The 72,089-nt window shown below is 44.3% G+C and overlaps 1 protein-coding gene and 3 pseudogenes across 1 annotated transcript; all 4 read right to left on the bottom strand.

Moving 5' to 3' along the window:
- Positions 1 to 2,566: 2,566 nt before the first annotated feature.
- On the bottom strand, positions 2,567 to 9,819 carry LOC142432511 (vomeronasal type-1 receptor 4-like; annotated as a pseudogene).
- Positions 9,820 to 32,213: 22,394 nt separating this feature from the next.
- LOC142432510 (uncharacterized) lies at positions 32,214 to 34,885 on the bottom strand (annotated as a pseudogene).
- Positions 34,885 to 44,313, bottom strand: LOC142432509 (zinc finger protein 772-like; annotated as a pseudogene).
- Positions 44,314 to 60,920: 16,607 nt separating this feature from the next.
- On the bottom strand, positions 60,921 to 71,887 carry LOC142431498 (uncharacterized). The gene is given in 4 exon segments (XM_075536485.1): positions 60,921 to 64,309; positions 64,311 to 65,772; positions 66,375 to 66,501; positions 71,640 to 71,887. Coding segments are annotated over 4 exon segments (1,656 nt in total). The 5' UTR covers positions 71,673 to 71,887; the 3' UTR covers positions 60,921 to 64,275.
- Between the last annotated feature and the right edge of the window lie 202 nt (positions 71,888 to 72,089).

Raw genomic sequence — 72,089 nt, 5'->3', positions numbered from 1 at the left:
CTCTCTTTTTTTTTAATTTTAACAATTTATTAGGGGCTCATACAATTCTTATCACAGTTCATACATATACATACATCAATTGTATAGAGCACATCTGTACAGTCCCTGCCCTAATCATTTTTTTCTCCTCTTTTCTTTTTTTACATTTTATTAGGGACCCATACAACTCTTATCACCATCCATACATATACATACATCAATTGTATAAAGCACATCCATACATTCCCTGCCCCAATCATTCTCAAAGCATTTGGTCTCCACTTAAGCCCCTTGCATCAGGTCCTCTTTTTTTTTTTTCCCTCCCTCCCCTTTCCCCCCTCCCTCATGTGCCCTTGGTAATTTATACCTCGTTATTTTGTCATATCTTGCCCTATCCGGAGTCTCCCTTCCCCCCTTCTCTGCTGTCCCTCTCCCAGGGAAGAGGTCACATGTGGATCCTTGTAATCAGTTTCCCCCTTCCAACCCACTCACCCTCCACTCTCCCAGCATCGCCCCTCACACCCTTGGTCCTGAAGGTATCATCCACCCTGGATTCCCTGTACCTCCAGCCCTCATTTGTACCAGTGTACAGCCTCTGCCCTATCCAGTCCTGCAAGGTAGAATTCGGATCATGGTAGTTGGGGGGAGGAAGCATCCAGGATCTGGGGGAAAGCTGTGTTCTTCATCGGTATTCTCTCTCTTTTTGAAGAACATTTTTTAACAGTAAATTAGGCGAGGCTCTGCTAACCATGAGGTAAGCAGTTCTAAACCACTAGCCGCTTTCAGGAAGACCCACGCTGCTTTCTACTCCCTTAAAGAATAACAGTCAGAAAGTCACAGGGGCAGTTCTACCCCGTCCTATTGAGTCGCTCTGAGTCGGATGGCTATGGTTTTGGGTTTATATTTCAGATCCTCAATTTTGTATTCAACAGTTTAAACTACTAATCAACTCCCTCCATAGTTTACCCTCCCCCTGAGCCTTGATTTCTCTTCTCCCTGTGATGGACTGCTATTTTCTATTTCACCTGTGAACACCAGACCACAGTCTAGCCTTATCGTTCCTCGCTCGACATTCCCCCTCCTGTGTCAATCTACAGTCTATTCACTTCAATATGCGAGTCCTTATCTTGTCTTTGTTTTTATTTTACTCATATCAGTGGTCTCAGATAATATTTGTGCTTTTGTGATTGACTAATTTCACTCAGCATAATGTTCTCCCCTCACTGCCATCGAGTTGATGCCAATTCACAGTGCCGCTAGAGAACTGGGTACATCGCCCCTGAGTTTCCAAGACCATAACTCTTTATGGGAGTAGAAAACCCCATCTTTCTCCTTCAAAGTGGCTTGTGGTTTTGAGCTGCTGACCTTGAAGTTAGCAGCCCAATGTGTAACAACAAGGGCTCCTTTTTGGGGTAACACATTGGGGTGCTAACTGCCCTGGTAAGCTGCCTCATGATAAACATAGAAACCATTGACATTCTCGAGGATTTCAACATATGTGAATCCACAATCAAAGCTCATGGAAGCAGCAGCGAGAAGTCCTACAATGTATTGCATGGGGTGTATCTGTGGGGACTAAGGTACACCTGACCGAAACCATGGTACTTTCAATTGTCTTACATGCATGCAAAAGGGTGGCAAGAGATAAGGAGGACCAAAGAACAATTGATTTATGGTGTCAGTGAAAGAAAGCGTTTGAATTATGGTGTTGGCAAAGTGTATTGAATGGACTTGCAAAAAGAATGACGACGTCTATCTGTCCTGGAAACAGTACAGCAAGGATGTCCCAGATGGTGAGAGTTCATCCCACATGCATTAGACATGATATCAGAAGAGCCAAGGTCCTTGGGATTGACCTCATGCTGGATGGCGTAGAGGGAGAACCAAAAGGAGATGGTTTTGCCTAGTAGCTGCGTCAAAGTGCTATAGCAGCAACAATTGTGAGGGCTGCAGAGGAGCAGGCAGTGTTTCATTCTCTTATACACAGCATTGTTGAGGACAGAAACCAACTTGATGGCGCCTAACAATGGAGTCTCATACTGGAAACATTTCGGGACAGCTAACCCCAGCAGATTCTTGAAGAGAATTCTGACATAAGTTTAGTGACTACTACTTTCTTCCCTTAGAAGCCCGCACTGACAATAATTGTAGACATGCCAGAATTCTGTTCAATGACTTATGGAAAGGCCCTACCTATTGGTGCAATGGTTAAGCATCATGCTGCTAGTAGAAGGGTCGGTGATTTGAACCCACCCCTTGAGCTTGTGGAAGTAAAGAAACCTCGTGATCCGTCTCTGTCCAGCCAGCAGACTAGAGAACCCTGTGGGGCTGCTCTTCTGTACTCTACAGCATCCCTCTGATACAGAATCCACTCGATGTTGCACAGCAAAAATTACAGCAAAATTTGGTGAAGTAATTGTTTTTAAATCTTTGTCTGAATGGATAACTCCAAAATGTCTATACGACTGTTATTCATCTCTCACATGCAACTGTGTACTGGGTTATAAAGTCTTGATACACAGGATACATTAAGATCATAAAGGACATAAGAATAAATAAGTTCATAAGCAGCCATTATGAGAAGATATTAATCCAACTCCTGTTGAGGGGAGCTGATTTTACTCCTCCGCACAGCAAAGATGAGCCTGTAGATCTGAGCATCTCGGCTGAGCAGCACAAAGGAGCTGCAGGTGGGAAAACACGCTGCCACGAAGGTGGTGATTTTGAACAGCCTCCCATTTTTAACATCGGCGAGCACCATGTAAACTGCCAAGATGGAAGAGAGAGAGTAAAAGGAGACGAATAGGCTTACCAGCGCCAGGGTTGTGTGGCGGCTCTGGTCTCGAGGGAGGCTTTCGGAGAGAGGTGACTCATATATGTGCTGGACTCGCTGCTGATGCCTGTGCAGAAAGAACACCATGGACCCACTGGACCAGACCATGAGTCCCAGAAACATGAAATCCATGGAAGCAAGCAGGAGAGCGTACAGCAGTACAACAACTGATGGCTTAACTGCAGCAGAACAGTAATCAAAGAGATTTGTGATGGTGGTATTTCTGCTAGGATTTGGTCCAGTGACCAAAAGAGGAGTCACCACATGGATCAGAAAATTGAGGAACCAGCAGGAATAACAAGAAGAGACAATATGCTCTGAGGCTCTTCTTTTGAGCTCTGTCCACTTGGTTGCAAAGAGGTTGATCATGATGGCCTGGAAGCCACTCAGGAGGCAGGTGGTACAGAGGGAGGTCCTGCAGGCCAACTGGTGAAGGTAGAAGAGGAGTTTGCAGCCCACATCATCCAGGGGCTCTTTCAACCCCAGAGCTGCCATGGCCTGAGGGACTCCCTTAGAAAGAAGCACCAAGGAGTTAGCTAAACACAGGTGACTGAGAATCAGGTTGGTAGGCTTGAGGTTGTGTTGAGAAAGTAACAAGTGTAAGTGAAGACCTAAAAGTGAGGCATTTCCCAGAAGCCCAGCACCAGTCTGGAGGAGAAAGACAATCCCAAATGCCAAGTCCATGGGCTGCTGGTTAGAGGTTTAATATTTTCCTCAGACTCTGAGAAACCTGGAAAGAAAGGAAAAAGCATGTGTAATCTGTACTTGTTTTGAATCTGTAGAAGATGAGTCACAGCCATCTACGGAGTCATCTGACCGAAGATTTCAGGTGTAGTATCATTTCACACAACTTGACCAATAAACAACATCATGGTAAGCTCTTAGAGCCAGACAAGATGCTCATGGCAGCCACAGTCAAGGAGTAAGGACCACTAAAGAAAATTGAGGCAACTGGACATCCCCTTACAGAAGGGTCGCAGGGAGGAGACGAGCCAGTCAGGGTGCAGCATAGCAACAAACAATGAAGCATACAACTTTCCTCTAGTTCTTTAATGCTTCCTCCCCCGCCCCCCACTATCATGATCTCAATGCTACCTTACAAATATGGCTAGACCAGAGGATGTACACTGGTACAGATAAGAACTGGAAACAGGGAATCCAGAACAGATGATCCCTTCAGGACTAGTGCTGAGAGTGGCGATACTGGGAGGGTGGAGGGAGAGTGGGGTAGAAAGAGGGAACTCATTACAAGGATCTACATATAACCCCCTCCTGGTGGATGGACAACAGAAAAGTGGGTGAAGGGAGACATTGGACAGTGTAAGAAATGACAATAATAATAGTTTATAAATTATCAAGGGTTCTTGAAGGGGGGCATGGAGGGAGAAGAAAAATGAGGAGCTCAAGTAGAGACCAAATGTTTTGAGAATGATGATGGCAACAAATGCACAAATGTGCTTGACACAATGGATGTACGTATGGATAAGATTATATGAGCCCCCAATAAAGTGATTTTTAAATAAAGAAAGAAAATGGATACATTTCTATTATGGTGTTGGTGAAGAAATTTGGATTTGACATAGACTGTTAGAAGAACAAACATATCTGTCTTAGAAAAAGTACAATATGTCAGAATGCTCCTTGGAAGAGAACATGGAAAAACTCTAATACTATATCTGGGTAATAATGGTCAAATGAATGTTTAGAATGAGTCCCGGGATAGTTCAAATGGTGAAGCACTCAACTACTAGGCAAAAGGTTGGTGGTTCAAACCTACACAGAGGTACTTGGGACTAGAATGGAGAACTATTCAGAAAGATCATAGCTTGAAAACCCCATGGAGTTGTTCTACTCGGAGAAAATTTGGGTGGAGAGGGAATCATTCCTTTTATTTCTACCAGACTAGTCCCAAGTGTGTGGCTTACTCCCACAGGCTCTGCTCCATCCACTCTACTTTGAGAAGGCAGCACCTCCCTAGGCACATTTTGAGTGCCTTTGTCTTGCGACGGTCATCTTCAGGCACTGTCTTCCACAAGGTTCTGCTTTTGTTCACTAGGTTTTCAGTAGCTGACACCGGTTAGGTGTTATCCATGGGGGTCTTAAGGGTCTAATTGCTCTGAAGTGTACAGTCTATCCTATTCACTTTGGGGGGCTCTGCTGGTATTTGAAATACCATCCCCATAGCTTTCGGAATCACAGCAACACACAGCCACCACAGTATGACAAACTGACAGACAAGTGTTGGGGAAAAATATAAATATATATATAGCAGACCAAATTAAAATTTCCAGTTAAAAAGCTGACAAAGGAATGGGAGAAAAAGTGATGAAAGTGAGAGAGGAGGGTGGGTTGGAAAGGGGAAACCGATTACAGGGATCTACATATAACCTCCTCCCTAGGGGATGAACAACAGAAAAGTGGGTGAAGGGAGACGTCGGACAGTGTAAGATATGACAAAATAATAATTTATAAATTATTAAGGGTTCATGAGGGAGGTGGAGTGGGGAGGGAGGGGAAAGAAGAAGGAGCTGATACCAAGGGCTTAAATAGAAAGCAAATATTTTGAGAATGATGAGGGCAACAAATGTACAAGTGTGCTTGACGCAATGGATGGATGGATTATGATGAGTTGTATGAGCCCCAATAAAGTGATAAACAAAAAAAGAAAGAGGGGGGAAAGAGAGAGAGAGAAATGCAATAATTAATTCTAAGGGAGACTAATTGAAAGTTTGACAAATGCACTAGTACACTCAATCCTATTGTTTTACTCCTACATTTCTCCTTTCATCACAACTTTATTTACTTTTTCTAAAATGGAATTGAAGTAGCTTCATCTTAGAGACCATCAAGGATGATACTGAAAAGTGCAATTCCATCAATTAGTAGTGCCTTGTGCAGAGAGGCTGAGGGAGAAATATAAGGCGAGGTGCTCCTGTAAGAATCTACAGCCTGGGAAACCCTGCAAAGGGTCATTGTGAGTCAGAGTGCACTGGATGGAAGTGGTTTGGTTGGGCACTTACAGAAGGGGGTGCAAGCTATTGGCCCTCAACTGCTAATCTAAATGTTGTGGTTGAACCAATCCAGATAGCCAAGAAACTACCATAGAGCAGTTCTACTCTCTAACACCTAAGGTAGCCACGAACTGGAATCAACTGAATGATAACTGACAACCACTTGCTAACAGACCAGAAAATAAAAATAAATATCCATGCAATTGTCACCTAGACACTGAGAATTTACTACTAATTTTAGGTGTCAATAATTCTATTATATCTACATCTCACACACAGAGGAATACTAACAACTGGTCACACTGAACCTATGTTAGAGCTTAAATTCTGAGCACCAGGTTTGCAGAAGGCTGTGGATAGCAGTGAGAGCCCCAAGTCCATTTGCAGAGTTCCTGCCTAGATTAAACCTCCATCGGATTCCTGCTGACCATTAACCAGGGATGGGAACAATCTTGTTCTCAGGCAGAGTACTTTGGAAACTGGATGATCTCTATCCCCTTAGCCAGTCCACGGAGGAGGCATCTTCCTTAGAGTGTAATCTAAATGGAACTCACCTTAATGAGGCAGGAAAGTTATGAGTCATGTCCTGACTACCTTGGTGACAAGGTCCTGGACCAATCTTATGAGCTCTTCGTATGTCCCTATTATGGTTCCATTTCCACTTCTGTAGTCCCACCTGTAACTATGACGTAGTCATCTGCCACCAAATATGCTTCTTTGAGAGCTTCCTTTACCCTCCATGTCCCTTTGAAGACTCCAAATCCCAGCAAACTTTGGGTGCTATCATGACCTCACGCTAATGATCTTTCTCATCCAGATGATGTGTCCTTGTCATGTCTTTGCACTAATTAAGCCTTAATAAATGTTCTTCTTAAATTACCTTTGAGATCCGGGGGTCTCCTTTATACCCTAAAATCACACAGAAGATAAATAATTTAAACATCTGTTTCCAAACAGATCATCGGCATTCATTGCAAATGTAAATCAGAACATGATATTCTGGGTGTTAGAGAGAGAAATCAGGCCTGACCTAACCCTAGCCTAACACACGTTGCACAATATCCTTTCTTTTCCATATACCAAACACACCACTAAAATCCACTGATACCATCTGCAGTCGCCGACCTGTGGGTGGCTTTTTTTTCCTTCTGTTTTTTTGTTGAAGTGGTTCACTTGTTCTCACCAAACAGACTCAGAGCACAGGACTCAGAATTGCAGAGAAAGCAGACAGTAAATGGTGTACACAGCACAAAACACAGAGATAACAGTAAGAAAAGCCGCTGGATGAAAAAAAATTAAAGAAGACAGCTGGAGATATGGCAACAAATGTAAAAAGATCAGATTAAGTAAAGTGATAAAGACCAACACATATCAATGGATAGCAAAGAGAGCAGGCCAATGGGAATATTGCTTCTGAGAAAGAAAAGACAGATACAAGCTTACATATGAGTAATGACTAACAGGATATTAATATTTAATGGGAGACCACCAGTAACTCATAAGTTGTGGTTAATTTTTTCTTGTTTATCCACAAACACAACACTATCCATATGTAAAGGGTTTATGAGTCAGAAATCACCTCAAGTGCAGACTGAGAGCCTGACTTTACTCTGGTAAAGGCAGACATGGAAGCACCACCCCAATTTAGAAAGACAAGAGGCACGAAACGTCAGGAGATCGTGGTCTAATGGCCCCTGGAAACGGTAGGTATAGATAATTTCCTAATAATCATCGCAACAGCTGCTTTAGAAGATCAACTGTCCTGTGATCATTGTGAAAACCTGGTCCTCTCTTTCTGCGACATCGCAAAGTCCAAGTAGTCGCTGCCTGTGACCATTGGAAACACCTGCTCTGCTACCTTGTCTATGGAAAGTCATCTTTCTTGATTTCACTGGATTTTGAAGCAGCTCAGGGAGGAAACTGGGCTGTTATTCTGTAGTCGCTTGCAAGAATTAACGGAATTTCTGGAATCACCCTGGTCTCTGTCTTCGGCTGACACAGTGACAGGCTTCTCAGACCTCTTGGAACCGGCAACAATATTGGTTTCCAAAGATTCAGAGGATTAAAAGGACATGAAAGCACAAAAGAACTTGTCACAAAAGCAAGCTTGTTCTCAGACTAATACAGCAAAGTTATGGGAGGGACTCCAGGAGCGGACCAGGACCATGACTGGGACAAGGACATTCGACAGAAGTTTACAGGACTGGTGCACGGCAGGCCTTGTGACCAAGGCAGGCTGGGCATGACTCCTGATTATGTGGCCCTAGAAGGGTAATTTCTATCAAAGGAAAAACCCACACTAGCTCATAACGTGGACTAACCCTCCTTGGGCTAGCTATGTGTGGTAGGGGTGTGGTAATCCACTTGATAATGTTCCTATATACACGAGTATAAGCCGACCCAACTATCAGCCGAGGCACCTAATTTTACCACAAAAACTGCATTAAAACTGTGCTGGAAAAGTTGGCTTATACTGGAGTATATATGGTACTCTGTATGAGGGAACACTGTTCACATTCCCAGGGAGTGGCCAGAAGGTAGTCAGTGGAGGCTTAATTCATGTGGGGGTTCTCTGCAAATGTTGGACTTCCTGGGACTCAGCATTTAAGGTCTCATACAGACTTAGGGAGGAGATAGATGTGTCCATATACACAAGTGAGTTTACAGGGACTATTTTTCCATATTGCATCCATCCTCCGTCAATTCCTCCATTCATCATGAATTAATTTTAAATTGCAATTCATTTCGATGCAGCATGCAGACAGACATCAGCCCACTTTACCCACATAAGAACATATATCACAAACTAGACGGCAATGTTGTATCAATGTTTGGGGCTACATCTACACGGTTGCTGCTGCTGTCCTCTATAGTGTCATGACCTATAGTGTGACCCCAGGTACAACAGAACAAAACATGGCCTAGTCCTGTGCCATCCTCCCAATTGTCACTACATTTGAGTCTGTTATTGTAGCCACCATGTCAACCCACCTCATCAAAGGTGTCATCGTGGTTATGCCTTGGTCTTCAAACTACAAGGCTGGCAGTTCAAGAACCACCATCTGCTCTTCTGGGGAAAAAAATCCCAAACAGGTCTTTCTACTCTCGGAAAGAGTTACAGTTTCAGAAACTCACCAGAGCATGGAGCAGTTCTACCCTGACCCACAGGGTGGCCATCGGCAATCAATTTTTTGGCAGTGAGTTTGGGTTGGGCTCTCCTGGTAACATGCCCAAAGTACATGAGATGAAGTCTCCCCATTCTCACTTTTAAGGAGCACTCTGGCTGTACTTAGTCCAAGGTGGATTCGTTTGGTCTTCTGGCAGTCCATGAAACTTTCAACTCTTCACCAACACTGCAGTTCGAATACATTCAGGCATCATGTGCCTCCTTTATTCAAGCTCTCTCTTTCACATGCATAAGAAGATGACTGCAAATATTGTGGTAAATCTTAGTGGAACCATGTGATGAGATGTAAGAAATGTGTACATCTGTTTAACACCCATCCAGCAAGGTATAAGGAATATCAACTTGCTGAGAATGTCCCCTCATGGCCCTTTGAGGTGCGCCATATTCCCAACTCCCAGAATCTGCTGGTGAGTTTTAGTCTTGTCTGTTCTAGAATGTCATTTAAGTTGAATCATATTGTCAAAGTCTTTTGTTCAAAGTTACCTTTAATTCGTGTCATATTATAGGATAAATTCTGTTCAGTGTATCCATTTTTTCATTGTTTCCACTATTGTTGTGTCCCATTGTATCAATACCCTAGTATTGGATTAGCCTTTCCCATGTTGATGAACCTTGGAATCAGTTCCTGTATTTGACTATTATAAATAAAGCAGCTATTTCCATTTTCACATAAATGGTAGATGGTAGATAGATTTGTTGGGTCAAACGGTAGAAGAGGAAACTGCCAGAGGGTTTAATCTCTGATGGCATCTTTTTACTTTCCCGCTGCAGAGTACCAAAATACCAAAGTTCCATGTTCTCACCAACATGTCCATATGCAATTTAATGTTTAGCATTCTGATGAGTGTGTATCAGCAATTCACTGTGGCGTAAAATTGCATTTCCTTGTTAATTAATGAGTTTGAGCACTTCCTAAAAAGTGTTCTTGGATCATTCACACATCTTTGTGAAGCTACTCCAACACTTTTGCCTACTTTCATGTTCTTATGTAAATAATTTAGTTATTGGACGATGTTAGGTATTCTGGATACTAGTACATTGTGTTTCTTTAATTTTTCATTTAGCTTTTATTTTCTGTCTTATTTTTTGGGAGTGTATTTATGAAAATATGACAGAGGTGGTATCTGATCTCACACCTCACAAGTGGGAAAAGGAATCAAGATCAATAGCTTATGGTTGATTTCCTATTAGGCAGAGGTCAGGCACACTAACACCCTCTATTAGTGTTCCCAATTCTGATACCAACCACCACTCCCCTAGCATGCTTCTCTTGGTTTGGGTGTTTTTGTTGTTGTTCTCATTGTTTTGGATTTTGGGTATGTTTTGTTTTTTTTTCTCAATTTTTACACAGAACTCATAAACCACACTCACAGTTACAGGGTTTACAGGCTACACTTCAGATTCAGTGCAATGATAAAACTTATATACAAAAGGGATAGCCAAAAGTTGGATCATGGGGGTTCCTGAAGCATAGACACTCCAGGACCCGGAACATTATAAGGGGCAAGCTTAAATACATTCCCTGCACATAGGCTGCAACACCAGGTTTCACACAAAGGGACAGGTCACAGTTTGAAGGTTTACAAAGAAGCATTAACACATCAGCCAAGTAATTCACAACCAGAGGGGAGGATGAGGCTGGGAACATAAAGTAACTGATAAGTTTGCAGACTACTGCCTCCTGCAGCTTTAATCAGGGAACAGGAGTCAAGTGTCTGTTTACTTCGGGCAGAGGCAGGCCAGCCATTGCTTCATCAGCTCCCATGGCTGATCCATCAGCACACTCCCACAGGCCCTGAACCATGTAAGGTGGTGGCCCTGTCCTGTTTGTCTAAGAAGCAAACAACTTTCCCCCACAGTTCAGGAATGCTCAAGATCATTCTACACTTAAGACAAGCTCTTCTCAGTTACGTCTGCAGAAAAGCCTCTCTGGGGACCCTGGAGCCTCTGCCCAGCTCAGGCAAGTGTCACAAAGCCCTTTTAGCTCTGCTGAACCAAGGGTTCAAGCAGAAAGCAAATGTTTTGAGAATGATAATGGCAACAAATGTACAAGTGTGCTTGACACGATGGATGGATGGATTGCGATGAGAGTTGTACAAGCCCCAATAAAATGATTTTTTAAAGAAAAGAAACATTAAAAGGTTGATATATGAATTTTAACACTATAAAGATTACGGAAAATATTAAAATTCCTTGAAAAATACCAACTAACCAGGATTAATTCAGAGAATCTAAATATTTGCCTATCTGTTATAGACTCCGAATCATACCAAGATGACTTCACTATACCAAACACTTAATAATCCTAAATCTATGGAAATTATTTTAATATATGAGAATAGAACACATTCCAGCAAATTTTATTAGGTTAGCTTTATCTGCTATCAAAGCCAGGCAATGGTATAAAAACCTCACAAAAATATAGACATGACTAACATAGACCAAATTATTTTAGTAGGAAGTTAGCAAATTTGATATATAACTGAATGATTGCAAATTGGAAGCTAAAAGGAACAGACTATACTTGACACCACCAACACATAAATAATTTTGACAAATTTAACAAAAATATGTTCCAGACCTATAAACAAAGTTGCAGAGCACTGCTGCGATACATTAAAGAGGTATAGACAAATGGAGATACATATCAAAGTTCCTGAATCTGAAGCCATACATATTAATTATCTCTACTATAAATGACATTGGTGCAACACAATCCCAATCTCTCAACATTCTTTTTTGGCAGACATTGACAAAAGGATATTATCTGTTTCCTTATAGAATTACCACGTGAGATTGTATCCATTTATTTTTTCAATACGCATACTGGGTAAATGATCCTTAATTGAGATTCCTGAGATTAGGAAGAACAGGAAGGTGGCTGTTCTCTTTGCTCAAGAACACTCCAGCCAGAACCAAGTTTGCTGACGCAGATTCTGTAGGCGCCCCAGGGTTTTCCAGGCCGTAATATATCTACAGAAGCAGGTCACCAGGTCGTTTTCCCATGGAACCAGGAGCTCCCGGTTCGAGGAGCCAACTTTCAGATCGCCACCGAGTGTTTAACCAGTGCGCCACCGGGGCCTCTGACAGAAACATACACATATACCATAAAATAAATGGGCGATGATAATATATCATTTATTTCGGGTTCAGGGGGGTGGTAAGGTTGGGGAGGGAGCTGATATCAAGGAGTTCAAGAAAAAAGAAAAAAAATTTTTTTAAAGAAAACAGATTGTAAATGATGATGGCAACAATTGCACAACTAGGTCTGGTCTAATGGAAGGGCGGGTTGTAAGAGCTTCCCCATAAAACGTTAAATCGTAATCATCATAAAAGAAATGGGCGAGAGTTCGGTCCTCGTGAAGTCCCCCAGCCCCTGTAAGGTGGGGCGGTGGGGACACTCAGCAGGTGCGCCCGGGCTCGGGGCGGCCCAGGGTCGGCGTGGAGGAAGCCCGAGGCGGCAGGCGCAGCCCCGCCCCCGCAGCACCCCCCGCAGCTTTTCGAAGTGGCGGCCGTCCGCCCGGGCCCCGCCCTTCACACCTTGGCCCAACCTGCTGCCAACGGCGGCCTGGGAGTGACCAGGAAGTCCCCTGAGGCCTTGCATCAGAAGCCAATCGGAAGACCTCGGCGGCTACTACCTACAACCTACAGCCCATTTCCGGAGCCGGGGGTCAAAGGTGACTTCCGGAAGGGGCGGGCCGACGCTGGGGCCCCGCGGCCATGTTCGCGTCCTTTCTCCCGGCACGGGCTGGAGTATCTTAGTGGGTCAAGGCCACGTGTAGCCAGCCGGCTATTAAGTTCCCGGGCTCTGCGCCTCGCCCACCCTTTCCGCGAACGCAGCGAACAGACGACCCCAGCCTGGGCCGCAGGGTCGCCATGGCCCCGCCACCCCCCAGCGCCGCCGGGCCCCAGGTGAGGGCGGCCGTGTCCGCGTTCACCCCGCGCCTGGGGCCGCCCGCCGCCACCGCGGCCCTCGGACCCCCTTCATCCCCCGCGCGGCCCAGAGCGCACGTTCCCCGCCCCCCAGGGGGAGAAATGAGGAGACCCAGCATCCCCTGGCCGCGGAGCAGCCAGCTGCAGTCCGTGCCCCTTCCCTCGCCACAGCGTCGATCAAGGCCTCTGCGGCGCACACTACTCCATGGAGTAGCGGAAGAAATGCCTGGAGAGCTACTGGCCTCCCCAGCCGGCCGATGAAACCACTCTGAACGATCACGCCGGACCCAAGACCGGGTTTGCAGGCTCTGTTAGGGGAGAGTGGCAAGGTCTCCCTTTATGAGCCTGTGGCGAGAAAAACTGCAAGCACAGGGGTACTTGGCCGGTAGCCATGGGCCAAAACAATAGCACAACCTTAGGAGGTGAAGCGGGAAGGTGAGCCAGGTGGGGCCGGTTTGGGTGGCGTGACTGTTGGAAAAGTCACTCCTGTAAAGTCCCAGCTGACATGAGTTTGAGCTTTCATAATCGTCGTCTTCTATACAAATCCTAGCCCGATCGAGCACAAGTCTGCCCCGACACGTGGGCACATCCGTGCGATCGGCCTGAGTCGTAGTCGAGACCCCAAGGCAAGTGATGGAGGAGGCTTAGTAGCTCAACTGTTAAGCACTAGGCTGCTAACTGAAACGTTGGAAGTTTGACCCGCCCAGTGTCTCACTGGAGAGGCGATCTGCTAACAGAAAGATTACGTTCAAAGGAAAAGCAAAATTTCACAGTCGTTAAGTCGATTCTGGTTCATAGTGGCCAGTTAGGACAGAGTAGAACTGCCCTGTGGGTTTCTGAGACTTAAAATCTTTACAGGGGTAGAAAGCCTCTTCTTTCTTTCACCTCTCCTGGTTAGCAGCAAAATACATAGAAATGGCTCCTGGCAAGTTTATATGACAGAATATAAGGGACCTTTAAAAAGTTAACGGAAACATCTTTCCATTTCACTTTACAAGTATTTGGAAGCCCCTCCCTCATAGAGCCTTTCCATAAGATTTGCTAGCCTGTAATCCTTATAGGTGATTGCCTGGTGTTTTTTCCCCAGAGCTACTGTTAGGTTTGAACTCCTGACCTTAACCATTTTGTCACCCTTGGTTCTTAAACTTTAAATTGTGGGTAAAAAGTTCAATGTAGGACTGACTCAGTGAGGATCAGTGAGATTAAGCTGTTTCTGTTGTCGGTTGTTGGACTTGCTATCATTTCCCCTTTTTGTCTGATGTCTCAGAGCACTACTCTGCCCAGTCCATTTGGGATGCCCCGTATGTCTTTCGGAGAAACCTCTCCCACTGAAGGCTTTCCTGCCAGCCACAATTACATGGTGTCCAAAGACAATGGCTACCACACCATTGTACCAGCACAGACCCTTGGGCCTGGGTGGGCAGAGGAGGTGTGGCTCTGATCTGGGCCATCATTCTCTGCACCTTTACCAGTGGCTGGTGAGTAACCACTTCTAATCGCATCAGACAATCCCAAAGCAATTCTTGACTTTTCAGGTGTCATTGACCTTCAAGGATGTGGCTGTGACTTTCACAAAGGATGAGTGGGCCCAGCTGAACCTAGCTCAGAGGATCCTGTATTGGAAGGTGATGTTAGAGACTCGTGGGCTCCTAGTCTCACTGGGTAAGGTCTTACCTCTCACTTGTGTGAGAGGCCCACCTCATTGTGATTCCTGGCTGGCCACTGAGGCCGCAGGAGCTGCTTTGCCTGTTCCTGCTGGTCTTCTATCTGGAACTGAGATCCTTGAGAAAGAAGCAATAGCCTTTCTATAGCTCCCAAAATAATCAAGCCTGCCTCTGAGCTGCTTATTTCAGAATCTCCAGGAAGGGCACTTAATAAGCCCAGTCTATTTTAGTCCGGTGTCCCCACAAACCAGGTAGCAGGGGTCAAGAGTGCTGGTCTGCTCTCCAAAAATGGGTGAGTCAGGCTGCTCCCTTCCAGTGAAGGCATTCCATCTCCCAACCAACAAAACCCATTTCTGTTGATGCATTTTAACTCACAGCAGTCTCAGAGGAGAGCGTTGCCCTACAGGGTTTCCAAGAGTGTAATATATTTTTTTTTTAGTGTAATCTTTATGAAAGCAAAATGCCACATCTTCCGTTGGTGTTTTTGAACCACTGACTTTTTGTTTAGCAACTCAGTGCTTAACCACTGCACCACTAAAAACCAAACCCATTGCCATCGAGTCAGTGCCAATTCATAAGGACCCTATAGAGCCAATTAGAGGCCCCCCTTTGGGAAGACTATAAATTTTTACACGAACAGAAGTTCTCCACTGTTGAGTAGCTGATGGGTTTTAACTGCTGAAGCAGCCCAACAGCCACTTCTCCACTGGGACTATTCGCCACACCACCAGTATCTTTGCGACTTCTTCACTGCTGTGCAAGGCGTGGACAACATGCGTGGTCAGGGCAGGGAGTCCTTCATAGTTCTCCACTTAGGGTAGATGCCCCCTCCTTCCTTTGTAAGATGCTATACCCTACCTCCTTTTCAGACTTTCTTTTCTGAAACGTTAATGACAGTAAACGATAGTGGAAAATGTGTGCCTTTCCGAAATTTCACATTTGTTTAGTGGTTCAAGAGCTGCTAAGTAAATTTTTTATGTATCTTCATTGCATATTTTTATTAATTGCAGACTGTCGAAGTTGATAAAAATCTCTAACTGTGACAGTCATGGTTGGGGCATGAATCTGAATATGAGCCAGATTAATTAGAGTTCCTGGTAGTTGTGTAAATACTGTTTTATCATTTGGCTAGATCTTGAAATGTCCTTTTTGATCATGAATGTAATGCTACTCCTCTTCAACTTGTCTTTTCCAAATAGTAGGCCATATTGTTGTCTGATTTGTAATGGCTCATAGTCCATTTTGGCCCTGGTTGGGGTAATGGTTATGGGTTGGGCTGTTAACTGCAAGGTCAGCAGTTTGAAACCACCAGCTATTCCAAGGGCAAAAGACAAGACTTTCTACTCCCGTGAAGAGTTACAGCTTCAGAAAATTACAGGGACCATTCTATCCTGCCCAGTAAGGGTGCTGTGAATTGGAAGCAACTCTACAGCAGTGAATCTGTGTTTAAAAAAAACCTAGGGTGTTGATCTTTGTGTGTTGCATTTCATTTTGGACAACATCCAATTTTCCTAGATGCATACATTGTAAATTTTACATTCTGATTACTAAATTGGTGTCTACAGTTATATCTTTTTGAGTCAGACCACCTTAGCAGATGAAGGTCCCGAAATTTTAGTCTTCAGGAACTCACAGAACTTGACTGCTTTGAGGAGGTGGCACTGCTCCCCCATTGTACTGTGAGTGCCTTCCAGCCTGAAGGGCTCATCTGGCACAGTGGTCTGTCAGTGCCCCCGGGGATTCGGAAGGTTTGCACTGGCCAGTTTTTGTAGAAGTAAGTTACTAAGTTCTTCCTAGTGGCTCTTAGTTTGGAAGCTCCATTGAAAATTACTCATCCTGGCTGACCTTGCTGGTATTTGTAATACTGATGGAATAGCATCCAGCCTCATAGCAACATGTAAGCACACTACCTCCATATGACAAACTGGCAGAAAAGTGGTGAGTATCAATCCTAACAGAGTAATGGTATCACATGTTAGCTTCTGGATGACTTGCATCAAAGGGCATCATTCCCTTAATATAAATTACTCTCTGCACTTGTCTTTGTTATGTAGTGCTGCTCTACCAGAAATTCCACAAGTGGGTGGCTTTGAAAAAAAAAAACCAACAGAAAAAAAAAAAGAAAAAAACCCAACAGATTCTAAAAGTTAAATAAATAAAATTTAAAAACATGATTTCTTTCATGGGTTCAGAGGGCAGAAGTTCAAATCCAGATTGGCGCCTTTAGGGGAAGGCTTTCTCACTGTGTTGACTCTGGGGGGATATCTTTGGGTCCAGCACTCCGTGTTTCTTGGTATCAGCCTTCCCTGAGTCTTGGGTCCAAAGGAGGCACTCTGTTCCTGGCTGTTCTTTCTAAGGAGTGGTACCCAAACCATAAAACACTTCCACCTAGTTGATTCCGACTCAGCAGTTTCCCAGACTAAATTTTTATGGAAGCCGGCTCATCTTTCTCCTGCAAAGCAAATAGTGGGTTTGCCCCAGCTTTGCAGGAAGCAACCCAGCAACTAGCCCTTGGTGGAGTCCATTCCTTCCTTTTCTGCTGGCTTCTCTATTCGTATGATAAAAAGGGCTGCAGGCCACACTCCAGGGAAACTCCCCATCCATCCGATCAGGGTTGTGATCTGAATTCCACCCTAATCTCTTTACTACTGACAGGCTGATCCTATTGGATCACATCATGGGGCAGTAGCTATGTCATTACATTGCTGCCAAGCTACTGAGAATGGTGATCTAGCGAGGTTGAGAGATTTGGGAGACCCTAATTTAATCCATGATGACACTGTCCTTTGTATCCCGTTCTTTCCCAACCATCCTGGTGTTTGTCTAACAGACATGCAAAAGTAGTCGGTTGTACAATGACATTTGATCAATGTGCATGCACCACGTAGATTAGCATCACTACAGAGTCACGGTTTCCCTCCTCTTGTTGGTCCCTCAAAGGCTCAGTCCTCTAGTAAGTTTCTGGCCAGCCTTCAGGTTGAAATACTTCCCTGTCTCCTCAGTCTCACATTCTAATTTAACTCTCAGAGACCTCCTGCTACTCATTCCCAGATTCACTCATCCTTTCATTGATTCTCTCCCCAACACTTTGGTCAATGTTGTCATCATCTTTTCTTTGGATTATAATGGATTTCTTAACAGGTCTCTGCACATCTGTCGTATGCCTCTGATTAGTTCTGTACCAGTTCCTGCAAACATATTTTTCCACATTTTCATTTCTCCAGCTGCCGGTGTCTCAGTATATAGGCAAGTTCATGTTAAACATAAAAGCTTTCTGCTTCTGCTTCTTAAGCTTCCATCCTTACAACCTCATGTACATTTTCTCATACCTGCAGTTTGCTTTATTGACTGCCACAGAAGATTTGCTTCTAAGGCCATTTCATCTACCAAAGTCTACATCAATCCTTCTGTTTTTCTCAGGATACTCCTTTTCACAATTCTACTCTGTCATAGAGAGCATCACATGCTATAGATATGACTCGAAATTGAGTCAATAGAATAAAACTAGAATCTTTCTTGGCGCAAAAAGCCAAGTCTTTTCTCCTACAGAGCTGTCATTGGGTTTGAATAGCCAGTCCTGGTGAACAGCCACGGTCCAAGAGAGCCTCTCTCAGCCTATAGCCTACGTCCCAAATATGTGAAACACTCCATAGATGCTTTTTATTCTGTTTGTGGACAGTCATCTTGCTTGGATATTATGATGGCTACTGTTGTGAATATTGTTCATAATATTTAGCTATACACCATTATATTTGTTAGTTATTGTCTATCTCTAGAGCAGCAAAACCAGTGGAATGTAGATAGGCCCCCATTTGTCAGTTTGCCATTTTGTGGTGGGTGCTAGAAGCTGTGCCATTACTATTTCTGACACCGGCAGTGTCAACTACGGTGAGCACGTTTCAGCAGAACAGATTCAGAGCCAAGTAGAAAGAAGAAAAAGGTGACCCACTTCCAAGGATGTACTCACTGAAAATCTTATGAATAGCACTGGAACACTGTCAGATATAATGCTGGAAAATTAGACCCTCAGGTTGGGAGGCACTTAAAATATGACTAGGGAAGAGGTGCTTCCTAAAAACAATTCAGTCCAATCCAACCACTACCATCAAGTCAGTTCTGACTCATCAACCTCATTTGGCATAGATTCCCAATTTTATTTGGCTTCCCAACCTCTTTTCAGAAAAAAAGATTACTTGGTACCTTTTTGGTAATTAAAAAATTTTGTACACTGGTCCATAACCCAAGATAAAGTGTAGGTATTTGCTTTTGCAGTGCCCTGAATTGTTTCAGCACCCCAGGGGGTAGTATTGCCCACTTTTGGAAGCACTGCTATGTAGGGTCTCCAAGGCTGTACATCTTTTTAGAAGCACGTAGCCTCATCTTTCTCTTGAAAAGAAGCTGGCGGGTTGGAGCTGCTGGCTTTGAAGATAGCAGTCCAACGCCCAGAAATACCCCAAGGTCTCCTCAAAGAAGTCAGTGTTGATGTGGATGAAGTAAAGCTTTCGACCCTCATTTGCAGATGGGACATGACTCAAAATAAGAAACAGCTGTAAGCACCTATTAATGATGGAACGTGTCCCGACTGTGAATCAAATAAAATTGGAAGTTGTCAAAAATGAAATAAAATGCAAAAAGAGCAATATCCCAGCTATTAGGGACAAAATGGACTGGTCCTGGCCTTTTTAAAACAGTCATATGATTTACTTACCCAGGAATGATAAATTCAGCAGACATAGTGGCATGTCATCAAAAGAACATTTACATTCTACATAGCTTGAATCGCAGTGCTGTGTGTTAAGATAGTGTTATATGCCCTCAAGGAAGGCCAGTTGTTACAACTGTTATTCTAACTTGATCACCAACTTCTTTGGTCTGAAATAGATAAAACTTACAGTCAAGGTGCATTGATAATTATTGGCGATTGGAATGTGAAACTTGGAAACCAGAGAAGGATCAGTAATTGGAAAATATGGCCTTGGTGATAGAAACAAAACTGGTGATCATATGGTAGAATTTTTCAAGATCAAATATCCACATATATCTTTTTCAGCAATAGCGATTGCAACTAGATACATGGGCCTTGCCAGATGGAATACACAGGAATCAAATTTACTGTGGAACAGGATGAAGAAGCTAGGTCTCATCAGCAGTTGATGATACTGGAAGCTGACTGGAGCAGTCCATCATATATATAAGTCCATCTTATAATGTAGATTCAGATTGAAGCTGAAGAAAAGTAAAGTCCATGCGAGCCAAAATACATCCTTGAGTGTACCCCACTTGAACCTAGCGACCATTTCAAGAACAGATTTGATGCATTGAATACTAGTGCCAACATCCAGAGAAGTCACGAGATGGCATCAAGAACATCAGACGTGAAGAAAACAAGTCATTTAAAAGACAGGGAAGAAGACCAAAATGGATGTCAGAAAGGCTCTGAAATGTAATCTAGATAGAGTAGCTAAAGTAAATAAAGAAAAAATTATGGCATAAAACAACCGAGCATAAAATTTCAAAGAGCTGTATGAGCCCCTAATAAAATGTTTTTAAAAAAGTTTCAAGGAGCAGATCAAAAAGAGAAGACAAAATATTATAATGAAATGTTCAAAGACCTGCGATAGAAAAGCAGAACACTCAGCATATCTCAAGCTGAAAGAACCAATGATCAAGCCTCAAGTTTCAATATGAAAGCATTCTCCGTGTAAAATATTGTATGATGTAAGAAGTCTCTCAAAAGTAGAAGGAATACACAGTCATTGTACCAAAAAGAATTGTTGATGATTATTTTAAAAGAGGTATTAAATTATAAGAGTAGATGATAAGGGAGCCGTCCAAGCTGTACAGAAGGCTTTAGTGAAGATCAAGGCTCCAGGAATTAGCGGAACGCTAATAGAACTATCTCAGCAAACAGGCGGTGCTGGAAGCACTCACTAATCTGCACCAAGTAGCTTGGAACACAACTACTTGGTTAACTGGCTGAAGAAGATCCATATTTGTGTCCATTTCAAAAGTGACCCAACAGATGTGGAAATTGCCAAACAATACCATTTGCATCACTTGCAAATAAAATTTTGCTGAAGATAATTTTTAAAATCATTTTATTAGGGGCTCATAAAACTCATCACAATCCATATATACATCAATTGTATAAAGCACATTTGTACATTCATTGCCCTCATCCTCAAAACATTTGCTCTCCACTTAAGCCCCTGGCATCAGCTCCTCATTTTCCCCCCTCCCTTCCAGCTCCCCCTCCCTCATGAACCATTGATAATTTGTAAATTATTATTTTGTCATATCTTGCCCTGTCCGACATCTCCCTTCACCCACTTTTCTGTTGTCCATCTCCCAGGGATTTATATATAAATCCTTGTAATCTGTTCCCCCTTTCCACTCTACCCTTCCGGTATCGCCACTGGAAGGTAATTTTTCAGTGATTACAGCAGTCCCTTCCTAATTAGCCAATGCAACAATGTTCATTGAATCTATAACAACTCTATAAAACAGTAGAACTGCTACGTAAGATTTCCAAAGCTGTAAATCTCTGCAGGAGCAGACTGCCACATTTTCCAGAGGAGTATGTGATGATAAGCGTTTCAGGAGTACGTGATAAGCTCTTCAGGAGTACTGATAAGCTGCTAAGTTTTAGGTTAGCATCCAAGCGTTGAACTACACTACCAGAGTTCCTGAAAGGCAGAGCTTATAGCCCACGATTCAGTGAGCACTGATGCTGTGTGGAGGACGATACTGAGTGCTTTACGGACTTGTTCGCATTTAGCCCTCACGACAGCTGGGGCTGCTTAGTTTGTCGGAGAAAGAGACTTGCAGGAAAAGGTAATTCATCCAAGGGCAGTGTACATGATAGAGACAGGATTTGACCTGAGGCATTCTAGCTCCAGAGCTCTGTCTACCAGGCTGTCTACTTCTTAGCAACAGAGACGGATCAAATCTAAACAGTGCTTGAGTTTTTGTACTATTTGAGCCCTTGTCCCTTAATCCCACTCTTGTTGGGGTCCTTATTTTCTTCCTTTTCATCTGATTGACCCTTCATTGTTGCCTTCACTTGGCATTTTCTGGTCTTTAACGTATCTCTTATGTACTCTGCAAAGGTATTTCTACCCGTGCTTGCTTCCTCAACTGCAGGCCAGTGGCCCTCCCACTTTCTCTGGACTCAGTTTTTAGGAAGTCTTCTATAATCTCTTTCTCCCAGAGCTGATCAGATACTACCTTGCTATACTCCTAACACAGAGATTTCAGTTCTTAGAGCAACTTCTCCCACCCCTAGTGTCCTCATGATTCTGTGATTCTTCCCCTACACCAGATTGTCCAGAATTCCGACTCAAGATCCTCAAGGACAAGTCCAAAGGAAAAAAAAAAATCTTGTTTCAGAAATATTAAAGCACAGCAGGCCTTGGACGCTATCTTCATTCTCATTTTCCTGCTGATTTGGTTGTCTTTGTTGCATCACCAATAAGACCCTTTTATGTATTGGATTCCCTTCAGGTAACAGAGCAAACCTTCAGACCAGAGAGCCTACAGCTTCACCAGTTTTTTCAGAAGGAGCCGCCCTACAGGGAATCCTGAGTCAGGAAGCTTCAAGTGACTCCAAGTTTGTTCAAGCCAAGAATAAGGAAAGCCTTTTGGAAAAGAAGAAACAACCATTGAGACCAAGAACAGATTCCCGTAAGAAGAAAAAATGTTCTGGAAAAGTGAACCTTGAAGATGTTGGCTTGCAGGCAGATGATGATACGCCTTCAAACGGGCTTCAGGAGCAAGTTTCTACCTCTGCTATCCAGGGATCAGATAAAGACCCCCTTTTCCTTAGAGGTAAATTTCCTTATGAGTGCCAAGAATGTGGAAAAGGCTTTAACACAAAAAGCACTTTTGTTCGACATCTACGGTTTCACACTGAACTCAAATTCTATGGAAACAATCACTGTAAGAAAACCTTTAGCATGAACTCAAATCTCGGTCATAATAAAGAGAAGCCCTATAACTATAGTGAAGGTGGAAAAGTCTTGGGCCACAGTTCCTCACTGACCTCTCGTAATAAAGTCAGTACCAGTAAACAGCCCTTTGAGTGCAAGGAATGTGAGAAAAGTTTTAGTGTTGGTTCTACCATTAACTATCACATGAGAAGTCATACTAGAGAGTTACCCTTTGAATATCGGGAGCTTAAAAATACCTTCAGGTTAAGACTACGCAGTCATGCAGGTTTTCATCAGATACGGAGGAAGGCTTTTCCCTAGTGATCCTACCTCAGTCTGCATCAAAGTACTCCCACTGTGGACTTTGTAAACTTAGCTGCCAAGGACATGAAGTAGCCATAATGTGAATCTGCCAGCTGAGAATTCATACTGAAGAGGAACTCCTGCCGTGTCACTGCTACGAGAAAACCTGTGCCCAACCATCGTTTCCTTGTTCTCTAAAATACCATGTTTGTCTCGAGCAAAGTTCAGACGTCCGTCTCATCTGAGGAAGAGCACTGTAGGTACTGTAAATTTAGAAAGTGTTTTCAATCGCAGGTCTTCCCTTCATTACTGGAAAACTCAGGGATGTAGTAAAGAGGGAGGCACTTTAAAAGAAAGCAAATGTCTCCACAAACTCAGACATATCAAAATCTGCCATTTTTGTATTTCAGAGGGGAGTGTTGAGAGTAAGGGAACCTTCATCCCCTTCATGTGGTTCTTTGTTTATATAGTCCATTTGCTGCCGCCCTTTGTCGAGAGAGTGGCCTACTAGTGGGCAGTTCCATAAATATTTATGGAAAGCCTATTTTATGCCAGATGTGTCTTCCCATCCATGAGAAGCTAAATTTTTATAAACACTGGAACCACGAGATACTCAAGGAGCTACACGTTGACAGCCATGTTTTATTGAATGGCTTGTCTCCTCAAAGCTTTGTTTTTTTTAAATACTTCGTTAATGAGGTGCTAATGCCCAACCTTCTGTCCTGATTGCATTTTACTTTGTTTTATTTTCTTGGTGACAGATTTGTACTTGTATTATTATTATTACAATGATTTCTAAGATTATCTCTATAAAAGAACAACTTCATTTTCCACTGTTTTCTACAGCTAAAATTAGCGATATAAAACCCAATTAAGTGAAATACATGATAAATTTAGGGGAAAATGGAGAGTTCTCATTTTTAAACTTAGATTTATTTGAAGGATTGCTGCAAAATGAAAGTGTTTTGGATTTCAGCAAGTGGGTCAGAATGTGTCTATACAAGTTTATGTATGTGGGTTTCACAGTCACCACCATGGACTTGATGTCACCAACTGGGTCTTTGAAACTCCTCCTCTGATTGTCTCCAGTTTGGGTTTTAGGCCACATAACTAGTGCTGTGTGAGGTTTAAAAATTACAAATTTTTTCAATTTTTTTTTCAAGTTCAGCCTTTCCCAGAACCATTTCTCTTACCATTTACATTCTTTACTTACTCATATTTTCTTGAGTGGAGTGTATGATGTCTTTGAGGTACATTCCAAAATTCCAAACTCCCTGCCATCCAGTTCATTTCAACTCCGTAATCCTAAAGACAGAGTAGAACTTCCCCCTTGGGATTCTAAAGCTGCAAATTTTCACAGAAGCAGAAAGCCTCATCTTTCACGGAGCTACTGGTAGATTCAAACTGCTAACCTTGTGGTAAGCAGCCCAATGCATAACCCCCTCTGCCACAGGATTCACTGAAGTCCATTATCCACATGTCACTTACTGTAATTTCCAGTGGTTTTTGTTAGCTGGCCTGCTGCCTTATCCTGATTCATGGTGACCTTATGCACAGTTGGATAGATGCTGCCCCGCCTTGTGTCATGCCCATAATTTCAGGTTTGATCATTGGGATCGTACATTGCCTTTCTTTTACTAGTATCACTCACATACACACACTGACAGGATCGTGGATGTCGTCCCGTGCGTGTACCTTCCTACCACCACCATATACATTGAGTCATTTCAGTGGTCCTAGATCATTAGACTCCATCCACCATTCCATTTTCCCTACTGAGCTAACTCTAACCATGAGTGATGTGGGAGGTACTAGTGGACTGGGACTGCCCTTTTGATTCCAGTGGTATGTCCTGACTCCTAAAAATTATCAGGTTGAGTGAAATCAATCAAAAAGGACAAGGAATGATTCCAAAGTGTCTTTGTGGCTGGGGTGGTGTAGAAGAGAGGTGGAAAAGTAATTACTGTTTAGAAGTTATTGAGTTTCAGTTTATGGTGATGGGAAATTTTGGCAGTGGTTACTGGTGATAGTTGCACAATATGATCAATGTAATCTGAGTCACTGAATTGTCCATGTCAAGGATGTTAAATTGGCAAGTTTGTGTACTGTTTCACCGTTAAAAAAGGTGTGATGTTTGGGAACTGATTGTGGTGATGATTGTACAACTCTCTAATATGACCAAACGAGTTAAATGCCAATAAAACTTTTTTATTCTAAAACAAAAGGTGTACTTTAAATATTTGTCATTTATTGTGTGTCATTTATGCTTTATAGCTTTTTTTAAAGGTTCAAATGAAAAACTTTAAAATCCAGGTTGGGAAAGGCTTATCAGTTCCACTCTCTCCCTCCTCCTGCTCTGGGAGAGGCAGCCTTGCCTCAGGAGCAGCAAATACTGGAGAGGATGAAGACCATTTCCACCTGAGTCAACTGGAATGATGGCTGAATTACCTATACTCGGTTTCACGTCAAGTTGATGCCAACTCATGGCAACCCTATAGGACAGGGCAGAACTGCCCCTGTGGGTTTCTGAAATTGTCTGTAAAAGTAGAAAGTCCCATCTTTCTCCCACAGAGCTGCTATGATTTCAAACTGCTGACCTTGTGGTTTGAAGCCCAGTGCATAACCACTCTACCAGGGCTCCTTTCCCCTGCCTTGGTGACCTTAAAGCAAACAGGTCACAGAGGTTTTGGGAATCCACACCTTTGTTTACCCCAACTGAGGTCAACTACATGACCGTCAGGAGCCCTGAGAACTGCACACGTACCACAGAGCATAGTCACTGGTTCGTGTGTGGAAGCACTTTTTTCAGAGTCCAACCGTGTAATTAGCTACAGTCTTGTATTCCCTATTCAATAATGGCGCAATCACAGTGACCCCTCGGACCCTGCCAACTGGGTTCTGGATATCAGAGCCCATGGCTACTTTGAAGGGCCTGGGGAAGATCTCTTCAATAATAGTGGCCACTAAAGGAAGGTTTCTTAAAACATTAGCTATTCCAGTGTTCCCAGAAACACTATAGTTTGTAGCAAGCACTCCCTCTGCATAGTGACCTTAGACCCCACTAACCCTGGGCAGCCAGGCCACAGATAACCACAAAGCCCTACAGTTTTTCTGAGGCCATGAGCTACAATGCAAATTAGTTCCAAATGAGAAAGGTTTTTTTGCCCTTCTGAGACACACAAGCTGGCAGAGCCCAATCTCACTTTCAAACTGTGCCAGTGAATGGAACCCCCACAATCAAAAGTGCTTAAATTAAAAGTCCATTGTACAACTCTAAGCAAGGTGTAGCAGGTAGTTCCAGGGTTGGTGACTAGTAGGTTTGAAAAGTTCACGACCATCACAGGAGATAAGTGTTCCTGAATGCGTAGTATTTCTCTTCAGGTAGCAGCGGAACTCAGATCCAGTCTTAGAAGACAAAACTGGGTCAGGTTCATGCCCTAACTAGTTAGAGCTCATAATGTAATGATTTCCACCTGAAGGGGGGAAAATAAAGGTTTGCTTCCCTGAACACCTTAGATCAGCGGTTCTCAACCTAGGGGTCGTGACCTCTTTGGGGGTCAAACAACTCTCACGGGGGTCAACCAGTTCATAACAGTAGCAAAATTACATTGATGAAGTAGCAATGAAAATAATTTTATGGTTGGGGGGTCACCACAACTTGAGGAACTGTATTAAAGGGTTGCAGCATTAGGAAGGTTGAGAACCACTGCCTTAGGTGATGATGCACATTGTGCACACGTTCCAGGGGATCCAGGTGAAAGAATGCATGTCTTAGAAACTGGTGGTGATGAACATCTTAAAAGAGTCCTGGACAGGTTAAAAGTATAGTACACCTTAAAACTTGTCACATAACTGAAGCTTATGAAATACTTAAATGGACGGGCAAATTGAATAGATCAGTCTCTCACAAAGGCTTCACTTGGCTGCCATTATTTAGAATAAGGAAATCTCATATTCTCTGTACATGAACTCTTGAATGAAGCCAAATTGTTTACTAGAGGATTTCTCACGTTCAGTTCAGTCATGGTCTTTCTCCAGTGTGAACGCTCCAGTATGCAAGAGCATAGAGTCCTGTCTAATGGGTTTCCCACACATATTTTAAAGGCTTTTCTCTACTGTGAATAATTCTGTGTAAGACTCATAATATCTATCTCCCATGTGGACTCATGTTCAATGATGGTGTAACTAACAATAGCTAAAAGATTTCTTGCATTCCCTTCTAAGACCTTTCTCCTGTGTGAGCTTTTTGGTGTTAGATTCTGAGGATGGAGTTGTAGGCAAAGGTTTTCCCACATTTATTACATCCAAAAGGCCTTACACCAGTGAATTTGCCAGTGTTCAAATAAGGCTTGGCATCTGACTAAGGCCTTTCGCCAATATCTGTTGCTGATCAAGTTGAAAATTGCACTTGACTTTCCCACCTTTGCTACCCTCATAGAGTGACTCCAGTACAGGTGTGTGGCCATAAGCTTACTCGCCTCATGCCCCTTGTAATAACTTTTTCTAGCATGAAAGGCCTCCCCACACTCAAAGATGTGTGTACTCTCACCAATGAGTGGCCTGGTGCTAGAGAAGAACCAGGTGGTCCAGGGAGACTTTCTAGTCTCCCCAGAGGAGAGCAGGCCTGCCATGACAGCATCTCTAGATCTTCACCAAATAAGGCCGAGTCTGTAGCCTTCCTGAATGGTTTCTCTCCACAGTGATGCCTCTGATCCTAGAGAAGGTGTTAACTCATCTAGGAGGCTCTCACACTGCCCAAGTAGAACTTCTCACTAGGGTCTGTTATTTTGGACTCAGAAACACGATGTTTAACATTGGAACATCTCAGAGGGTGAGTCTCCTATGTGGACAGATCCAACAGTGGAGACCTGAGAATGCCAATAAATAAATGCTGGCATTACCGGGGGGGGGGGGGGGGGGGGAGTCCCTATCACAAACGTGTCAAGCACACCTTGGAATTAGTCCATGGACTTACTTAGTTTTGTTTTTTTTATTGAAAGATCATTTTATTGGGGGTTCTTACGCCTCTTTTTTTAAATCATTTTACTGGGGGCACATACAACCCTTATCACAATCCATACACACATCCATTGGGTCAAGCACATTTGTACATTTGTTGCCATCATTCTCAAACATTTGCTTTTGACTCAAGCTCCTGGTATCAGCTCCTCATTGTTCCCCTCCCTCTCAAACCCACCCTCCCTCTCCCCTGATAATTTATAAATCATTATTTTTACATGTCTTACACTGACCGATGTCTCCCCTTACCCACTTCTCTGTTGACCATTCCCCAGGGAGGGGGCCAAATATAGATCATTGTAATCAGTTCCCTCATTCTTTCCCACCTTCCCTCCACCCTCCCAGTATCACCACTCTCACCACTGGGTCCAAAGGGTTCATCTGTCCTAGATTCCCCGTGTTTCCAGTTCCTATCAGTACCAGGGTACATCCTCTGGCCTAGCCAGATTTGTAAAGTAGAATTAGGATCATGATAGTAGGGGACATGAAGCATTTAAGAACTAGAGGAAAGTTGTATGTTTCATCATTACTATACTGCACCCTGACTGGCTCATCTCCTTCCTTCGATCCTTCTGTAAGGGGATGTCCAGTTGCCTACAGATGCGTTTTGTGTCCCCAGTCTGCACTCCCCCTCATTCACAATGATATGATTTTTTGTTCCTTGATGCCTGATACCTGATCCCTTCGACACCTCGTGATCACACCGGCTGGTGTGCTTCTTCCACATGGGCTTTGTTGCTTATGAGCTAAATAGCTGCTCGTTTACCTTCAAGCTTTTAAGACCCCAGACGCTATATCTTTTCATAGCCGGGCACCATCAGCTTTCTTCACCACATTTATTTATGCACCCACTTTGTCTCCAGCAATTGTGTAGTGAAGGTGAGCATCATGGAAAGTCAGTTTAATACAACAGATTGTTCTTGCATTGAGGGAGTACTTGAGTGGAGGCCCAACGTCCATCTGCTACCTTAATACTAAGCCATAAATATATGCACATAGATCTATTTCCCTATCCTCATATATAAATATATATGAACATGCCTATATTTAGACCTCTATAAATGCCCTTTACCTCCTAGTTCTTTCCTCTATTTCCTTTTTTTCCCACTATCATACTCAGCCTTCCTTTGGGTATTTCCTCTCAGTTACATTACTCTTGCTCAAGCCCTACCAGCCCTCTTACACCCTCCTCACCACCGATTTTGGATCATTTGTTGTTCCTTTGTCCCTGGGTTGGCTAACACCACTTCCTTTCCCCCACCTCCCCGTCTCCCATTAATTCCATGCTTCCATGAACTTTTGAAGTACCCTGTAATTATCCTCTATTTTGAATTCGATGTAATTGTCCTATGTGTTTAAAATCCTCACTCCTATCAGGTTAATGAACCAGGAGTAGCAGCATTTCATGAGGCAGTATACAACTACAGCATTGTCTCGAGTCAATCTTTTGAGATTTTCCAGAGATTAAACAAGCAGAAAGATATGTGAGACCTATGAGCACCAAGAAAGAAAAGATGGTCGTGGAGTATGTCTTTGGACCTAGGGTCCCACTCTGAGAACCTCCTAGATCTCGAGGGAAGTGGCAACACATGGAAATCTCCAAGAAAACCAGGCCTACAGATGTTGAAAGGAGACAGTGACCTTCCCCTTAGAGCAGAGAGCCTTCACTCAGAGCTGGCATCCTGAATTCAGACTTCTGGCTGCCTAAACTGTGAAGGAATAAATAAATCTCCTTTAAAGTCAGCCATGTGTGTATTTTTGTTAAAGCAGCACTAGAAAACAATACCCATGGCCCTTCTCTACTTGGACTTCATTTTCTGTTTCTCTGACCTCTCACAGCCTTCCTTTCTCCACGTAAGCATCCTTCAAAGCCAGACCCTAATGAAAGTCCATGTTTGACCAGCCTGTGTGATCATGAGGTGCCATGGGATAAGGTATCAGGCATCTAAGACCCAAAACAAAATCATACCAATATGATTGGGGGGAGAGGGAGATGAGGAGTGGAGACCAAGCCCATCTGTAGACAATTAGACATTCCCTCACAGAAGGGTCACAAGGAAGAGATCATCCAGTCAGGGTACAGTACAGCACTGATGAAACACATAACTTTCCTCCAGTTCTTTAATGCTTCCTCCCCTCCACCCCTACTATCATGACCTCAATTTTACCTTACAAATCAGATTAAACCAGAACATCCACACTGCTACAGATAAGAGCCTGAAACACAGGTAATCCAGGATAGATAAATCCCTCAGGGTCGGCAATAAAAATAGAGATACCAGGAGGATAAGGGGAAGGTGGGGAAAGAAATGGAGTATTGGCCACAAGGATCAACATATAACCCCTTCCCAAGGGAACAAACAACAGAAAAGTGGGTGAGCGGTGACAGAGAATGATGTAAGATATGAAAATAATAATCTATAACTTATCAAGGATTCATGTGGGAGGGAGGGCGAAGAAGGGAGGGGGAAAATGAGCTGATACCAAGGACACAAGTAGAAAGAAAATGCTTTGAAAATGATGATGGCAGCATATGTACAAATGTGTTTGAAAAATGGATGAATATATGGAGTGTGATAAGAGATGTAAGACCCCCCCCAATAAAAGTATTTAATAATAAAAACAACTCCCCCAGATGACTACCTCTACCCCATAGTTAATAGATCAGCCTGATTGAACTACCCCAGTCCCAACCAACGTTCACAACAACACACAATTTGAAAACCAAGGCAACCTTATCAAAACAACAGATCTCAAACCCAAACATTTCTCCCACCTTCATAGCCACCACTTGTTGATCAAACCAGGTCATCACTCCCCTGAACTGCTTTAGTAGCCTGTTTCCCAACCACCCGGCTCAGGCCCACAGTTTGGTCTCCATACTGCAGACACACAGATCCCGAAGTGCCCTGACCTGGGTCAAAGCATCGCATTCCTTTGCTACACAGCTCCCACTGCCCCCGCCCCACTTCTAGAAAGGATGCTCAACTTCCCAAGAAACCTGTCCGGCCCAACAGATGACTACTTGTAAAACAGAATGTTGTGGGGATCGCGTCTGACCTCCTCCAGCTAAAAGGGAGTGGAGAAGAAGCATCATTACCAGCATAGGCTGTTCAAGCCTGATTCCTATGAGGCTGAGGTCAGACATACTTCCACCTAAATTTCTGATCAATTATGGCACCGACTCTCTCTCCCAGGGCATTCTCTACTTCTCACCTGGCTTCAAGAATTCATTACAATGGCCACACAGAACTCACAGATGATATTCTTGATGATGGGGTTTATTAGGGAAGATAAAGGTGAGAGATGCTGAGTATACAGTTGTTGGGTCAGGTAGCCTCTTCTCTGTCATGTCCATAGGGAGGCTTCTGATCTTCAGCATCTGGGCCTAGCCTTTGCCTTGCTTGGGCAATGTTACAAAGCTTTTTTAGGGCTTCCAATAAATGCCCATAGTGCATACCACTCTGCCATAAACCTCCACCTAAAGGTGCTTAGCTCTAACTCCATAGGTCAGAAGACCTAGCTCCCCCAATTAAGACTTTGGAGGCACCCCACTCCACAAGGCAGCCTTCTGCCAAAAGGCACTTGGTTTTATTTTTCCCATGGACTGGGAAATTCCACACTGTAGTGCTCTGGTCATAGGTTCTGCTGCTCCCACTCTTCTGGCTTTCTTCAAGGGTCACAGCTGCTTGCTGGATCAAGGAGGTTCATTGCCCAGTTAACTTGAGATTCAAAGGACGTACTCTACTCTTGGCTCTCCTCTCTTGCTGTCAGTGAGATTCTCTCACACTTGCTTCTAAGATGGCTCATTTTATACCCACGTGAGATGGTGAAACTGACAACTCCATGTAAGAGTTCCAAGTTTTATAATCATAATTAACATAATTGTTTAAAAAATCACTTACAATGGAACCATATAATGTAGTGGTTCTCAACCTTCCTATTTCCGAGATCCTTTTTTTTTTCCTGAGATCCTTTAATACAGTTCCTCATGTTTTTTTTGTTTTGTTTTATTTTTCAGTTCCTCATGTTGTAGTGATTCCCAACCATAAAATTATCTTGATTGCTACTTCATATCTGTAATTTTGCTACTGTTAAGAATTGGGAGACCCCTGTGAAAGGGCCGTTCGACCCCCAAAAGGGTTATGACCCACAGGTTGAGAACTGCTAATATAATGGAACCATCTATCAGTACCTTCCCCCACCTTCTCTTAGCCAGACCCATCAGAAAAAGTCGTTTGGTGGGTGTTACAAAGACTATTAAATAATTTAGAATCATTACTTAATAGATCCGACTGTTTAATTTAGGATAAATATTCAATAGAGCCATATTAAATAACTCACTGCACAACACCACTATTCTTTGGTCCTATAAGAAGGGAGACCAGAAATTCCCTGAACACAATAAGCTCAACCCAACTTGCAAGTATAAGCAGGCTTCAAAAAGCATGTGGAAAACAGAAAGAAAAGATAGTGGAATTTCCAGCTAATTGAAGGCCTTTCTTATTTCCACATACTGGTATCAATGCCTGAAAGAACTTCCCATACCTCATTACATTGGTGTGGAAGAAAAGGAATCATTCCATAGAGCCCCTGGGGCCTTGGGCTTGGAGTTTGTTCAGGGTCTCCAAACTCAAGGGCTAGAAAAATGGAAGTTAAAGAGTCCAGGACATCACAAATCCAGAGACCATATAAATGGGACCAAAACCAATGAGAACCTGTGACATCCTCCACTCACTTGTGTAAGTTCTATAAGGGCTTCTGCAGCTGTGGAAGTCATGGAAGAGGGAAGCCATTAGAGGCAAGTGATCTGCCAGAGCAAACACTCAGGGCTCAGGTACACCCCTGTCCAGTCTCAGAACCAGATGAATTATCCCTGGACCTCAGTCTTCCCTGTTGCCAAAATTTGTACATGATCTCAACCTGACAGTGCATCTTTTGTTACAATCCGAACTCACATTGTGTTTCTCTACTCAAAACTGTCTTAGGTATCTTATGCAGGGGTTGGTGAACTGTGGATTGCTAGCCATATGCATCTCTTCTAGTATGTACATGTGGCTCTGAAGTAAAAGAAAATTTTTAAGGATTTTATTCAGATAATAGTGAGGTCATTTGTTTATAAAAATGTTTATGGCTTTTGAACAAATTTTGAATTGTGGTGAGGGACTGGATTGGCTCTTCCATCTCAAAAGTTTGCTGATCCCTGACTAGTGCTACAATAACGGAGATAACAAGATAGACAGCTTTAACACAGAGAATTTACTATCTTCCTTTAGAAAGGCAGAAGTTCAAATTCAGGGCACCAGCTTTCTCTATTGATTCTAAGAGATCCTTGTATCCTTTCAACATCTGTGGACCTGACATTTCTTGGAGATTTCCAGGTATCTTCACCTTCCCCTGGATCTAAGAGGCTCTCAGAGCAGGGAGCCTAGTTTCACACAAGGAGCGCAGCTCCTGGCGATTCTCTCTTGGTAATGAGTTCCTTCTTCTCTACCTGTTCCTTTATCTCTTTTGTGAGGGCACTTCAAAAAGTTTGAGGAAAATAGAATCGAAAGGCAATTTTCCTATGACTTTTTAAAGCTCCTTGTCAAAAGAGACTGACTGTGGAACTCATGTCCTCCCTAATGCATATGTCACTCCCAACCTGTGTAGTGCTGTCCCACATTCATTCCCGTCGTAAGATCTTTCTCCAGTGTGAACTTTCCAGTGCCAAATAAGGTTTGATTTTTGAGTAAAGACATTTGTCACACTCATAAGGTTTATCTCCAGAGTGCACATTCTGGGGCTGAGTTTGGAGGTGCAGCTAAAAGTTTTCCCACAATTGTGGTATGCATAGTCACTGTCATGCCCACACCAGTGTACAATTAGGTGGGAGCTCTAAAGAAAGGCATTCACACATTCACTACACACATATAGCTTTTCTGCAGTGTGAATTCTCTGGTGTAGATTAAGAACATATTTATGGTTTAACTTTTTCCCACATTTGTTGCAGACATCGGGCCTTGCTCTTGGGTCAACTTCCTGGTGTTAAATAAGGTTAGATTTTCTATTAAAGAATTTCCCATTCACCACACTGATAATAGAGCTTTTCACCGGTGTGTACCGTCAATAAGACCAGAGAGTTGTCTTGTGTTCGTCTGGGTAGACTAGAGAAACAAATCCATGGACACACATATGTGTATAAGAAAGAGATTTATATACAAGAGTAATTGAACACTGAGAAAACATCTCAGCCCATCCAGATCAAGTCCGATATTAGCCCATATGCCTGATACCAATCTACTAAGTCCTCTTCAGACTCACAAAACACATACAATGACACCGAAAGTAGAACATCACAGGCCAGTAGGTAGAAAGTCTTTGGATCCAGTGGCGTTGTAAGCATTTCAGTGCTGGCAGGGGTCTCTCTGTGGCTTCTCCAGCTTCCAAGGCTGGTTGCGTCCATGTGGCTTGTCTTCTGCCATGTCTCTGAGGGCGTAGCAGAGAGAGAGAGGTCTCTTCTGCCTCCAAAGAGGAAGTCCCAGAATTCTCAGGAGAAGGCCATGCCCACACAGAAGTCTCATTGGCTATTTCCAGATTGACAGCCTAGACTCCACCCCTACACTTTTTTTTTCACCCCTACACTCTTAATCCTTAAATTGACACCAGATTAGGTGACTACCACATATCTGAAGAATTTCCTGCATTCGCCGCATTGAGAAGGCCTTTCACCAGTGTGAACTGTCTGTCTAGTGTTTAGAAAGGTCAAAGCTCTGGTTAAAAACTGTCTCACCTCCGGATAGGGCAAGATATGACAAAATAACGATGTATAAGTTACCAAGGGCACATGAGGGAGGGGGGAAAAGGGAGGGAGTGGGGAAGAAAAAGAGGACCTGATGCAAGGGGCTTAAGTGGAGAGCAAATGCCTTGAGAATGATTGGGGCAGGGAATGTATGGGTGTGCTTTATACAATTGATGTATGTATATGTATGGATGGTGATAAGAGTTGTATGAGTCCCTAATAAAATGTAAAAAAAGAAAAGAGGAGAAAAAAATGATTAGGGCAAAGACTGTACAGATGTGCTTTATACAATTGATGTATGTATATGTATGAACTGTGATAAGAATTGTATGAGCCCCAATAAATTGTTTTTAAAATTAATTAATTAATTAAAAAAAAAACTGTCTCACATTCACTGCACTGGTAAGGGCTTTCTTCCATGCGGATTCTCTGGTGTCAAAAAGGGTGTCTTTCCGGTTGAAGGCTTTCTCACATTTGCTGCAATATATAAGGCCTGGAACCTGTGTGAACTTTCTGCTGTCAGACAAATTTGGAATTGCTGCTGAAGTTTCCCACATTTACTACACTCAAAAGACTTATCGAGGATGTGGGTTCTCTGGTGCTAAACAAATGCATCTTTGGGGCTGAAAGCTCTCCTGCATTTGCTGCACTTGTAATGTCTCTGTCCAGGGCAAGAGTGTCCTCACACTCAAAGCTCTTGTGGGGCTTCACCCTGTTGTGAGGGCCTCCCAGCTGAAGAAGCCCGCAGGTGATTGGGAAGTTTTTCCCACACTCCCCGTATGTGTAGGTCTTCTCTGGCTTGTAAGTGCTGTAGCATTGCTCAGGATCCCTGACCCTCTCCCATCTGAGGAGTTTCTCTCCACTATGCTGCTCTGGTGCTGGGGAACACTCGCACTAAACTGGAAACTGGTTTCCACATGGCCAACATTTACATGGTTTCTGCCTGGCTCTTTCCCTGGTGTTCAGCTGGGGACAAAGTGTCTTTCATTACTGAACCACATATGTCACAGGAGTGAATCTTCTGGGGGGAAGAAAATTCAACAGGAATCCTAACCTGTGGCATTCCTTTTACAGAGACACTCTGCTCAGGTACCTCTTCCTCCTCCTCTCCATGTAAACAGCCTGAAATTATAACAATATTACTAAAGGTTTTGTTGACTTTGGTGAGGGGGCTACTTTAACATAAATGTGTGTTATCTTACAACGAATAAAGGCTCTGAGCTGAGGCTCGGGGTCTGCTGAAGTGAAGGTCACAGAATTGTGTGGGAGGAAGAGGAATGGAGGCTTCTGGAGAGCAAGGCCACAGGTACCATGCAGGAGAGGAGGCAGGGTCGCTAACTCATTCTTTGGCACGGCTTTCAGTAGGGTTTTAGCTGATGGGGACAAGTGAGTGCTGTACATAAAGGTGTGCCCCAGCCCAGGAAAAAACAATGACAAGAAAGGAACCAGTGTTCAGGGACTATTAAAAAACTTGGGCACATCTCACAACACACTACGTGCAGGCATGTGTTGGAAAGCACTGCAGATTGAGCCATGCTGAGAACTTGGAGAGAGGTAGGGGCTAGGGAGGGTGGGGTGGCTAGGACCCAGAAGTCAGGTTGGACATGATGTAACAATGTGTCAAGAATGGAGATAGAGAAGTACAGATATAGCATTGGCTGCCGACCTGAGAATCAAACACTAGTGTGAACAGTTAATGCTGTTAGAACCAACCACCCAGCATTGACAGTCTGGCCTTCCTTAGCACCCACTCACCAAGATCAGGCCCTTTCTGGGTTTTTGATAGGACTGGAATGAAATCCACATGGTCAAGCATCCAGGGTTCGTCCACTTGTTCCAGGCAGGTGACTCTGTGTGATATGGAAGATATAATTCCTAAGAGAAGGAAGGGCAGGTGAGAGTAAACCATGTATTGAAAGGCCACCGATGAGAACGCTATTACAAAGGGAGGTTTTGCAGGAAAAGTCCAGAGCTCCCTGGAAAATAATGGTTATGATAGTGCTGCAATTCCTGGGATTGTCAGGTCCCAGATTATGTCACCTAGAGACCTAGAGATAGGAAGTAGATCTGTAGGCACAGAGGTGCCAGGATTCTGGACACGCTCATCATCCAGAGAGTGCTTAAACTAAATGGGATCCAGTGGAAACACTAAAATTCCATTGAACTGTACACCTTTGACTGTAAGACTTCAAACCTGGTCAATGAGAGATGGGAAATGTTCCATACAGCTCATTCTAACAGCCAAAGTGCCTGATACAGAAAACTGGGATAGGAAGAAGTGCCTATAATTCAACTGTGCAAACTATACAGTGGTTCTGGGGCAAAGGGCAAAGAGTGATCAGATATGTCATCATCATGACAAGATGTGTTCCTTGCCCAAGGAGGCCATGAGGGCAAAGTTGCCCAGCATCACCTTATGGTACCAGAGTCTCCAACCTCATCAAGGAGCCCCCACTCCACCTGGGAGAATTACAAACGCACATCCTCCAAGATCATAGGGCCCTGTAATGAAGACAGAAATTCCCATGAAAACTTTGCTCAAGTATACCCCAGTCTATCCAAGAGCAACCTCTACTCATCCACTTCCCCAAGTTAGAGAAGTTATCAGTCACCAATGCCACTGGGTCCCACATTCATTATTCCAGTGATCACTGTGTCCACCAACGTCAAAAATAGGCAGATGAATGCCATCTAAACCCTGGGTCTGAGCCCCATGTTATTTGAAGGGGCAGTGTCTGGAAAAGGACACCATGCCTGATATAAAGTCTTTGGAAAAGAAGACCACAGGATTGTCACAGTGGCAACAATGATGGGCTCAAACATACAATAATTGTGAGGATATTACAGGACTGGGCAGTGTTTCACTCTATTGTACGTAGGTGTGGTAGTTACATAATCTGTTGTCAATTTGAGACTTATGAGTAAAGGGGTGGAGTTTAGCCTACCAATCAGGTCACAGCTTGATGACCTCATTTGGAGGCGCTAAGGAGTTAAATAGCTTGTTGGAGGTGGAACACCTGCTCAGTCCCTGTGAGATATTCTTGTTGAAAAGCCACATGAAGACAGGCTGATGGCAGCCAGAGCCTTGGAGCTGGAGAAGCCACATGGAGACCCACGCCAGCACTGAGATCTTTACACCACCACTGGATGCACAAGGCTTCCCACTCACTGACCTGTGATCTTCCTGCATTCAGCATCATTGCATGTGCTGCGTGAATCTAAAGAGAATTTTATAGATTGCTATTGGGCATATGGGCTAATATTGTACTTATCGACTTGATCTGTACTGGGCTGGGATGTTTTATTAATGTACAATTACTCTTTATGTAGAGTTCTTTCTTATACATATTTGAGTCTCCCTGGATTTGTTTCTCTAACGGCCCGTACTAACACAGTAGGGTTGTTATAAGTCAGAACCAAATCCATGGAACTTAACAACATCACCTCTAAACATTGCTCCTATTTTCGGAACCTGAGTGAGGGATACAATTCTAGTTTTTATAACACTAATTAAAACAGATGTGGAAGGTCATGTGCTACTAAACGTAAAAATGAAAATCTGTCAAAGCACGTATCCAAACTACAATCAGTGACTTTCTCTCCATCCACAGGCCACACAACTTGTAACTTATCACCAGACTATATTCTGTGGGGACGTAGATGAGATGACTGAAACCCCACTTGTATCCTCATAGAACCCTTCTTGTCAGAAGACATTGTAAGACTTTCTTTGAAAATAAGTACAGTTTTTATAGACTGGAGTACTCAACATTGTCAGGGGAACCAGCCCCTAAAAATCATCACGGGTCTGGTAGGCGCAATTGTACAGCAATAATAAGTAAATATTATAGTGAAGTCATAGATAATAAGAGAGAAAAGAGATTGAAATAAAAGAGTCAGACACATTTCATTGTCATATGCTCACCTCAGCCCCACTTGGTGGTCCACATGAAGATATGGAAGGTGGGAATTTCAGGAGCAAGCGAGTATGGTTTATTACTAACCAAGGCATATATCTTTTGGGGGGCGTGCAAGCCCCCTAATTCCAGGTAAAGACATGCGTCACAGGAAGGGGTTGTGCTATAGCCTATAAAATAGGTAATATAGTAATGGGAGGGGGGTGATCTAGGGATATACATACAATAGAAAGGGGAGGAATTGGGGGTACACATTTGACAAGATGGGCGGATCCTAGATTCAGGAAGGCAGCCTAATTTTGGATGTCACTAAGCAGGTTTGACCTGTTCTCTGGCTCTCCATTGAATCCATTATCAGTAGGGTGTGAACCCCACCTAGAGTGGACCTGAGAGTAGTCTGAAGGCAGAATGCATCTGATCTCAGACCAAGCGCTGGCTGGGAAAAGTCTTTTCATACCCACACAACATCATTACTCAGTGTTTCAGCTAGTAGGTGGTTCTTCACCACATTGTAGAGATGGCCATTTAGAGCATATTCATTCTAGATTCAAGTACACCTGGTCCCTGGTCATGGGGGAAATGCAGAGGCCAGGGATGCTGGCAGTACTTGGGGGATGGGAAAAGGCTCAGGCACCTAATTAAGGTTCAGTGTAGGGATATGTCTCATAAAAATTACTGGTAATCTAAAAGAAAATGATACAACAATGTATGCTTTTGTTTATATTTACTGGCAGAGAAACAATTTGTAAAATAGTAAAACTTGTGAAAGCTAGAATCTAAATAAGGCAGAAAGCTTTCAGAGAAGGAAAACTCAATTTATTTTCCACAAATAGTGATTTTTTTAAAAAGTGGTCAGACCTTGTCAAAGGTGGAAAACATGTGATGACCAAGGCGGAGGGGAGGGAAGCAGTCCCTGTCACGGGGAAGCAGTCCCTGTCACGGGTCTCGCTGTATATTCTTTGGTTGCATACAGTAGCAGCTCGTTCCTTTGTATTGCCTCATACATTGCATTGTGATCTGTATCTGAAGGGGCACAGCCTTGAGCACTGTATGGAGCAGTGCTATCTTGCACACGTGGGGTTACCTGGAGCCGAAGTCTACTGAAAGGCAACTAGCAACACACCAAAAGCAAAGACACACTGCATGGTTATAAATGGCCCACGAACGTCTGTAAATGCATCTGCTGGAGCCGCCTTTCTCAAATAGAGTTCCATGAAAGAATCAGTTCCTATAAGAAGTTATTTCCATGAGTAGTTTCTTAAGTACTTCATGAAAGTGGTTACATACATAGTATCCATTGAAATTCACAGAAAATAAATCAGCTCACTGTTTACAAGAAACTCCAATTTTTAAAAATCATTTTATTGGGGGCTCATAAAACTCTTATCACAATCCCTACATACATCAATTGTGTCAAGCACATTTGTGCATTTGTTGCCCTCATCATTCTCAAAACATTTGCTCTCTGCATCAGCTCTTCATTTTTCACCCTCCCTTCCCACTCCCTCCTCCCTCATGAACCCTTGATAATTTATCAATTATTATTTTGTCATATCTTACACTGTCCAATGTGTCCCTTCACCTACTTTTCTGTTGTCTGTCCCCCAGGGAGGAGGTTATATGTAGATCCCTGTAATCGGTTCCCCCTTTCCACCCGAAAGAACAATTTTATAGAGTGACCATCACCTAGGTAACATGTGACCTTTCTTATCTGGCTGCTTGTTTTGTAACTCATTAAAAAAACAAAAAAACATAGGTTAAAAATAAATCAAATAGTAAATATCTAGGAGTGGTTCTCAACCTTCCTAATGCCGCGACCCTTTAATACAGTTCCTCGTGTCATGGTGATCACCCAACCATAAAATTATTTTCATTGCTACTTCATAACTGTAATTTTGCTACTGTTATGACTTATAATGTAAATATCTGATATACAGGATATATTTTCATTGTTACAAATGGAATATAATTAAAGCATACTGATTAATGACAAAACAATATATAATTATATATTGTGAAATATTGATTTCTAATTACAAATAAATGAAATTTTGTCTTGAAGCATGGTGTAGGTGGTTGTATCTGCATGTGGGCAGGCACGCCTGGAGATGGACAGAGGAGTGGTGTCTCCCTTCCTAAGACCATGGAAATAAGTGTTTTCCCATGGTCTTAGGTGACCCCTGTGAAAGGGTTGCTCAACCCCCAAAAGGGGTCGCGACCCACAGGTTGAGAACCGCTGATATAGGGAGTGTGAGGACTACTAGATTGACTGTTTAAACCCACTCAAAGAAATTTGAAAATTTCTTCCAAAAAGTCACAGTCATGAAAACTCTACAGATACAATAATTGACATAATCCATCCTGCACCCACCAGGGGGTCAATAAACAGAAAAGTGGGTGAAGGGAGACAGCAGATGTAAGAAATGAAAATAATAATTTATATTTTATCAAGGGTTCATGAGGGAGGGGGGAATGAGGAGCTGATACCAAGGGCTCAAGTAGAAAGAAAATATTTTGAAAATGATGATGGAAATATGTGTACAAAAGTGCTTGGCACAATGGATGTGAGTATGGATTGTGATCAGAGCTGTAAGAGCCCCCAATAAAACGATTTAAAAACAAGCCTACGCCTACACTGGGGTAAGGTGAGGAAGAGAGAAACAGGCACATGTCCGTGGCAACCAGCGGAAAGCCACATGATTTCCCAAACAGCACGTGCTCTCTTGGTGTCTGTCACACTTCGATAATTCTCAGCATTTCAGACATTTGCATAAAGCGATTGCGGACTATAAACATAACCTTTACATGAACTGGGAAAGCCAAATACTCTGTGTGACTTGTTTCTTTGTGAAGCTGAAAAGAAACCCAGAACATGGGAGGTCGCGCTGCCATTCACTCGGTTCTGACTTGCAGGGACCCTGCAGAACTGAACAGAACTGCCCCTCAGTTTCCACAGCAGCCTCGTCTTTTTCCCCCGGGGCGGTTGGTGCGTTTGAACTGCAAAATTGCGCAACTCCTGCACCCTCTGCTCCCTGTAAACGTGAGCGCCTCTCTCGGGCTCGCAGATGCTCCTGAAGGCCGCGGTCTGACACCTCCCTCACAGTGACTTCCCCCGACCAGTGCCCCGCTGTCCTGGACCCCAGGAGGCAGCGATCAGAACAGGCTGGACGGACCAGGAAGGCGCGGGCCTGCGGGACGAGGCACCCCCCTGCTCTGGGTCCATTACTGCGGCCGCCGCTGGTGGTAGCACGGGTCCCCCGTCCCCAGAAGTGGGGTCACCGCGGGCGCAGCTAACGATAGGCCTTGGGCCCCATTCAATGCAGTGCGCCCTTCTGATCCTGTCACCTGGAAGCCATCACGATGCAGGTGTCTCCACCCCAGGGCTGACAAAGCATCTGTAGTCATGATGACGTCCTAAGTCCTATCCCACCCAGACCATTTTCCCACGCTCAGACGTCCTCCTTCCCCGAGTTTATTGGACTCGCACTACGGCGAATTGTAGGGCTTTCTGGGCAACGTAGTTCCTACCAAGCCAGAGCTCAGCTCTGGGCTCAATGGGGTGGGGCTTTTCTATTCAGGAAGGGATAGAAGTACCCACACCCCCAGTTTCCAAGGCTGAATGAAATCTTTACAAAAGCAGATCGCCAGGCTCCTCCTGCAGAGCCGCAGAATGGGTTAAAAGCACCAACCTTCTGATTAGCAGCTGAGCAACAAGATTCCTGTCCAGAGGAACTGAGCTGGTCATGAACCCTGTATGCCTGAACTACAAGATCTGCATCGTCACCACCCTTGATCTCCTGTCTGCGCAGCAACGAACTTGACGTCAACATTTCAGAGAGGTCACAGGAATCCATGCCATCTTTAGAGTCTCAGTGACTTCAACTACGTCACTCAGTTCTTGAGGAACCCAGACTGTGGGAACACACAGGAATGAGAAACACATGTCCACACACTGTTTGAAGAGGTTCATTCCCTAATTTCTTTGCCTCTACCACTCCCCATTAACTCAGTGCTATGGCCATACCCATCATGGTTCCTCAGATCTTACAAGTAACACCTACCAACTGAATTCCGGCCACTGGGGCCAATGACTCCTTTTGCGGGGAGGGAAAGGGCAATGATGAGCATTATGTCACACACACAAAATCATGTTCCCAAGCACTAGAGGTGGTCAAAACTCAGGGTGACCTCTAAACCCACAGAAAACTCTGGCATCCAGTTCACAATCAATACCACAATGCCCTGCAGGCTTTACCAGGAGGCTTAGGGTGGAAAGCCACTGTCTGCCATCCTAACATCCCTGCAGAGGCACGCAGTTTGGAACCTACTCTTAGAACCTAATTCCACTTTCTAAACTCCGTGAATAGATACTCCCACTTCCAGGATTAAAGGCAGCCAAACAAAAAGTCCTTTATTATTGCATAAGCCAGAGCAATGGGTGTCAGGCAGTTCCTGATAACATGAAGGCTGGAAAAGTTTATTACAAGCACCACATGAGCCCAACAATGTGCCTGAAACATCTAGTCCTTTTCTGCATGCAACCAGCAAAACCAATAGGTTAAGACCAGGTCAGATCCATGCTTTTATGAGAGAAGGGAATGAAGATGTCTTAGGAATTCAGGTCTCTCCAGATTTCCTCTAACAAATAGGTGGGAACAGAGGCTGGCTTCCCTGTGCATATTGCCATGGTGACTGATGGACGATGGGGGTTCCCAGGGGAAGAAATGGCATGGCTTTTATCACAGAAAAGTGGCAATGGAAACCTGATACAGGCAGGTTAGAAAGTGCAGTGCAGCTCCCTGAAGCATCCCCAATACTTCGGACTTATAGAAGCACTCCCACTCGGTGAAAGCTCGAATGAGGTTGAATTCAGGTGGATGATTCCCTCAGAAAGGCTCTCCGCCAGCCTCGCTACATTGACTGAGGACCCCACACATCTATGTCCTTTCACCAGTGTGAGCCCTCTGGTGCTGAACAAGGTCAGCTTTGCGGCTAAAAGACTTTCTACATTCATCGCACTCATAAGGTCTTTCTCCAGTGTGAACTCTCCAGTGTTGAGTAAGGCCAGAGCTTTGCCTGAAGGATTTCCCACATTCCTCACACGTGTAGGGTCTTGCGCCCGTGTGAACTCTTCGATGTTTAATGAGGTCCGATTTACGGCTAAAGGATTTCTCACACTCACTGCACTTATAAGGCCTTTCTCCAGTGTGAACCCTCCGATGTTGATTGAGACCAGAGCTTTGCCTGAAAGATTTCCCACATTCACTGCATCCGTAAGGCATTTCTCCAGTGTGAATTCTTTTGTGTACAATCAGGTGTGAACTCCTGCCGAATAATTTCCCACACTCAACACACTTATAAGGTTTTTCGCCAGTGTGCACTCTCCTGTGGTGAATGAGGGTAGAGATATGGCTAAACGATTTCGCACATTTGCCACACTCAAAAGGCTTTGCCCCTGTGTGAACTCTCCAGTGTTGAATGAGGCTGGAGCTTTGGCTAAAAGACTTCTCACATTCATTGCATTTATAAGGTCTTTCTCCAGTGTGCGCTCTGTGGTGTCTTGTTGTGAGACTGCGGTTGGAGGTAAAGGATTTCTCATATTTTCCACATTCATAAGGGTTTGCACCTAAGTGAATCCTCTGGTGTTGGCAGAGGTCAGAGATTTGGCTAAAGGATTTTCCACATTCGGCACACTCACCTGGCCTTTCTCGAGGTTGAACTTGTTGATGCTGAACAAGTCTGTAACTGTAATTGACATTTCGCACGTATTTGCTACCTTCATATAGGCCTTCCTCAGGGCAGACACTATGCTGGTAAACATGATACGGCATGTCTTTGTGACTAACATCTTTCTTGCATTCACTCCTCCTCAAATGTGTCTTCCCACTGTGATAGGCCTCTGCACACCAGTTGCTGCTGGGTAGTTTCTCACCATTTACAGAAGTCTGCTTTCGGACTTTGTCTGAGTTTGCTGGCACATCCTTTCCAACCTCCTCACATGTAATGGGCCCTCCTGACGCCTGAAATCTGCAGTTCTTCACCAGTGATGCCTCATCAACATCCCCCTTGAAAGGCTCCTCTCCACTGTGATGCTTCTGAGGCTGGAAACACCTGGCACGAAACCAGAAACCTCTGAAACCAGCCTCATCCATGCACAGTTTCAGCCCAGAGTACGATGGCCAGAGTTCAGTCAGGTGCAATACGTCTTTCAAGGTGAGGACACATATCTTACAGGGGTGGGTCTTCTGGATAAAAGGGCCTGCCTGTGACACTCTTTCTCCCGAAACACTCTGCTCTGAAGCTGCCTCGTCCTCCTTGGTCCCATGCCAACAACCTGAAAGCAGAGAGATGCTGATAACATGTATGCTGAGTTAAGTGGGAGGGGTATAATGAATGTGCACCAGACACACCTAGGAGTGAGAGTCCATGAGATTACTGAGTAAAATGGTTCAGTGAAATTATTTAATGTGCTCCTTCTAGCCATGGTCTCTCTAATTCAGCAAACGGCCTTTTCCTGTGGGTCTGGGTAAGAGGTGAGAAGATACCCACAGGATTCAGCTGCAACTGTTAACAGGGTTTGTGATTGTCATCCTGCTGAGTGTTATGCGAGCCATCTCAGAAGCAGGGGGGATCTCATTACTAGTTAAGAGCCAGGAAAAGAAAACATCCTCTATATACCTGGAAATCCCCCACCACATAATGAACTGCCTTGATCCAGAAGGGCCGATTTGACACCAGAAAAGGGACAGAGGAGCAGCAGCCGTAGAACCGAGAGCCAGAGCATGAGCCACAATCATGGGCTTTCCAGCCCACAAAGCAAATGAAACTGAGTGCGTGTGTACAGGAGGCTGCCCTGTGGAGTGGGGTGCCTCTGGGCACTAATTCAGGGAGCTGGGTTTGCTGACCCACAGAGCTGGAGCTGAGTCTCTTCTGGTTGAGACTTACAACAAAATGGTATGCCTTTGGGTATTTATCGGTAGGCCTAAAAGAATTTTGTACTATGTCCTAACTGAACAACTGTATTCTGGGCACTTCTGATCCAATTGTAACCTGTTACCTTCCCTAGCAAACCCCATAATTGTGAGCATTGTGTGTGGGTTCTGTGTGACCACTGCCATGAACTATGAAACCTAGATGAAAAGGAGAGGGTGTGGGAAACAAGCACTGAGGAAAATAGGACGAGGAGTATATTGCCTAACATAACAGAGGGAGTCTGGAAAGCTGGTATTCCATGGTAGGAAAGCCTCCACTTTGGTAAGTCAGTGGTAAAGTCCAAGTACATTATCCTGCTTTAAAAATCGTTTCCACAGATTCTCCCCCTTAACAGCTATGCTGCCTTAAAGTGAGCACAAGGTTGATTCTATCTCTCGTATACAAGCAGACATTATCCTTTTAACCCCCCTTACACCTTCCCTCAATGCAGGTCTTAGGTTTCCGCACCTGTAAGCTCATGGACCCTTAATGTAGATACTGCCCACCTTGTGACATATGTAACTACTGAATATTCGTGTCTTAAGCTTACTTATAAAGATCCCAAGATAATAAAGACTGGCTCTCACTTCTCCCAGTTCCTCAATTCACTCAGTTCCATGTGGTCCATCAAGAGAAGCTGAGGTGAGCATGCTACCATAAACGTGTCTGACTCCTTTTTCTTACTGTCTCATCTTTCTTACCCTCTATGACTGTACTATGATCTTTATATGTCATCGCCATACATTTTGGACCTTTGGTTGTTGGACGCTGGTTCCCCCGATAGAGGGAACTTTGTGAAACACAACAACTGGCTGATGGCACTGGGAGGCAAGTTGAGGAAGGGGGTGCTTGGTAGTACTGGGCCCCTGAAGATCACAGCATGAGAGTTCTCACCAGAGGAAAGTGCAGCACACACCAGGATGGGGTCTCACACACAGACAGGGTGTAGCACGGGGGAGGGGGGAGGGAAGGCAGGACCTCTAACTCACTCCAGTGTCAACTGCTTCCAGTAAGCTCTTGTCAGGTGTGATACATGCCTGATGTACACCAAGTTGGTTGTTTTCAGGCCCAGGAAAACCCACTTGGAACTACTGAGTAGCTAACCTGCAAAGATTATCTACAAACATGTGCACATCTCATGGCCCAATGTGTGTGGGTCAATGCTGGAGAACAATGCAGAAAAAAAGGAAGTGGAGGCAGCCAACCCAAGTCCAGTTCAGAAGTCAGGTTCAGTGAAGTGTCAGGTGTGGGGAAGGCACTTCAGTAAAGTATCAGGTGTGGGGAAGAAAAGGTAGAAATGAATGGGGTCTGGCTGGTAACACTTCCAAGACTGGTGGACACAGAGCAGGTTCCTGACATGATTTGAACAAAGGCCTGATGGTATACCATCTCCTAGTTGCTACTCTGCAGAGTCAGGGTCTCCTCTGAGACTCTACTGCCAAGTCCACCATGAGAAGGAACCACACCTCCTCAACCCTCTCTGTCCAAAGGGACCTGAGAAAGGGAGAGACAGGACAGAGGAGGGCAGCATGGGTCCAGAGCAACTTCATACATCACAGACCACAGGGGAGAAAGTCAGTATTACAAATAAAAACCTCAAGAGCGGGTTAGCGAGAACCTACCACCCGTTTATTAGTGGTTGTGGCAATACCTTCAGTTCATGGACCAGAGAGACAAGAAATGTCTGCTACAGGAAGGGATGAAACAAGAAACGTGTGTGTGTGTGTGTGTGAGAGAGAGAGAGAGAGAGAAAGAGAGAAACTGAGAACTGGGAAGAGGGTGTCTGCAGACAAATTCTCTACACTCACATTGAAGGCATCTGGGAGGCAGACTTGGTGCTCATGAGTTGGGAGATACATCCCAGTCACATTCTCCTAAATAAAGTTATTCCCCACAATGTCCCCTGTAATAATGCCAATTTTAAGGTGCTGCTTGCAAGCACATGATTGCTACGATACTCTGGAAGGATGACTGCTTGAAGGCTATCTGCCTGAAGATTGTCTGGGATCAGACCACCTCACCCTAAGTACTCTCCACTCCCTTCTGATAAGGATCATAGATTGCCCCCCTGGAGAAGGGTTCAGGGACACTTACAGTCAAGCCAGCTCAGAGATGACCAAGGTGACGAGGCCATTTAACTCTAGAGTCCACCCATCTGGTTATGTATGTACCTTCCTGTTGTGTATACACCCCTAGCTCATCTTCCTGTTATGTGTATGCCTCTAATATAACCCCTTCCTGTTACGTACGTATATGACTGTATGACGTGACTTGCATGTTCAAGATTATATAAGTCTGTTAAGAGAATACATTCATACTCTCTCTGGTTCAGGTCTCCATGGAAGAGGTGAGCCCTTGCAGGCCTCATCCGACGTTTCTTTAATTTAACCATTCTATTATACAACCGACCCCTTGGATCCATTCGGTTGTGGAAGTTAGTCCCCCACAGGTGTGGGACTGTGGACACATCACCCAGGCAGGGAGAGGACAAGCAGAGTAGGACCCATTGGGCTGAATGGAAGACTCTTAAGCCCCAGGCCTTCTCCTGCACTTTCTGAGGCAGCAGGTGGTGATGATGCTCAGAGCAGTGCACACAGCTCACCAGTGGCGCGCACTGCAGACAAGTCAAGAAAGTAGGGACGGTAGCAGAACTCACAGGCTGCGGTGCATGGACTGTGTTGTTTCTGGGGAAATACAAGTCCAGGTCAGGACACTGGCGTGGGTACAAGGGTCTTACCTAGGGAAGCTATAATGGCAAAGTTCTCCAGCATCACATCTTGATAGAGGGTCCTTTGTGTCTCATCGAGGAGTCCCCACTCCTCGTGGGAGAAGTAAATGGCCACATCCTCAAAGATCACACCGCTCTGCCAGGAGAAGAGTCCACATGGTGATTAGCTTCTCTTAGGAGACCAATTCTTGCCCCCATTCTACATGTCCACCCTGCTCACCCTGTCCTCCGAATCCACACCTCAAAGGTGATGCAGGCCCTGGTGTCCACTCGCCTCATGGTTCCATCAGTCACCCATCACGTCAGGTCAGAGTGACAGGCAGGTGTATGGAAAGACCAGATTTAAGCTCTAGGTCTGGTAGGCAATGCTGCACCCTCTTGTAACTGGCAAGTCTCCTGGAGCTCCCCAAACACAATCAAATGGGCTTCCCTTTCACCTCTAGGTATGGGCCACTAGGGTTAGGATTCAACTTCCAATGTTTGCCACTCACAACACGACACCCCCAACGTCACTGGGTTCTTCCTCTCTGAAGCTTCTGGAAAATTTTTTTTAAGACCCTAACTCAGGACTGCCCCCGCTCTGCTAACTACTCTACATCGCTCACAGCGTCTGGAGAAAGGGACAGCCTTTCTTCAGCCTGCCTCCAACCGTGACTTCCCCTCACACTCTCTGCCCTGCTGACAAGAATGACCCCCCACTTTCCTGAACGCCCCGACTCTGGACGTGCCGGTCCCTCTGCATTTCACAATCGTCCGCGCCTCAGTGCCTGCGTGTCGAAGTTCTAGACACTACAGTGTCACCCGAGCCTTCAAATGGACCCAGTGACTGGGCCGCAGAACCCACCTGAGGCGGGTCCATCAGAGGGGCCGCAGCCACACGAACCAGTGGGCCGAGAAGGCCGGGTCGCGCACCGGCGTCCCCAGCCCGGCCCTGGCGCGGGCAGCCGCGGACGGAACTGGCCTCGGACCCGCCCCCTGTGCAGTGCGGGCAACGCCTCCTCTCGCAGTCGGTCACACGCAGCGCTCCGGAGCCGCTGCCTCGGCGGAAGGACGCAAAAGCGGCCAAAATGACCGCCAGGGGACGACGCCGGAAGTCCCGCCCCTCCGTGGTGCGCACGCACAGACAGGCCCCTTTCTGAGTCTTCATTGGTTCAATGGTCGCGGCGCGGGGGGGGGATTCTGGGATTTGTAGTTCGGAGCGCTCCGTGGGTTATCCCAAGACCTTTTATGAAACAAAGGCCAGAACTTTAGGGAAATGTTTCTCCGGGGTCCCAGAGAGGAGTCCTGGGTGCTCAGTGGATTAAATGCTGGGCCGCTCACATGAAGATCGGCTTTTAGAACCCACTAGCCGCTCTAGAGGAGAAAACCCCGCGATCTTCTCTTTGGGGGGCCCTTCACTGTAATGGGTTTTGAGCACCCAGTGGTATAGCTGCTGGGGTACCGAGAGGAGGGCCAGGACTTGGGAGGTTTTGGTGTACAAAAGGGTCACAGGCATATTTCAGGTTAGTATTGACTGCAACTAATCACTAAGGTACCTAATAAATGGTATTTGTTACTTCAAGAAGGTCAGCATGTTCCCTGAGGTTAAAATTATGGTTTCAGAAGTTCTCAAAGGCTACAAATCCAAATGGACTTACCATTTGGTAGAGTCACTAAGTACACACAAATGTACTAAATATCATCCTACTGTTCTTCAAATATGGTAGTCTGACCACTAAGGTCCATTTTGTGAGTTCCACCCAGGTGTTATAAAACTACGGCCCTCGGGCCACATGCGGCCCACGGAGGACATTTTTCCGGCTCACCGGGCATTTTTTCCCCGTTTGTTTTTTCACTTCAAAATAAGATATGTGCAGTGTGCATAGAAATTTGTTCATAGTTTGTTTTGTTTTTTTTAACTATACTCCGGCCCTCCAGCGGGTATGAGGGACAGCACTGTCCCCCTGTTTAAAAAGTTTGAGGACCCCTGAAGGCTGTAGGCTAATTTCAGTCCCTGATGTTCTCTCCTTTCAAGGCCACAAGCACTCCCAGGAAGCTCTCTGGGATATCCCATGCATGTGGAGTCAATCTCTGATTCATTGATCTGAAAGGAGAGGAGGAGGCCAGAAGTCTGAGTGACCTTCTCCACATTGGAATTAGATCTGAGACAAAACCCATATTTATCTGATGATGTCTTTGCAGCACTTTTTGTTCCTTGACCAAAGTACTCTTTCTCTGTCAGAGCAGCTGGTGGTTTTGAACTGCTGACCTTGTGGATCGCAGCCCAACTCATAACCACTGTGTTACACTGTTAGGAAGGTCTATGCTAATTGGAGAGTTGTTCCTCCTGGTGCCACCTGGCCTTTGTCTGGGAAAAGGAGGGCTGACGTTCTTCCCTGTAGCTCAGTTCCAAACTGTAAATTAAGTCTTAAAACAAATCATCATGAAGGGACAACCCTATGGCGTTCCTATTCAAAGAGGAAATGTTTTCAGTTTCTAATTGGGTGGGATGCAGGCAGTTGGTGTCACATGTTGGCTTTTGTTATGTTCAGGGTTACCCTTCTATTCCTATTTTGTTGGAAATGGATGTTGGGTTTTGTCAAATACCTTTTCTGCATCGATTGATGTAATCAGTGGTTCTCCTTTGTTTGATTTGTATGGTGAATTACATTGATTGTTTTTCAAATATTGAACCATCCTTGCTTATTTGGTATATGAAAAGCAAACAAACAAATTATCAGGATGAGGGAGACCATTAGCAAAAGGCCATAATGGTGTCCAAAAGGTTCACATCCATATGACTAATTATAAAACACTGGGTGGGGGGGGAAGAGAGAAAGAAAAGAAATCGGCACAAAATCACAATTGGTGACAGATCAATTCATCCGTATTTCAGGTGAGACAATGGAAGCAGGAACTATGTTGGTATATGTTAAAGTAGCCTCTAACAATCATGGGGTCCATGGGCACAACTGTACAGCTAGAATATATAAAGATTATATTAAAGTCATGGAAAATAGGAAAGATAGGAGAGAGAGTTAAATAAAGGGGTCAGACACATTTCATGGTAACATGCTCATCTACGGAACAGCCATGATCTCAGCAGCCAGGTCTGCGCAGAGAGAGGGAATCTTTACTCCCTTGGAGTAATTATAGGTAGCCATAAGACATGCATACTCAGGAATTACATTTGTCACCAAGGTGGGTGGTAACCACAGTAAAGTCCCTGAGCTCACAGGTGAGGAAAACTAATACCTGCATAGGAGGAAGGTATGAGAGGGAATGGGTACCTAGGCAGGAGGAGGTAACAAGAATGTCTGCTTCTACAGGGAGACAGAATCAACCATGTGCTCACTTTAAGACAGCATAGCTGTTAGGGGAGAATCTGTGGGAATGATACTTAAAGCAGGTCAATGTACTTGGACTTTATCTCTAACTTACCAAAGTGGTGGCTTTCCTACCGTGGAATACCAGCTTTCCAGATTCCCTCTGTGATAAGTTAGGGAATATAGTCCTAGTTTTATTTCCCTCGGTGTTAGTTTCCCACAGGGATGCTCCTGGAGATTAGAAAGCTCCAAGTATTGATTCCACAGAATTTCCACCGCCCGGATAGGGTATAAGTCATAACCATGAGGCTCTCATACCCCAATTTTAATGAAGGACTCACCTAGGAAAGTGCATCTATAAACTGGCTACCAAACCAAAAGCAAATCCACTGCTATTGAATCAATTCTAATAGTGGCCCTATTCAGGGCTTCAGTGACAGGAAATCTTTATGGAAACAGGCAGCCTATTCTTCCTCTCAGGGAGCAACTCATGGGTTGGAACCTCTGGCCTTGTTGGTAGCACTCCAATGCCTAACTCTCAGTGCCAGCAGGTCTCTTTTCTTTTCCTTTGGCTGCATAACGTAGTAGCAATCTGTTTTCAAACATACCTGCCTGAGGCCAAAGCTTAATATTGATGGTTATGACCAGAATGAGCTCAATGGAGGCTGAATTTATGTTGAAACTTGCTTTGGAGTTAGGGCTCCACCTGTAAATTATAGCCTTCTGCAAACTAAGTGCTTAGAAGTTAAGCTCCAATATAGCATCCACAAGTGTTCCTTGATATGCACATAGACAGCATTTCCCCTGATTTTCTGGAGACTTGTAAAGAATAAATTGGTGGAGATTTCATGGACAGCTCAGTAAAATCAGTAACCAAAAAGAATGGGCAACTTCTGCTTAATAATGTGGGCTGTAAGCTCCTCTTCTGCCTCCACCGAGTGGCCCAGGGGACCTTCCTGTACACCACCTGCCTCCTGAGTGGCTTCCAGGCTGTCACAATCAGTTCCAGTGCACCCAGGTGAACAGAGCTGAAAGCAAGAGTCTCAGAGAAGGTTGTTTCTTCTGTTATACTGGCTGGATCTTCAATTTTCTAGTACATGTTGTGACTCCTGTTTTTGGTGAGTGAGCCAAACCAGGGCAGAAACACCATCCTGAATAGAAATTTTAAATGCTGCTCTGGCACATTTCAGCTACAGGGTAGAATCTTGTTCTATGCCTTTTTGATTGATTCTACCAGTGTGATGTTTCTGGGACACATGGATGAAGCAAGAACCTCCACAGTGTTTCTTCTGCATAGACGTAGACCAAGCATCGAACACATTCAGAATAAACACCTCTCCCATAAAATCTCCCCTGAGACCAGAGACACCCACACAATCTGAATGTTGGTGAGTGTCTTTGTCTCCTTATACCCCCTCACTTCTATCTTGGCATTTTACCTCTCTCTCTCTCTCTGATATTAAAAATGTCGGTCTACTCACCTCCCAGAAGAATGCACTTCAGAGGACATCACTGAAGCTACAGCTTGGGGAGAGAGGCACGTCTGATTAGAGCACACAGGACAAACAAAGAGAGATGGAGAGTGAGGGTAACACATCCGGGCCCACCAAGCCCTGAGGAAGATATTCCTGCTCAGAGCAGACAATGTGCAGAGGGCTGGCACCACCATGAAACATGACATCCCTCACTGGACCATAGCGCTATGGGGTCGACACTGGAGACACAGTGTGGGAATTGTGTCCAATCTGACCCCATCACACAGGAATGAAACACCAAGGGCATGCAACAGATCAGCAAGGGGAGCAAAATGATGAAATCTCCAGGGAATACCAAAAAGATACTTTGGAGACACCATCAGACTCAATTGGAAAACACTCGTAAAGATAAAAAAACATACCTGGAACTACTTATAGGCTTTTCCTTTTTTGTCACTGGCTTCCTTTTTGTTGTTATTTTGTTTTTTGCTGTTGTTATTGTTTTGTTGGTTTTGTCTTCCTTTGTTGTTTTGATTGGCTTTGCCTGGGTTTTGTGCTTATTAATGTCTCTACGTGTCTATCTAGATAAGATAGATTGGATAAACAATTTGGAGATGAAAACAACATAACCGATGATTTCAGGGAGGAGGGATACGGGAGAAGAGGAGGTGGGAGAAAAGAAGGGTGAGGGGCAACCAACCAAGGGACAAGGGAACAACAAGTGAATTAAAATTAATGGAGAGAAGGGTATAGAAAGCCTAGTGGGGTTTAATCAAGGGCAATGTAACAGGAATTACTAAACCCAAATGAAGGCTGAACATGATGGTGGGACAAGAGGAAAGTTAAAGAAAATAGAGGAAAGAACCAGGAGGCAAAGGACATTTATTGAGGCCTAAATACAGACATGTACATATGTAAATATATTTCTATATAACCAGAGGGAAATAGATCTGTGTACTAATATCTATATGTTAACAATTAAGGCAGCAGATGGACATTGGACCTCGACTCAAGTACTCCCACAACACAAGGACACTTTGTTCTGATAATCCAGTATTCTGTGATTCTCACTTTCCCGAAAAGATCCCTGAAGACAAAATGGGTGCATATGTAAATGAAGAAAGCTGATGGTGCCTGGCTATCAAAAGATATAGCATCTGGGATCTTGAAGGTTGAAGATAAACAAGCAGCCATCTAGCTGAGAAGCAACAAAGCCCACGTATGACCATGAGGTGTCATGGAATAAGGTATCAGGCATCTAAGACCCAGAACAAAATCATACCAATGTGATTGATGGGGAGTGTGGAGTGGGGACCCAAAGCCCGTCTGTAGGCAACTGGACATCCTCTTACGGAAGGGTCGAGGGGAGACCACGAGCCAGTCAGGGTACAATGTAGCAATGATGAAATTTACAACTTTCCTCTAGTTCCTAAATGCTTCCTTTCCTCCCCCGCTCCGTTCCACTATCATGTTCCCAATTCTACCTTACAAATCTGGCTAGAGGATGCACACTGGTACAGATAGGTACTGGAAACACAAGGAATCCAAGACGGATGAACCCTTCAGGACCAGTCGTGAGAGTGGTGATACTGGGAGGGTCAAGAGAGGGTGGAGTAGAGGGAGCTGATTACAGGGATCTACATATAACCTCCTCCCTGGGGGACAGACAACAGAAAAATGGGTGAAGGGAGACGTCGGACAGTGTAAGATATGACAAAATAATGATTTGTAAATTATCAAGGGTTCATGAGGGAAGGCGGAGCGGGATAAATGAGATGCTGATGTCAGGGGCTTAGATGGAGAGCAAATGTTTTGAGAATGATGAGGGCAATGAATGCACAAATGTGCTTGACACAATGGATGAATGTATGGATTGTGATAAAAGCTGTAAGAGCCCCCAGTGAAAGTATTCAATTTAAAAAAATGTTGGTCTATTTAAATCACCACACTTGTGTGTTTGATGTCAGGATACATGCAGATGTCCAAGCAATGTTGGGACCACTGATGTTGAGACAAGGACCTTCCTACAGAGACAACAAAGAGAAAAGGCCTACTGCTAGAGCTCATATCCGTGAGAGAATAAATTTCTGTTTGTTAAAGCCATCCATCTGTGGTGTATCGGTCCCCTTTCCAACCCACCCTCCCAGTATTGCCACTCAAACCACTGGTCCTAAAGGGATCATCCACCCTGGATTCCCTGTTTCCAGTTCCTATCAGTACCAATGTACATCATCTGGTCTAGCCATATTTGTAAGGTAGAATTGAGATCATGACAGTGGGGGAGGAGGAAGTATTTAGGAACTAGAGGAAAGTTGTATGCTTCATCATTGCTACATTGCACCCTGACTGGCTTGTCTCCTCCCAGAGACCCTTCTGTAAGGGAATGTCCAGTAGCCTACAAATGGGTTTTGGGTCTCCTCTCTGCATTCTCCCCTCATTCACTGTGATATGATTTTTTGCTCTGATGTCTGCTACCTGATGCCTTCGACAACTCGTGATCGCACAGGCCAGTGTGCTTCTTCCATGTGGGCTTTGTTGCTTCTGAGCTAGATGGCCACTTGTTTACCTTCAAGCCTTTAAGACCCCAGATGTTATATCTTTTGATAGCTGGGCACCATCAGCTTTCTTCACCACATTGCTTATTCACCCACTCTGTCTTCAGTGGTTGTGTCAGGAAGGTGAGCATCATAGAATGCCAATTTAATAGAAGAAAGTATCCTTGCATTGAGGGAGTACTTGAGTGGAGGCCCAATGTCCTTCTGCTACCTTAGTACTAAACCTATAAATATATGCACAGAGATCTATTTCCCCAATTAGTCTCCATTTTGTGATCTTATGTAACCACCCTCTAATTCTGGTTTAGATATCAATATCTCTTTGTTAACACAGTCAAGTTTAGCGTCGGTGTATTTTGAGTCCCCCCACCTTTACTCAAGTTGCCACCCTTACCTGATGCAAGAGGAGTTTTCCTGAGTATGGCTGCCTCCAGTATATATTGCATGCTCTGGCAAAGCTCTCTTGCTCTGAATCTTGCACCCAGATCATCGCAATCCGACCTTCAGTCCTGTGCACATGAGCTAGCAGCCTGTGAGTCTGCCAGTCCCTGCAACCATGTGATTAAGGAAAATCCTTCAATCTGGTTCACAGATTTGGGATTTGCCAGCTACCATCACTGCACGAGCCATTTCCTTAAAGTTCTATCTATCCACCTATGAAGGGGCTTCAAAAAACTTGTAGAAGAATTCCATTATCTCTTAATTCTATTTTTTCCACAAACACTTTAAGCACTCTCATATCTGCTTCATGCATTTGGCTTCCCTAGAACAAAACCTATGCCAAGTGACCACCTTACTTAACTCAATCTCCAGCTTACCTACCTACCCTGGCAAAGTTGATATCACAGGGTGTGTTTCCTGGCATGGTCAGTCCCAGTATGAGTCACTTCCCTAGTGTTTCCCACACAGAACATTCCGTTATACAAGTGCCAGAAGATGTGCTCCTCAGGTTGGAAGACACTCAAAGGACAACTGGGGAAGAGCTGCCTCCTCAATGTAGTTACGTGGATGGGAGTTTTCGATACCTTCATTTGCTAATGTGGTATGACTCAAAATGAGAGGACATTTCTGCAAAGAGCCATTAATAACCAGAATATGGGATGTATGAATGAAAATCAGAAATTTTCAAAAATGAAATGGAATGTACAAAAATGAGTATTTTAGTCATTCATGAATTGAAATTGACTGGTATTGGTCATTATGACTGACACTCATGTGGTTGACTCTGCCAGGAATGAAAAATTGTATCAAATTCATCATCAAAAAGAACATTTCAAGGTCTATCTTGAAGTACAATGCTGTCTGTGATAGGATAACATCAACAGGAGTCCTGGTAGTATAGTGGTTATGTGATGGGCTGCTAACTGCAAGATCAGAAGTTCAAAATCACTGGTGAGCCCTTCAGGAGAAAGACAGGGCTTTCTACTCCCACAGAGTTATAATCTCAGAAACCACAGGGGTAATTCTGCCCTGTCTTGTACAGTCACTGTGACCCAGGATTGACACAATGGCAGTGGGACTGGTTTTGGAGCAGTAGATTTGGGTCCCTTCAGCATTCTTGGTCATTTAGGATTCATAAGGGACAACCATCTTGAAAGTGGAATCAAGATAATGGATCATAGAATTCATTTTATGTACTTACTGGATTGTATGGTTTTTTACCCTGTGGCTTGATATGTATTTTACAAATTACAGTCCACCTACAAGTAACATGGAGAAATTAGCATAAATGTTGTTTGAGAACCAAAATGAGTTAAGCATCTGCCAGTGTTTGTGGTTGTTCCATTAGCCTGACTTCCTAAATAAACAGTATATTCTCTTACTCAGTTTTACTTTCAGTGTTTACTAATTGGGTTAAATTGTACCAGGGCACAGACCTTGTAGTTTGAGTAACATGACCAAGCAGAATGTGAAAATGTTCCTACAATATTATTTATATCACATGCAAGTAGTATTTTGTTGAAGATCGTTAAAAACAGATGAAACAGAACATCAACAGGGCACTGCTAGAGATTTGGGCCAGATTCAGAAAAGGACATGGCATAAGGGACAATATTGTTGGCACCAATTAGAGCGTGGCTGAAAGTAGGGAACCCCAGAAAGATGTTTGTGTTTCAATGACTATGCAAAGCCATTTGACTATATCGATTATGACAAACTATGAATATCATTGTGAAGAACACTTAATTGTGCTCATGCAGAACCTGTACACACACCAGGAGTCAGTGGATCAAACAGAACAAGGATATTCTATTTGTTTAAAATCGGGAAAGGTGTGCATTTGGGCTTGATCCTTTCACCATACTTCATCATTTTGTATGCTGAGCAAATATCCGAGATTTGAGCTTTATGAAGGACATGACATTGGGATAGCAGGAAGGCTCATTAACAACCGTCCATATGCATATGACACAACCTTGCTTGCTGAAGTCAAGGGGAATTGAAGGACTTACTGATGAAGATCAAAGACTGCAGCCTTCAGTGTGGATTATAACTCAATGTAAAGAAAACCAAAATTCCTATAATTGAACCAAGAATGAATAATGAAATCGTCTAGGGTTTCAATTTACTTGGATCCAAATTAATGTCGATGGAAGCAGTAGTCAAGAGATCAATGGCATTGCTTTGGGAAAATCTGCCACATAAGACCTATTTAAAGAGTGAAGATGTCATTTTGAGGACTAAGGTGTATTTGACTCAAGCCATATTTTCAAATCAACTCCTATGCAAGTGAAAGCTGGACAGTGAATAGGAAAGACTGCAGAGGAATTGATACATTTGAATTATGGCATTTTTGAAGAATATCAAAAGTACCATGGATTGACACAAGAACAAAGAAATCTGTCATGGAGGAAGTACAGCTAGAATTCTCCTTAGAATCAAAGATGGAGAGACTTTGGACACATTATTAGGAGAGACCAATTCCTGGTAAAAGACACCATGATGATTTGTGAAGTGGAGAGTCGGCAGAGGAAGAGACTCAGTGAGGTGGCTGACACAGTGGCTGACAAACACAATTGTGGTCAAACACAACTGTGAGGATGGCACAGGACCGGGCTTCATTCCCGTTATATGTAGGGTCACCAGGCGTCAGAAGCCACTCGCCCGTACCTAACAATGCTTTCTTCAGGGTGAGCCGAGTACACACACGCACGCACGCACGCGCACACACACATGCACATACACACACATACTATCCTTGCAACCAGGCTACAATTAGGATTATAAATGCCTGCATTCTTTCCTCAGGAAACTTCTGGTTTAGACTCACACTGGAGAGCTGTTTTCTGGGCATAACTGCCATCTCCAAGGCACCCCAAATTTGGCATCTTCCCTGGAGTGGTCATCCTTTGTGTTTCTGTGAGGAATTGTTTAAATTACCGAGGGATGAGTCAGGACCAACACAAATCTGTTTCCCATGAGGTGCAAGGCAGACACACAGCTCTCTAACTTAGTCACCCACAAGCCCACCCCAGGATACTTCTGCTCGGATTAATTCATCTCGGTGGTCACACAGAGCTGACAGAGCATACTCAGTTACGTGGTTTATTAAGGACATAGCAAGCTACAACTCAGGATCACGAACAACTTGAAGGGACAGAAACTTGAGCTCAGGCTCAGAGAGCATGTAGTGGAGGTTTGGGAGGCTCCCCAGAGGTGGAGGCCATGCCCGCTCAGTGCTGGACAGCTTCCAATTGAGAGCGCTCTCTTCCGTACTAGGAGGCCCAGCTGCTTTGCCAGCAGACCCCTCAGCCATGCAAGCAGACCTTAGCTTTGCAGACCCCTTTTTGCCTTCAGGTTTCCTGCCATTAGGCAGGCCTGTGTGTAAAGCCTATCCAACATCAGGCCTCCCAGTTTTCAGCTTCATCGGTGCTAAGTGGCCCTATGCAGAGCCAATGTGGCAGTATATTTAGGTCCTTTATGTTTTCCTTACAAAAGGTGTCTGTTAGCACCAGCCCTGCTGTGGGGGTCACTTCCAAGTCTCTCACTCACGGCTCCCTGAACCCAGGTTCTTTGGGGATTCTGAATTTTCGGTGATTCATCCCTGGGCCAGTATTCCAGCTTTCTTAGTGTAACCCCACCGCAGGTTCCTTCTTTGCTTCTAAAATCCACTGTCGAGTTGGCTGCTTATGTAAGCAATTTCAAGGCAAGGTGCTCTCAGCAGGAACCCAAACTGAAGCCTCACAAGGCACTCAATACTATTGGGTGGATTTTTCATGGGGGAAATGGTATACAACTAGGAGATACAGTAGATTTGAACTGCTGACCTTGTGCTTAGCAACCCAGTGCATAACCCACTCCACCACCAGGGCTCCTTGGGTGGATTTTTAAGTCATCATTTGAATAGTAAACTGCCCAATCCCCTGCAAGATTGTCCCTCAACCAATCATTTTGGGAACATCAGAAACCTATGAGATATCCAGGAATTTAAGTCTGGCTTCTTTCTTGGGCAAAAGTAACCACCCTCTTGAGAAGAAAGCAAACTGAAGTCCTCCTAGTTTGGTCAATAAATTGTAATAGGCAAGGGGTTAAAGGGGAAAGCATGCGATATTTTTTCAAAGAACCAAAAGACCACATACAGGAACTCATTTCACCAGTACCCATTATACAGATAGAAACTAATACTGGTCTCAAATTCCCCAGAATAAAGACAGCCATCTTCAAGATTAAACCAACCAACTCGTGACCCTATAGGACAGGGTAGAACAACCCCTGGGGGTTTCCAAGACTGTAGTCCCTTACAGGAGTAGAGAGCCTTGTCTTTCTACTACCAAGCTGGTGGTTTTGAACTCCTGATCTCACGGTTACTCAACCAGAGTAACCACTACACCACTAGGGTTCAAATGAACATTTATCATTGCACAGTTACGTGTGATATGTTGTTCCAAGGTTGGCCATTTGGAAGCTGGATGCATTTCAAGCATCACATGAACCAAAAGTATCCGAAGGTTTTTTTTTGCAAAAAAAAATTACAACTTAAAGAGTCCCCTGGATAGAAACTGAGTCACATTCTCCAGATACTCATTAATTTCCCCCCGCAATTTGGTAGGCACAGAGGTCTGCCTTTCTGAGTGCCATGGGGTCGTAAGTGAAACACACAGTGATCTGACAGACGGAAAATGTGTAATACAGAAACTGGAAGTAAGAAAATTTTGACAAGTGTTCTGAGCAAATCAGAAAGTGCAAAGCAACCCGTGGAGACGGTCTCTTCTGTGTATGTGTGAATGTAAGAAGCTCAGCAGCTTAATTTGGTAGATACTTTCACAGACTCATTGTCAATGTACTCAACAGTCCCTGCATATATCTAAGACCTTTAGCAATGCGAACTCTACTGGTAAATGAACAAAAATTTATTGGTTTAGAGTTCTTTATAAATGTATTTTGTTATTGAGAATATACACAGCAAAACACACACCACTAGTTCTATGACATTAATCAGATTCATTTGCCAACCATTCTCATCCCCGTGTTTTGTTATTCCTTCTCCATGAAAGTAACGCATTCCCTCCTAAGGTTTCTAATATTACAAATTGCTGTGGTCAATTTTATTCCATACAGTTAAGAGAATATAAAGCTCAAGGGAGACTTTATTTACATAAGCTAAACTATTCTTTGGTTTAAAGACTTAAGGGGCTATTTTTGGTTTAAGGTTTAAAGATGATCTCCAGGCAATAACGGCAAGGATGTGGGGAAACGAAATCTTATCCACTGCTGGTAGGCATTAAAAGGGTACAGCTGCTGTGGATTAAATATGGCAGTTCCTCAAAAGACGAAATGGACCATACAACTCACTGCCTACCCAGCGCAAAACAGAACTGCCTCTTTGGGTTTCTGACACTTTCAATCTTCACAGTAGAAAGCCTCATCTTTCTCAGATGCAGTGGCTGGTGGGTTGGAACTACTAACCATGTGGTTAGCAGCTCAATGGGTAGCTCACTAAGCCACCGGGGGCTCCTTGTAGAACTACCATATGACACCACAATTCCACTCTCAAATATATGCCCAACAGACTTGGAAGCAGAGATTCAAAATTGATGCTTGCAAACCGATGCTCAATGTAGCACTATTGACAATACATCTAAACACATCTAAATTTAGATAGGCAACAATCTAAATGTCAATGAATGGAGAAACAAAATGTGATATATGAACAAAAACAGGAGATTCTAGTCCACAGGATGAAGTCTTGATGCATGCTACAATAAATAAGGAAGTGAACAGTTTAATGAGTAAAATAAGTCAGTGACAAAATGTTATGACTTCATTTATATAAAAAGAAAAGGCCAATATATGAAGAACAAAATGTATTAGTAGTTACTAGAGGTGAAGGGTGAAAGAGGAATTTATTGCTTATGGAATATTGAGTGTCCATTTACAGTAGTGGAAAATTCACATTACATGTAGGCTTAGAGTTAATTGTTGTACTTACTGCCAATAAGTTGTATACCTGTGAAAAGTTGTACTGGCAAAAGTTTTTTGGTCGATATATTTGTAAAAAGGGGAGGAGCAGCTCTGTAATGAAGGTAAATAAAAGATAGTGCTATAAAATCATTAAAAACCTTTAGCATAAAAATATCAAAATGTGAAGTTATGTTTCAAGTCTGTATGCTTCTGAAGGCAGTGTTTCCATCGCTGTAACTTTCCCCAAAGAATTCTGTGCCCTTTGATTTATATCATTTCAAACAGCACTGTAGGCATCCCTCAAGGGACTCAAATTGCATTACTTTAAGTATGGAGTTTGGGAAGGAAAAAGAAATCTGAAGAGGTAAGAAAAGGGTTTCAGGTGAGGGGGGGTAGGTTTTCCCTGTAAAATTCTCATAGGCTTGTCCTTGGAGACTGAACAGTGAGCTGTCACCATGGAAGAAAATTCCTCAATGCAACTTTCCTAGCCTTTTCTCACCACTGTCATTTTAAATGTTGTTAAATTTCTTCATCAGCAGCCTTTGTGATGATCACCTGTCACTCAAGATCTGTCAGATTCCCTTCAGTGACTTCATGAGATCTCTCCTTTTTAAACTTAACTGTCCCAGGAGGTCCTCTCAGAAACTGTTTTGACTGGGACTACTACTATCTGAATTTGATTGGTAAAGCTAGCTTAGCTTCATCTAACACTTATGGCACCCGTCTTCCTAACACTGAGAGCCACATGAAAACTGAAAAGGTCAAATGAATCAGTGGCAATTATCTTCCGCCAGTTTCTGGACGTCAGCCAATTTCATTTGTCAAGGTTGATGGCGGTTCTTCTTTTGCTCATGTCTTCCAATTTCCGAAATGCTTGACCCATCGACATACTGTTTTTCTTTTCTACATGGACAACTCTTATATCAACTTGGGAAGTTTCAATAATTTGGAGGTTGACCACTTGAGTTGTTTAATCATGATTAGCCCTAATCTCAGAGTCCTTTTTATCTATGGCACAAAATTGTTTTTGAAGGCACCAAAATGAGACTAAGACAAATATATTACTGAGAGAACTTGTCTGCAGTCATTCACTAACCTATGTAAGCACATTCTGTTCTGAATAAACTGGTGCACGTATGAAGTGGAACCTTAGTGGCAGTAGATTTTTACTTACACTCTTCTAACACACATCTCAAGAGACTTAGTTTTACGCCCCAGTTAACTAGCTTAAATAATGTGCTCGATGCTTGTTTTACTACCTAGTTTATTGCACAGTTGCCAGAACCTTAGAAACGTGCAAGCAGCCATGGGAGGCACAAATGGTCTCTATTTTCTTAGAACAAGAGTTAGTAGAGTCAAGAATAGGAAGAAATGTTTTAGTGAAGTGAAATTACTTGGTATGGTTCTTCTAGTCAGTCTTTGCAATTCCCACAGAACAATTAGGTGGAACCATACAAATAGTGTATGTGAAACTCTGATAGAGGATTGGTCAGTTTTGCCATTCCACTGTGTATAAAATATGCTATTTCAGAAGCAGGAACAGAGTCCTATGGCCATTAAGAAAGAAGATCCAGAAGTGCTGATCGTCCCAAGATTCTTGTGTTGAAAGGTAGGAGTGGGACGTCAAGACCACGAGACAGATCAGAGAAGCAGCACCAAGAGCATGACACAAAGGGGAAGGTTTCCCAGCCCCTAGAATGAGTAAGGCTGAGTGCCTTTAGCTCGAGTGGGGTGCCATCTGGGGACGTTATCGGCTCCAACAGAGCTTTGTAACACTTGCCCAAGAAGGGCAGAGGTCAAATAACCACAAGGCTGAGAAGCTGAGAACCAGGGATGTGCCTGCCTAGATGGCAGCGATGAAAGACGTGGACAAAAGAACTGTATATTTAACATTTAAAAACACATAATTGTTTGAGTTCCGTGTGGCCATTGCAATGGATTATGGAACCCAGTAGAGGAGTGGCAGTTGGGGGTTAGAGCAGGGTAAAGATGACTGACGAAAGGTTGGAAGGTGGAGGCATTTCTGACTTTTGTCTCAGTGATCACCAAGCAGATCTGAAGCTGGATTCTCTTTTCACCTTGGGTAGAGCAGGAGGTCAGATGTCACCCCCACACCACTCCTTTACTGGTGAATGGTCTCCACGAACAACTGCATTTTGGGCTGAGACCAGAAGAATAATGTGTGCAACAACCATTATGGAACATTTGGAACAAAGCTATAGAATTTCCAACATCTGTCGCATGGGCCAGTCCTGTGTGAGGAATTTCTTAGTACATCTTTACCTAAAGGATGTCCCATCCTCCACCTTCATAGGGCTGTTTCTATGTGAACTCCAGTATTACATGTGGCCATGTTTGTAGAAAAAGAGGGCCCCACATTCGCTACGCTCCAGGGCTTTTCTCCAGAGTGAGTTTTCCTGTGTTTACTAAGGTGGGAACTGCGACTGAACAACTTCCCACACTCGATGCACTCATAAGGCTTTTCTCCAGTGTGAATTTTCCAATGGCGAATGAAGGCTGGGCGCTGGCGGAATGTCTTTTCACATTCTACACACTGATAAGGCCGTTCTCCAGTATGCACTCTTTGGTGGTAAATGAGCAAAGATTTGCGGTTAAACGATTTCCCACACTCGTCACACTCATATGCCATGGATCTAAAGTGGATTCTCTGATGTTGAATGAGGCTGGACCCTCGGTTAAAGGATTTGCCACATTCACAACACTCATAAAGCTCTGTTCCCGCATGAATCCTCCTGTGACTCTTCAAGTAGGAGCAATAACTGAAGAATTTTCCGCATTTGCTGCACTCATACGGTGTAGCTGTAGAGTGCACAGTCTTATGCTTATAAAGGAGGGAGTGACGGCCAAAGAACTTCCCACATTCGCTACACTCAAAAGGCCTTTCTCCGGTATGGCATCTCTGGTGTTTATTAAGGTCAGATCGGCGGTTAAAGCATTTCCCACACTCGCTGCACTCATACGGCCTTTCTCCAGTGTGAATTTTCTGGTGCTGAATTAGGGTTGAGGAATCTCTAAATGATTTCCCACATTCCTCACACTTATAGGGCCTTTCTCCAGTATGGACTCTCTGGTGGTAAATAAGCAAACATTTGTATTTAAAAGATCTGCCACATTCTCCACATTCATAGGGCTTTTCTCCAGTGTCATTTCCCTGGCTCTGAACAAGTCGAAACTTGCAGGGTAAATCTTTCTCGTATTCACTATCCTCATAAAGTCCCTCTCCAGTACAGATACTCTCCTGGTGAAAAAGTGTGTCTTTGTGACTGGGAGATTTCCCACATTGCGTCTGCTCACAGAGTCGTTTTCTACTGTCAAATGCCTCCCCATATTCAAGGCTGCTGGGTGTCCTTTCATTCTTAGGAGAAACCTGGTGCACCAGGAGACTGGAAGTCGCTAAGAAGTCCTTCCCAGCCTCCCCGCAGGTGAAAGGCATCCCTGCCCCTCGGAATGCACAGTTCTTCATAAATGAGGTGCTGGCTAGGTCTTTTCTGAAGGTTTTTTCTCCACTGCAGTGTTTCTGGTGCTCATGAAGGGTCGTCTTCATCCAGAAGCATCTCACGCACGGGCCACTCAAGCATGGATTCTGCCCAAGGCGTGCTGCTTGTTCAGTCAGACACAAGATGTTTTTCAAGAATGGGACACCCATCTCCCAGGGGTGAGTATTCTGAGCGGATAAACCTGCCCTTGAAGTCCTGCCTTGTACCTCTATAGAAGCATTCTGCTTAGAAGATGCCTCGTCCTCTGCTCCATACCAAGAACCTGGAAAGCAGAGAAATGCTGGTGAAATGCACATTGATGTTCCTGGGAAGAAGAAGCAGCGTAAGTAAATGACAGTCAAAAAAGTGAGTCCATGAAAACTGAGGTGACCTTAAGAAATGGGACACTGTAGTCCTGGTACTCTGAAAATTACAACAATGAAACTGGGTGACGCACGGGAAGAGGAGGCAGGGTCTCTAACTCATTTCTGTGGCAACACCCTTCAGGGGAACTTTGTGACTAACAGTGCTCATGACAGTGTCTACAATCCCCTCAGAGGAAATCATGAGAAAACAACAGCGCGTTTAACTAAGGCACAGAACCTGGGCAAAAAGGTGCTGTGAATGCAGACTCAGTCACCCTAACAACAAGGAATCATAAAATTACCGCCTTCCACACCTTTCCCTGCACACCGTGGGAAGGATACTTATGAATGCACTGCTCAAGGCAGTGCATATAGCGCAACCCTGGCATCCACAGCACATGCTATGAAGCAGGGAAAGTAGCAGAGCCTACCATCTAGCTATAGGATAGATCCGTCACTGGGGGAAGAAAGTAAACTCAGAGACTGGCTCAGTACACTTAGGCGGGTGTGAGGGTCTTACCCAGGGAAGCTATGATGGCAAAGTTCTCCAGCATCACATCGCAGAACAGGAGCCTCTGAGCCTCATCGAGCAGGCCCCACTCCTCCTGGGAGAAGAACACAGCCACGTCCTCAAAGGCCACATCGCCCTGCCATAAGGGGGCAATCAACAGTTCAGTCCATTAGCACCTGCCCTCGGGACCCCACGTGCAACACTCCACACACGCAACCCCCTCCCAAACCACATCTACTTGGAAGACACCAGGCCTCGGTGCCAGGAGTGCCCAATTTCTTCTCATAGTCCCATCAATTGCTTTAAGTTGACATGAGCCAGGAGGGAAAGGCAGATGTGATCTGGGAGTGACATCAGGGCCATGTGCATACCTCTTATTAGGCATTTTCTTACAATCTCCCAGATCAAGCCTCTCAACTTTACCAATTATGGGCTTACTGCTCCCACTTAGATCCCCAACACAGGGCCCTGGGCTATCAATTCCCATTCCTCCTCCCATCCATACCACACCTTTTCTCACTCACTTTCCTAGTCTATGCTCCCAGTCTCCTCTCCCCCCTTAGCCCAGACCAGAAAATCTCCCTAGGCACTCACAAGCTGCTGAGCACATGGCACCCAGATGGCTTGACAAATTACGAAGGTACCCCCAAACCAGACTTGCACAGGGCAGAGTAGAGCTTGCACAGTACACATGAAGCAACTGGCTCTGAGTTAGTGCACCCAGTGGCACTGCCTAGGAACGTTCTCTCTGGTTACAGTGAATTACTTGGTAAAAGCAGTTTTGCACAAACCTTGTTTTTTGTGATGGCCAATTTAAGAGAAGAGCATCATGCTGTGAAATTTTGTTTTCTGCTCAGGAAAATCCTGAAGAAACTGTTGTGATGTTGAATACAGCTTACAAGGACAGTACTTTGGGAAAAACTCAAGTGTACCAGTGGTTTTCTCATTTCAAAAATGGTGAAATGTCACTTGATGACAAATTCTGTTCTGGAAATCAGTCAACTTCCCAAATAGACAAAAATGTCGATTCTAGTGCATTTGGAATTCTTTCCACCAGGTCAGACTGTTAATTGAGCTTTCTATTTAGAAGTTCTGAACAGACTGCATAACAGTGTGCAACAAAAAAGGCCTGAACTGTGGCAGATGGGAACTGGTTTTGCCACCATGATAACACACAATGACAATGTACCTTATGCAGCCAAAACAGCATGCCTCTCTTGCCCCACACACCTTACTCACCCGACCTCTATTCATGCAACTTATTTTGTTTCCGTGACTGAAGAGGGACATGAAAGGACAGCGATTTGGCAACATAGAATAAGTGAAATAAAAAACGAGGAAGGTGCAGTCAGCTGAATGGAATCGTAGATTTGACAAATGTAATAAGTATGATGGAGAGTGCTTTGAAGAGGGGACCCCTCTGGGTGTTTTTTTTTTGGGGGGGGGTACCCCTTTGTAAAATAGAATCCAGCACTATCCCAGATGTCCAGTTGTCCCCACTGACAGGCACAACCCTAAATCATGATGGGAAGGCTTCCTACTTTTGTCCCTTGCTACAAACTCAGCCACTCAGAAACGCATGTGGATCTCAGACACTCTTACTTGTATTCATTTGCTGTCCCACATCAGTGATGACCTTCTCTCCACCTAACCATCATTCCAAGCTAGTCTTCAGTGGCCCTTGACCCTGTCTTTCCAAAAGGATCCTGTCACCCAGAGCAAAATCTATAACTCTGACCAAAGCAGAACATGATACAAGGTTCCTAACAAAGTTCTGGTACATCTCTATCATGGTTCACTCTCTACAATCAGGCCTAGCCTTACTGTTATCTTCCATCTATTACTCCTGTGACTCCACATCTCATGTCCATTCACCCCTCAGAAACCTTCATAACCTGCTAGATCATCTTTTTCTACACCCTTCCCATGCCATTTCTCTCCCTCACTATATTTGTGCTTGTGTTGCACACTACCCACAAAGATAGACCCAAGAAGCTAGCTCCTCAGCCTCCACACTCCCCTTCAGGGTATGCTCTCAGCATTACCAGATTTCCCTTACTGAACAGGACCTACAGCTTTACCCAGGTCCACACATGGGAAGATATCTCTATCCTGCATTTCTCTTCAGAGTTCTTGGTATGTTGTCTAGTTGTCCACGCAATAATATTTTAAATTTCTTATTCTCTGTAATACCTCATTCATTTATTATAACCAGAAACAAATGTTCTGATTCCCACTAAAAGCGACTCCTACTGCCAGGTTCCTTATTTCACTTGATGGAACAGTCATCTTCCCACCGGCAAAAACCAAGAGCCCTGTAGTCATCCCTGATCCTTACTTTACTCTCAAAATCAGAAAATCTAGGCAACGCTGCTTGAAAATTAAATCTAGAACTCAACTGCCATGGACTGCACTGTGTGCTCCAAATTATGTGTCAACTTGTCTAGGCCATGATTCCTAGTGTTATATAGTTGCCCTCCATTTTATAATCTGATTTTATTACCTTCCATTTCATGGGTTCTAAATTCTAACCTCTTAATATGTATGAGCAAAACAAGATTAGGGTGGAGCATATCTTGAGTCACATTCTTAGAAGAGGGCAAGGCTCAAGTCACACCCTTATTCAAGTCTCACCATTGCTTAAGTAATATCTTTTTATCTTACAATAGATTAAAAAAGAAAGAATCTCACCACCACCAAGAAGGAAGAGCAGTTGGCAACAGTGTGACTTTGGGACCAAGAGTCCTTGCACTGAGCACTTCCTGGACCCAGGGAAGATTGATGCCAAGAGACCTGGAGAGTCTCAAGGAATGCTGGACTCACGGATAAGGGACAATTTTGCCTCAGGGCCAACAGAGGAAGAAAGCCTTCCCTACAGCTGGTGCCTTGAATTTGGACTTCTTGCCTCATAAGCAGTGAGAAAATAAACTTTTGTCTGTGAAGGCCAGCCACTGTGGTACTTGTGCTATATAGGAGCACTAGATAACTAAGACACCAACCATTTCTCCCAGCTTTATGGCCACACACTGGTACAGCCAATGTGCCTCGACTACTGCAGTAGCCTACTTTCTGGTCAATCTGATCTACATGCCACAGCCACAAGTAGTTGATGACACTTGGGTGAGATCACCTCCCTCCTCTCTTCTAACACTCCCACTGTTTTCATCACTTCCGGAACAGATGTTCAACTTCTCAAGAAGCCACCCTAAGCTTTTATTCCTGAGTCCTGTTCTTCTGGAACAATGCAGCTCCACTTCATCTCCTGTCCCATGGTCAATAGATGGCTTACATAATGTGTTCCCTTGGCACCTCTTCTTTCCTCTTAGTTGCCCTTTCACCCACTTGCCAATATAGAAACTTGTCACATTATTTCTCAAAAGTTACAGCCTCCTCTCTATGCCGCTATACAAACCTTGTTGGTATTCTATAACCCAAACTCCCAATGACCAACTGCATTCACTCCTTGCCCCTCCTGGACATGCTCCACATGACTCCATGAGATAAACGGTTCTCCACATTTACCATATATACTCGAGCATAAGTTGACCTGAATATCAGCCAAGGTACCTAATTTTACCACAAAAACTGCATTAAAAATGTGCTGAAAACTCAGTTTATACACAAGTATGTACAGTATATGACAATGCATTAAGATAGCTCCAAAGTGACCGAGCAGACTTAAATGTGTACTAATCTCAAGACCCCAGCCTGCTTGTCCTCTCCAACAGCCCCAGCTGGTTGCTACCTGGCCCCAGCTTTCTGCAGTTAACTTCTGAGAGACCTACGTGTACTGTATTTGTTTACAGGGCTTCCTTATACCGCACTTAGATTTTCACAACCCCCAGTGACACCCTGTGGGTCTAATTAAAACACTTCCAAACAGCTGCTCTATGGTTACCTAAGCTTGGGATAGCCTTCCCCTCATCATCCCATTGGTTACAAATATATGAGGTAGGGCTTCAAAAAGTTCATGGGAAAAGTCCTATTATCTTTTTAAACCTATTTTACATTAACTTTTATAAGTCCATTAACACAAACCATTCTATGATCCGGGGCCTGAACTTAGTATCTGTGGTAGTTACATAATCTGTTGTCAATTTGAGGCTTAATCAGGTTGTAGCTTGATGATCTCATTTGGAGGCGTGCAGGAGATAAATAGCTCGCCGGAGGCGGGACACTGACACATTCCCTGCAAGACATTCCTGTGGAGAAGACACATGGAGCTATGCTAGAGCCCTGGAGCTGAAAAGAAGGCACATGGAGACCCCTGCCAGCGCTGAGATGCTTCCATTGCACTGGATCCACAAGACTTCCCACCCACTGGCCTGTGATCTTCCTGCATTCAGCATCATTGCACGTGTTTCATGGGTTTGAAGAGGAATTTATACATTGGTACCTATATGGGCTAATATTGAACTATGAACTTGATCTGCACGAGACTGGGATGTTTTCTCAATATGCAATTACTCTTTGATATAAAGCTCTCTCTACACACGAGCGTCTCTGGATTTGTTTCTCTAGTCTACCCAGCCAAACACAGTATCCTGGGCTTAGGGTATGGTCAGGAGTCACAAACTCAAAACTAGAAGCGCACCTGATGAAGAGCGCCAAGACACCACAACCTAAGAAACCATACCAGTGACAAGTGGGGTCAGGTGCAATGAAGTCCTGGAACTCCCACCACTTTAGGGTCCATAAACTCTTTTCCAGTCTTGGGAACCTGGGGTAGTAGGGAAGCCAAGAAAGACAGGCGATCATGGCAGAATTCCAGGGGCTGAGGCATCTCTGTGCCCATCCCAGCCCTAAAATGTAGCGACCTGAGGGATCACTTCTTGTACAAGGGCTCCATCTCCCTACACTACACTGGTATCACCGCCTTTACAGTCACCCTTCCCCTGAGCAGTTTCGGGGAAACTTTGAAAGCCTAAGACAGCCCATATCCCATTCCTATTAAAACCCCTCCCAGTGCACAGCACCCTGGGAGTGATACTTGTTCCTTCCACTCTCTGGTCGCTGGAAACAGTCGGGTCGCCAGGTTACCGGAAATATCCAGGCCCAATAGCACCTGAAGCATTTAGGAGCACGGGTCCCTCGGCCGGTGGCTCGGTCCCACTCACACGGCAGACTACAAGTCGGAACGGGAACCCCACCGACAGCGCCTCCCGGAGCAGGCACCGGGGGCTGGGCGGCAGTGGCGCCAGCGGGCCCCGAACTGGGGTACTTGGGACGCAGAGGTGGGTCAGCATGGGCAAGGCCTGGGGCCGCGGCATTTACCTGAAGCAGGCCCTTCCGCTCGGCCGCCGCCATCGGAGCCTGTGGGCGGCGCGGGACCCTGGTGAGGCGGGGGCAATGGGCGGGGACCTGGGCAAGGTGGCGCGCCCACCCTGGGCAGTGTCGCAGTCCGGCCTCCCCCACGTCTCTGGCAATCGGTGAGGACAACGGCTCTCACGCCTGCTCACTCCGCATCCTTCATACCGTAACCGGTAGGCATAGCAGAGGTCCATCCAAAATGACCGCGACCGGGAAGACGCCGGATATCCCGCCCTGACGTAGTGCGTGAGAGAGGAAGTGCCTCAATCTGGCCTTTTATTGGGTAAAGGTCTCTGCCGCTTCGCAGAGCTTTCTGGGTAATGTAGTTTCCATATTTGTATTGGCTGCAGCTAGAAACGCAAGGGCAACTTTAGGAGTCCTGGTACTTGGAGGGTTGTGGCTAGAAATGCAGGG

This window comes from Tenrec ecaudatus, chromosome 18 (assembly GCF_050624435.1).
Source record: "Tenrec ecaudatus isolate mTenEca1 chromosome 18, mTenEca1.hap1, whole genome shotgun sequence".
Taxonomy (NCBI): Eukaryota; Metazoa; Chordata; class Mammalia; order Afrosoricida; family Tenrecidae; genus Tenrec; species Tenrec ecaudatus.
The sequence above is the reverse complement of the archived record's forward strand: the minus strand, read 5'-3'. Positions and strand labels throughout refer to the sequence as shown.